The sequence below is a fragment of the Sarcophilus harrisii genome, chromosome 3 (genome assembly GCF_902635505.1).
Source record: "Sarcophilus harrisii chromosome 3, mSarHar1.11, whole genome shotgun sequence".
NCBI lineage: Eukaryota > Metazoa > Chordata > Mammalia > Dasyuromorphia > Dasyuridae > Sarcophilus > Sarcophilus harrisii.
In genome coordinates, this window is record NC_045428.1 from 196609000 (window position 1) to 196674282 (window position 65283).

Sequence of the window (65283 nt, forward strand, 5' to 3'; positions counted from 1 at the left end):
GGGATAATCTTGGGTTCCTAATTCAGCCCCTGACTCGTTGTAATCTGACTTATTGTGATTTTTTTTTACTGAAGATCAAGTTAATTATTTATGATAAAACTAAGCATGAAATCTTCCATGAAATCTTCATTAAGAAATATCAATTAAAATTTTGTATAATTTTTTAATGTAAAAATTTTATTTAAAAGGGAAAGAATCCTACTCAAAATTCTTTTAGAAATCACTTTAGCCCTCTGCTATTAGCTCAAAGTAGTTGAGTGTTTCCTAAATAGCTAAAATTGATTTAAAAATATACTTAATGCCTTGACAAAGACAATGTTTGGAAGGAAAGAAACATGCATACTATAAAAGTCCACAATTTAGAAATCTTTGGATCTAAAAGCAAGCAATTAATTACAAACAAACTAGTGCTTACAGCCTTCACAGTGACTGCACAATTAGCACTTAATATTGTGACTAGGGAGTGAACTATCTACCATCTATTGAAAAGACCATCTGCTTTGTGTTCCCTTGTTCTTGCCAGGAAAGAGATGATTTTTTTTTTAATGGCACTACCCCCTTTTAATTGCTAGATTGTTTGAAGTTTTGTTTTGCTATAAGGATTTAATAAGCCATTGTTTCAGTGGAATAAAATAATGTAGCTAAGGTTATATAATGGTTATTTGGGGCTACAGGGATCTAATTTTCTGTCACATTGAAAACTGTCATTTAACATAACTACAAAGACATCTACATAACCACAAAGACATCTACAAGAAATGCATTATTCTTAAGGTAACATACTAACTATGTCAGAAGTATTACTAATGGTTCTTATATTTGAAGCTAGATAACTCAGAAACATTATGTGCTATCTTTTGTTGAAAGAAAGATTCCAAATACTGGGGATAAAAAAAAAAAAAAAAAAAAAAACAAATGCTACTGGGCATAAAAAGGCAAATGCAGATAGAAATTCCAGTCCACTGGTTAACAGTGTCCTAAGAGAGGACAGAGTGGTTACAAAGGATGAGGAATAAAAGGGATGTTTCCCACCACTAAATTCAGCTTCAATCAAAGGAATTATGGAAAGGAAGCTTCCTCAACTACTTTCAGATTTATAGACTACTAGACGAATTGGGAATTCATCTGATCCCTTCTTTATAAGAAAACAGAGGCCCGAACAGTCGGAGATTTTCCCTGAAGCACTCAAGGGCGCTATCCGGCTCAGAACCAAGCTTGTTACTTTTTCTGCACCCTAACTGCAATATGAACATCCTGATGTTGGCAATCTCCCTTCCTCTCCAACCCAGATTAATAGTTGCCTTAAAAACCGTAAAGCAAAGCCTAGCATAAAAGATAGCCAGTGTAAATTTGTAATTTGAGGAGCTTCTCTTTACTTCCCATTTAATAAGTAAAAAGGAAAACCAAGCGAAAAGCTGTTTCTTAAGAGAAAAATCATAATTTCCAACGCACTTGCTAATCCCCCACAAACTGCACCTCCCCCACGTTTCTTTCTCGTTCGGGTTCCCCCCTACTCCCTTTTAACTTCCAATCCATCCCTTAGAGCACTTTTCAGATCCGCGCAGCGGAACTCCGGAGCCCCACCCTACCCTCCTCGGAGCAAGACCCATTACGTGGTTAGGACCAGCCTGGTCAGCAGCTCTTCATCACACCTAAACCTGACCAAGTTTCTAAGTTCTCGATAGCATCGCCGAATGTTTATCATATCAACTTCCTCCTCTCCCTCTTTTTTTGAATCTTCCTGATCAACCAGCTTTGGTCAAGGCTAATTTACAGAAATCTATATTCGATGACATTGCACCTCTCACCCCGCACAGTTTTGATGTTAGGTTGCTTGTCTAGCTCTCTCTAAAGACCATTAAGTGAACAGTTCTCTTGACTCCCCCGCCTCCTGGTTGGGAGCAGGACTAGTCGGCTTCTTTTTTTTTTCACCTCAAGCTTTCCCTTCTTCATTCCTCCCCACCCCACCCCGCCCCTCCACCAGGGAGGGAAACAAACAAGACAGCAAGCGCGGCTCCAAGCGAAGCCCGAGACTGGAGGAAGAGGAGCACGAGCCCGCCTCCGCGTGGCCGCAGCCCGCGCTACCGCGCAGGCTCAGTAGCAGCGGGATTCTGAACCTGAGCAGCAGGCTGCCTCGTCTCTTCCCAGTCAGAGTACCCGTACAAGTGACTGTATAGCACTCAGCCTACTCTGCGTAATGGTACTACTGGGGCGGGGGAGGGGAGAGGAGGAGCAGAAGGGCGGAGAGAGGAGGGGAGAAAGAAGGGAGGGCCGAGGGAGGAGGGAGGGGATCGTACATACACATGCGCCGCCCGTCGGTTAGGAAGTGAGAGGGGTTGGGGAGGGGGAGGGTTTTTGTTGTAGGCTGTCAACTAAGCCGTTTCCGGGTCACGTGCACCCGTTTCCGGCGCCGAATCGTGTAGTGGCGCAACCCGCCTGTCTGGTAGCGGGGAGGGGGGGGGGGGGGGGGGGGGGGGGGGAGGAGGGGAGATCCGGGAGCCGGTTTCCCCGTTCAGCTCACCCCGCCTCCTTCCTCCAGCCCCCGCCCCGGCTCCCCCGGCTCCTCCCTTGGCCGGCCCTCGGGGCGGGGCCTCCCCCGCCCCGCTCCCCCCTTCTCACTCCCCACGCCCCGCCTGCTTGGCTCCCAGACGTTGAGGGGGCTTTTCACTTGGCGGCTGCTGCGGGCTCGGGGAGCTGCGGGCGGCCACGGAGCTTCCCTCCCCTCGGCGGCCACAGTAAGTGAGTGAGTGAGTGTGTGTGCGTGTGTTGGGGGGGGAATTCCTCGTGGGAGGGGCTGTCACGTGGAGAGGGAGGTGTCGCGCCCCCCCCCCCCCCCCCCCCCCCCCCCCCCACTCACCCCAGCAATATTCGCTTCCTTCGCGCGCGCGTGTGGGTCTGGAGCGGAGACTTCCCTGGAGTGTTTGCTCTCCTGTCCCCGTGGACCGCGCCCCTAAGGTGACCCGCGGGAGAGTGGGACGCGCGCCCCCAACTCGCCCCAGCCTTCATCCCGGAGGAGACCTGGGGAGCTGAGGCTCGACTTAATTTTGTTCCGTATGTTGCAAGGAGGGTTGTGTGTCAGGGCTGTCCGGGGCACTCCTGGCACTCCTTCCCCTAACTCCGGGGGTCCCCTCCCCGCGCCCCTACCCTTGCAACGTGGGAATTCCCCTAAGTCAGTCCTCCCTCTCCCAGCGGGCCGGCGGGCGACGGCTTGTCTCCGGCCGAAACGGACTTTTCCTGCCCAGAGAGGGAGAGGCTGGGGAACCGGGGAAGGGAGAGGGAGAGTGGGAGCTCTACTCTGGGTAGGGGTCCGGGCGCAGCGGACGAAGCGCGGCTGCCGGGGCCATTGTCTCCTCCATTCCCCTCTCCTCCTCCCTTCCTGGATATCCTAGAGCATCGTTTTTTGACTATGGGAGGAATAGGAAAACAGCTGTGACTTCAGGAGCGTTTTTATCATTAGTCTTCCAGGCAATACTGCCCCCCTCCTTAAAAAAATCCCCATTTCCTTCTTGCTATATTCATTTAAGATCACAAGCAATGGGGTGTGTATTTCATAGCGACTTGACATAACATTTTCTGAGCAAGTATAATCCCAGTTTTGCAGGGAACTTGTTTTATAGGAAGATAAGTGGTTTATTTAATGTGTTAAGTAGGAGTTCAGACGCTGGACTCCCCTCCCTTTAACTGACAGTCTACACTTTCGTCTCAATTTTGCAACATCTTAAAAAATGAAATCCATTCTCTTCCAAGTTCTGCAGCTGCTTTGAGATTTGAAAGGACGAGTTGGTCCTTTAGTTTCCGTTTGCGAAAATTACAGTATTCGTTTGCGATGTGCTTTGGGAACCATGGAAAGGTGTACAATACTTATATTATTATTAGCACAATGCTTGAGCCACAGTAAGCATTAATATATTGCAGTGAACTCCTTCCTCGTTGGTTGAAGACCTTTGAGTTCCTTGGAAAAGTATTTATATTATTCGACTAATGTTTGACTCATAGTAAGCGTTTAATAAATATGTTGCAGTACTCACTTAGAGGTGCTTTGAGATCGGTGGGAAAATATTAATATTATTAGCTCATACTTGAATCATAGCCAGCATTGATAGTTTGACTATTTGTTTATTTTATTGAATGAGATAGAATTTGGCTTAAGTCTTTAATTAATCAAGTAAGATTAGTCCAGTCAAAAATGTGTGCTATTTTTAGTTATTTATAATTTTGAAAATCATTTTTGTTAAATGGAGAAAATTTGAAAAAAAATTGCTTTAAAAATTCAACATGTTGTGAATATTAAGAAAAAATCCAGAATTATAATTGTGTATGAAATGTTAACATTACTAAAAAAAACTGGTGGGATATATTGAAAAAAATTTATATTAAATGTATTATCTCATGTATTCATTATTTCTTTAGTTGTGGTTTATGTCAAAATTTAATTAAAATAAGCTTTTCCTAAAATATTAAATTTTTAGATGGTCGAAATTTTATTTGTAGATCTTAACTAAACAAATAATCAAAAACTTTAAAAGGTAGAATTTGTATAATTTTGACTTTTATAATATAACTATGCCCCAGCTTGGCACAGTATATGTTGTTTTGAATTTTTATAAAATGAATGCAGAAATTTGATTTGAAAATTTGGTTATTCTTTCATATTTTTATTTCTGTTAAAAGTTACCAATTGAAATGTTAATTTGTCTTGAAAAGTTCCTTCCAGTTGGGACAAATCAGGTATGAGAAGGGAGAACCAGCATGTTCTATGACTACATCGAGTGTTACTAAAACCTATGTTATTTTTTGCTTTTTTTAAAGCATATCAATGGTGACAATTTCCTGCTCTATGTAATTTTTTAAAATTTTCAATTACTTTTCTGAGCTTGTGTTGCAGTACTCTGTGTGTATAAGAGAGAGGGTGACAGAAGGCTTTGTGAATGATTTATTTATTTTTTAATTTAGTGTGGGTATTATGGTAATTATCAATTTACTTTCTCTCTGTTGTATTATAATGAAGCTTGTTGAAGTTGAAAGATGCAACTTTATTTCAGTGTGTAGAACCAAAGACCTGAATTTTTTTTTTTTTTATTTTAACAGATGCAGTTTATGTTGCTTTTTAGTCGCCAGGGAAAGCTCCGACTTCAAAAATGGTATGTCCCACTATCGGACAAAGAAAAGAAAAAAATCACAAGAGAACTTGTTCAAACAGTTTTAGCCCGTAAACCCAAAATGTGCAGCTTTTTGGAATGGCGAGATCTGAAGATTGTCTACAAAAGGTATAATTTTCATTTATCAGAAAGTTGCAGTTGGAGACCAAATTTTAGTTCAAATATGAATGAAAATTAACTAATTTTGAAAGTTGACTTATTTGGATAATTATATAGGAAGACCATTTTTATAATTAGAAATGATTAAATAAAGTAGATTTTTAAGGATTAAATCTTAGATGAAGTAAATTATAATCTTCCTCCTTTGACTAAACAGATTTGAAATAACAGAAATCAGGAAATACTTTAAATAGTTGATTATTTAAAAGTAGCTTTAATGATGTATATATTTTCATTTATAAATTTAACTTTTAGAAAAAGTAAATAATTGTAACTCACACTTAAATAGCATTTTAAGAGTTGCAAAACACTTTTCCTCAACAACCCTCTAAGGTGAGTAGTACAACTATTATCTATATTATTGAGTTGATCTCTTTTGAAAAGACCTATCTTGCTCATGATTACATATAGTTATTAAATGTCTGAAGTGGGATTTGAACCTGGATCTCCTGAAACTATTAAACTATTAAATACTGTATAGTCTGAACAATTTAGAAAATTTTAGAAAATGTCATCTGGTTACTAAAAAATCCAAATAAAGGAACTTATTTGTGGCTCTAAGAAACCCAGAGTCACAAAGTTCTTCTAGACAGATAACTAAAATACTGAGCATCAAATGTGAACTGTTGTTTGTTTATTTAAAGCCTTTCAAACTTTGACTCTAACTTTTCCAAACTTATTATACATATTCTCCCTTCATATACCTTCAAGTAGGTTCATTCAAACTGGGTTTTTTGCTTTTGCTCGCATATAATATTCTGTGTGCTTTCATGCCTGTCATTTTTTCCCATTCCCCCAAATACCGGAAGTTCACACTCTTCTCATTTGTGCCTTTTGGAATTGTGTTTTTCCTAATCTGCCTGGTTACTCATGTCTCCCTCTCTGTCCCCTAATGGGGGGGGGGGGGGGGGGGGGAACTTTTATGTATTTTGTCAAGACATAGGTAGAAGCACATTGTTGCTGCCATAAAATGTTGTAAGCTCATTGAGGGCAGGAACTTTTTTGGTTTTATATTTACAGTGCTTGGCATAAAAGCATAAACGTTTGAGACTGATTTCTGTCACATAGATGTTTAAAATTCTTGTTTATTTAAAATAATTAAAACCCACTTGGTTATTAACAAAGTTAATACATCTTTTAAAATGTCAAAAATATGGTGAGAAATAACAGATGAAAATATAACAAACTGGGAAATAGATAATAGAATAATATTTACTCCATTATAATATTATATATATAATATATATTATATATACTCCATTATAGTTTCATTTAATTACATTGGAATAAAAGTAATATTTCTCAAACTGTGGAATAAAGTATTTTTTAATCTGTAGACTTTGTTTGATTTGGAACATGGACTTTTCTTCACCCTGTTTCTTTTCCTTTAATAATTTCTTTCTTATATAGCACAAATAACTTAGAAAAACATTTTGTAATATGTAAAAAAGAACTGATGAAATAAAATTATGAAATCAGAAAGGGAAAAAAGATTCTTATCTTTTTTTTTTTTAAGCATTTACGACTTCATAAAGAAGATTTCTAAACTAGTGGTAGATAAATTTAGAGGAACAGAAAACCTTATAGATATTATTTTTTAAACGTTGAAATGGATTTAGCAATTCTGTCATTTTGTAAGCAGAATTATTTTTAATATTTCTTATTAAAGAATACAATTTGAAAATGGAAGTTCATTTTCTAGTCCATCATTCTGCCTCCCAACCCGAGGTACAGATGAAGAAACTGAGCCTCCTATAAGCTATTTCTTTTTTTTTCTCTCTATACCCAGGTCTAGCATACTATATAGTTCCTTAATAAATGTTTGTAGAATTGCATTGTAGAGATTTGCTTAAGGCTACCTAACTATCATCTGTGGAGTTTTAAAGAACTCAGGTTTCTTTAATATCAATCTAATGCCCTTTCCAGATAATTTGGACTTATTAATTAGAACATTATTGTGGCTTAGAAAGAGAGCATGCAAAGAATCGAATGTGTAGCCTGGAGTGTGAAAATTCATTCAATCTTTCAAATTCACCAGATAGTGTATTGTTTCTGTGAGAAGCTTATGAAACAAGATAGACTAATAGTTGAGTCAGAGATAGTATAATATCTATTCCATGAATCTAAAAAGGCAGAACATGGGTAGATTGAAGGACTAAATAGCGAGGGGAGGGACAGAAGAACTAAACTCAGTTTCAGATTTATTACTGAACTAGCTAGCAGTTCAAACTTCTTTATCTGTATATTTTAGTTTTATATTCACTGGCCAAAAATTTCATTGAGTCACATTTCTCTCCATTCCTTACCCTCTCTTCCCTATTATCTGTTTCTGTTAATGGTACAGAAATTCAAACATTCTTGAATTGGAATACAATAGAAACAACTCTTCTCATATACATCCTTCTTTTCTCTGACACAATTCTAATTTAGGCATTCTATATCATTTACCTACACCACTGTAGCATTCCTCTGTCTTCTTATCCCTACCTCTATCCTTTATTCAGTGATTGTTTACTTTAGCTCATCTGAAATAAAACTTTAAAAACTTTAAATTTAATAATTCTCTCCTGGGAAGGTGTGAACTACCAAATATTCAGAGATCAGAGTTAATTCTCATCAAGTAATCTCTTTTGGTTATTTCTAAGTCTTATTTCTTTTACTCTATATCAGTATTCTTCATCCTGAAATTTCCTCATGTTAAGATGTTTTTAAGAAAATTTAGTTTGTATTGTGGCATTATAGAACTATCACTGTATTGAAGTTAGATCAAATTTAAATTCAAGTTATATGTCTCTAGATTATTTTATCTTGAGAATTGGCTAAGGAATTGGCTAAGTTTGTTGTTTTGATTTTCTTCAATAACAAAGATTAATGAAATAACCAGTGAGTATTGAGAACAGTTTAGCTGCACTCACCAACAGTCAGCTGATATTTAGCTGACTGTGGTGAAGTCATGTGTTTTGAATATAAGAATAGGCACTTTCAAATGTACTTAGTACCAGTAATTAGTGCTTAATCTACAGTGCTAAAAATATTCAACAATACTTTTTTTTCCCCTTTTGTATTACTGATTTTATTTCAGGTTTAGATTAACAAATATATGACCTAAATGAATGGAATGAATTAATTTTTTTAAGACATCAAAGACCAAGAAATTATTCTTTTTGAGTTTATCTTCAGTTTCTTTCCCATAAATCATTGTGTCCATTTTTGTGTTTTTCTTTCATTATATTTTCTTTATGTCATTTTGAATTTATTTGTCATTGTATCCCCCATATTAGTAAATGCCTGTTGATCAATGTTTTAATTTTTTGCTGTGTTGAACAAACATGTTTTCTCTCCTGTATCCTGAAATTATGTGGATTCTCATGACCCTAATACCTACATATTCAGAAGTATATTGTAGAATGTCATCAGTTCCAGGGCTTTTTAGTAATTTGGAAAAGTCAGCATCTATATAGTATTATGGCATTGCTATGTTGGTAATCTGGAACATTTCCATAGTACTTATAACCACTCTGGGAAAAAAAGTGGTACAGCTGTTATTCCCATCACACAGATTAGAACACTCATGCTTTGGGAAATGTAACTCAAGCACAGATATCTGGACTGGCATCTAGATTTTGGCTATTTAGGCACAAGGCTTTTTTCATGTTTCCTAAAATATTATATATCAGTTCAGTAATCATTATTCACATTTACAAAAATATTCATAATTTGTTTTCTGTAGAGACCCAAAACTTTGGAGAAGTATACTTGAAACAAAGTGTTAACTCAGTGGAATTGATGAGATGATTGTTCTCTAGTTCACTTATATACTTAGTACTTAGTATGGCGATATAATGGCTCTCTAAGTTCATATGTAATCAGTATGCTGTAATGATGTAATTACAGTAAGGTATATAAGGGCCAACTAAGACTGGAAGATAGACATTCTATCTTTGACCAACCTCATGGTGGCTCTTATGCCTCCTACTAAGATCAAGACTGGGCCAGAATAAAGAATCTAGACTCTGTTCTTGACCATTCTCATGTTTACCCTGCTAAGACCTTCAAGGCCCGTCTAAAGGACCTCCAGAAAGCTAGCCCTCCAGAAAGCTAGCCCAGACATTACAGTTTTCCTCATAACTGTACATTTCTTTCCATCTGGATAAGGAAATAAAGTTAGAGAGGTTAAGTGACTTTTTTATGGTGACATGGTAAGTCTTTGGAGTCTAGACTGAAAAAGTCTGGAAAGACCTGAAAAATTCAGATCTCCAATTATGCATCAAGTGTATGCTTCTATACACTACTATGTTTCTTGGCTAAAGAATTACATAAATTCAACTAAGAAAATTTGTCTCCTAGTATTACTTAGATTAAAATGAAAAGCTTGGTTTTTAGGAGACAAATTTGCCTCCTAAATTGGGTCATCATGACAAATATTTCTATCAATAGCATTTTTTTTTGTAAAACTACTCTTTTGTGTTTGAAATCTTACTATTAATTTTATTTATTTTCTCTTCTTCACTTCCTACATTCAGTCATTAACATTAACATTAACATCATACATTAACAGATCTTACCACAATTCTGCCTTTGCAATATATGTCTTTTTAATAGAAATAGCATTAAAGAAGTTACTCATTTGCTTTGTTGTTGCCCTTTAAGGACCCTAGAAACTGTGAGCTCTGGGAGAACAGAGTCTGTCTTGCTTTAATGTTTGTATTTCTGGTGCTTAGCAGGGTTCTTTACACATAGTAAGTAATAAATGCTTTTTCATTCAATAATGCTGCCATTAACTAAGTTTGGATCTTTATCTTTGCCAGCCTGAAGTGATAACTTCCTAACTGGTCTTTTCCTCTCTGTTCTGGTGGCATTGTAAGGAGTGGATGGGTAGATGGATGGGGAGGAGGGAGAGGAGAGAGGGAAGAGAGGGGAGAGAGGGGAAAGAAGGGAAAGAGGAGAGAGAGGAGTCAGAGAAGAAAGAGAAAGAGAGAATCATCAGTATGCATAAATTTAATAATGCTAGTCTTCCCCAAACCATTTCAGTGGTCACTTATTGTCTACCTAATAAAATTCAATCTCTTTCCTGAAATTGCTACCTTTCTTGCTAGTCTTCCTATTATGGTCCAGCCAGCCAGCCAAAAATAAGACTACTTGATTTTCTCCATACATACATTCTTATACCTCCCCTCTGCTTCTCTGTCTTATACCTAAAGTATCCTTTCATCTAGCTCTATTTGTTGAATACTATCCTTTAAATCTATCTCAAATGGCAAATTTATGAGACCTTCCTTCATTTAATTAATTAATATTGGTCTCTCTCCACCCTAGATTTCACATAAGATCATTTGCTTATCTTTAACATTTATCCAGTGTTATTTTACCATATAGGCATTTGTAGGTTTTACTAACCTTTAAAGGCAGAAATAGCGTAGACTAGGTCTGACTGAGGACTGGAATGAAATATAACATTTAATCTAGCACTTAATATAAAGAATTTATTTAGCTGTAATGTGGAAAAGGCTATTCAATAAGCATACAGCATGAAATGTCTCAGGTATATTTCCGGGCTTCTGTGTTGGCTATGCTAGTACACTGGTCAAAGCTTGAGGAAGGAGCTCTTGACTCCTCATTTTGGTTCTTGTACTTAGGCCACCAGGAAGCTGCCTCAGCAGCCAAGGCCTTAGTCAATTAAGTCTCACAGATGATTTCCATACCGTTTAAGGAAAAGTTAATCTAGAGCTTTAGAATATTGCTCTTACCACATCTTATTCCTTGTTGATAAAATCTTAAGGATCTTCTAGATAGCCTTTTGCCACTTACATATCTTTAGGACTATTGCTGGACATCCCTAAGCTTGAAGATGAAGAAAATAACACTGGAGAAAGAAAACAGAAACAAACATGGGGATAGCAAAAAATACCACAGAAAATACGAGGACATCACAGAGACTGAAGATCAGAAATCCTTTCCCTCAGAAAGACAAAGTTTCCTTAATGATCTGGTCCATGTGGACCACATGGTGAATGATACCAGATCTTTTCAGTTTTGATAGTATTCACTCTATCACTAGCTATGTGCCACTGTCTGTGTTAATATTTACTTCTTCTAGGCACTAAGATATCAATGTTTTTCCATGTGTTCAGTGTCTTGGTAACCCTTATGTTGAGTTCTGAGTGCTATCCCTCAGTGCTGAGGCCTATAACAGAGTATGAGTGCTGACATCGCTGGGGCCTAAGTGCTCTTATCCTCTCTCATCCTCTGTTAACCAAGCCCTATTGCTATGAGTTTCTTTTAGGACCTCAGTTAACTTCCAAAACATGTGCCCCAGCTGCCATACACAAGTAGTTGCCATTCTTTTAAGGGAAGGAGAGGACACCTGGGACCTTTGCTAGAATCTACACCACAAAGACTTAAATTCCAAGCAAAAAAAGTTAAAATTCACAGGAACTAAGGCAGAAGCTGTTTATTCTTTTAAGATTGTTATTTCCCTCTCCTAAACAATTCACTTCAGGTTTATTGCACATTTGTCCCCACCACCAATACTAGAAGTCTTTGGGGTTCTGAGGTAGTTCAGGCATTGTCTTTCAAGTACTTCTCCCAGTTTTTTGCCTTAAAAAGTCCCCTCAAAATCTCCTAGCATAATTCTAAAAGATTTCCCAGACACCATATAAAAAGATTTTAAATAGTTCCTTCAACATAATTCCTTTTTTTTTGGGGGGGGGGGGCGATCAGGATTAGGTGACTTAAGGTCACACAACTAGGAAGTGTTAAATATCTGAGGCCAGCTTTAGACTCAAGTCCTGAATTCAGGGCTGGTGTTCTATCCACTGCACCATCTAGCTGCTCCCCCACCCCAGCATAATTCTTAAGTCCAAAATTTTCACCTACGGGGAACCCACACCTACCACAGTTGGTCTTGGAGATCACTGTCACCCTGAAATTTAAAAATTAAGGAAGTTCAACAAATGGCACTTTACAACATTTATTATCTTCAAGGCATCATTAAAGACACCAGAGTACATGTATACATCTGTTTCTAGTTGAAGACTCACAGTTGATTTTCTGATCCTTTCTAGTCAATGTAGATCTTTCATAATATATAGCTAGAAGAGCTGCCACAAGCATGAAAGCCACAGATTGCAGGACTTCCACTCACCTCCACTCAAGGCTCACTTTTGCATTGTCCTTCCTCTATTCCAAATCTAATCTACCTGTTATTGCCAAAGTCTAGGTTGAATCTTAATCAGACTGCCCTGATGGTTCAGATGTGAGATTGGAACCTGAAATACTTGTAGACTATCTAGCAATTAACAAAAATTGTACTTAGCCGTGGCACAGAAAGAATATTCAGCAAGGACACATACTAACTTTACTTTGGACATACTGAGACTGTGTGTATAAGTATGCACGTGCATTCCACACATACATGTTTGTATACATATATGTTGATATGTATGTATGTATAGATACATATGGGGGAATGTGAGTGGGTATAAATATATGTATATCTCTTCATTTGGGGATAGCTGCTACTACATCTTTGTAGAAAGAATCATTAAAAAATGCCATTAGTTTTTTGTTCTGATTTAGAGCTGGAAAATTTTAAGACCCAGAAGAAAGGTTATAAGTGACTTAATTAAATTACTAAGTTTTAAAGTCAGAATTTAAATTCAAGTCTTACTGAATCCAAATCCTTTTTCCTTTCTAAGTAGATAGTTGCCTCTGGTCTACTCAGGAGAATATTTTATCCAGATCAGAAAGTTGCTTGAAGTTCTCACTGATTCTCTTCTTCCCTACTCCCCCCTCTCCCTTCCATCCTACAAAGAAAAAAAAAGTAAAAAATATTTTATTCTATTCTTGATATTTCTGATACTACATATGCACATTTTAACTTTCTATGTACTTAGCACATTTAAATTTATTTATGTGTATTTATCTCTTCTGTTTTATTGTAAATTTCTTGCAGACAAGAGTCATGTCTTAAACATTCCCCATAGAGAACCTAGAACACAAAGTCTTGACAGTTATAAATATTTAATTGGATTGGATCACTAAAACAGTAAAGTTGAATTTACAAAAACATAGGGTTTTGAGTGGAAAAGGAGCTTTAAAAATTATCAAAATTTAAGGAAGTTGAGGTCCAGAAAGATTGAGGCTTTCCTAGAAGATGTAAAAATAAAAGTACCACAAGATTAAAGATATTACACTGGAACAGACCTCAGAGACCATCTGGCTCTATATTCTCATTTTACAAATGAGGAACAGTGACCCAGAGAGATAAAATTGTGGAAGGTCAATTCTGAATTTTTCACTCAAAGGGGAAGAATGTCACTACATTATGCCATCTCAAAAAAGGAATGATTTCTGCAGTCCTAGTGGATCTGGAACCCAGACTATAATAGTGGGACACAGAGAATGTTCCACCAAGACAAGTATCTACTGCAATTGGGGATCATAGGAACTCTCTTGGTCCCAGATATGATGGAAAATACCTAGATTTTTGTTTATGTGCCTATGAATTCTATTGAATTTTATTAAGACTTTACTTTAGTGTAGACCTGGAAAATAGTCTAAATAAATCTGATATAGTCTGTTCAAATGTTCTGAAGTTCCATTCAGAAGCTAAAAATCTCCCATGTATCTGAGTAGTATACCTAAGTATAACTGCTATAATAAAAGTTGACCCCAGTTTGACGTCATATGTGGCATCTTATTTTAGGATTAAATTTAGAATGTTCATTTAAAAAACAACAACTTGTTTTGTTTCTCATGAAATTTTTCCAGCTTCTTCCTGATTTAAAAATTTTTTTTTTGCTGGTTACAAACAGACTGTTATTGATAATGCCCCAAGTGACAATCCCTTTATAGAATTTTAAACAGACTGAATATTTAGATTTAATTAAACATATTTTTCTTTCTTTTGCTTTGATTTGCTTATGCTAGCAAATTCTGGGTAATTTGCATCAATAAAACTGACAAAATTTACTTTTAGCTATATGTTTGAAATGGGACAAGAAACATAGTAGATATTCATACCAAAAAAGCATACTATAATAGTAAAGTACTACTGGTTCTTTGAAGTTTCATTTAAAATGAATGGATTTTATACACATGCTTTGGTTATTTTTCTGATTCATGTATCCTGAATTGATAAACATTAATCAGGAAGTTAAAAGTTAAATTCTTTTTAAAAAAAAAAGTTGAGAGAAACCTTATAAATATGATCTGTTTTAGTATTGAATACTGATGGCATATAACAAAATATTTATTGTCTGAAGACATTCTCTTGATGTTTATGTTATTATAGATATGCTAGCCTGTATTTCTGCTGTGCTATTGAAGATCAGGACAACGAACTAATTACCCTGGAAATAATTCATCGTTATGTTGAACTTCTTGACAAATATTTTGGCAGTGTGAGTAGTAATTTTTTGAAAAATAAGATCCCTTATTTCTACTCTTATATATCATTCTTTTATTTTAGAATAAGCATTTTATTCTATTTTAAAATAGTGATATGATTAGGTATCAAAGAATTTAGCCAGAGCATTGTGATTTCAATTTAATAAAGCTTTTTTAATTCTTGTACTAGGGAAGAGTCAGACTACATATTGACTAGATACTATTACTAAAGTTTTAATGATTTCTAGTTTTTTGAAAGTACAGAAAAACTAAATATGGGTTGTGTAAACTTAGGAAACAGAATACTTGAAGAGCAAACACAAAGTTAGGTGACTAATAAAGGTATAGTTAATAGGGCATGGTGACCAAGTTATTATCAAAGCATTTTGGAACAAATACTGCCAGTTGAGCATGCCCTGCGTTAAGATAACTAGTTTCTCATGGGAAAGAAAATGCTCCATCCTTCTAAGATAAAGATATGAGGACTACTCATAGGCCTTTGTTATAATATCAGGTTCTTTATTAAGTATCACAAAATAGGACAAACCTAGAAATGGTATTTCACAGCAGAAAGGAAGGAATGATTTTTGTTGATTGGCCTTACTTTTAAAATCACACTTATGAAAAGATGGTTTAAAATTCTGTAATAGAAAGGAATTTTAACAACAAACACTTTAGTATTGGATTAATTAGGGAATTTGGATTTTTGTTAGTACTTATAATCTATTACTTAGGGTTAGTGTTAGTTAAATTCATGTCAATGTTAGTTAAATTCATGTCAGTGAAGGAGTCTATCGTCATACTATTTGTATTTGGGAGATTGTAGATTAGGGTTTTTTTCCTTGAAATATTTTTAAAATTGTGTTACTGCAAATGTGAAAAGTTGAACTTGTTAAAAATCAATTGTATTTTGTTGGCAATAATTATTATTTTTTTTTTTAGAAAGGATGGGATTAATTTGATATCATAGAAGTAGGCATTGCAGATGTCCTTAGTTTATAAATTTTTTCTTGACTTTAGAAATGAAGGGAACAAATCTTATTTACCTAAGTGTTAAAATGCATTTATTTTATATTTCAGGTGTGTGAACTTGATATCATCTTTAATTTTGAGAAAGCTTATTTTATTTTGGATGAATTTCTTTTGGGAGGAGAAGTTCAGGAAACATCTAAGAAAAATGTACTTAAAGCCATTGAACAGGCAGATCTGCTCCAAGAGGTAAGTAAGCACAGTGATTCTCCCAGCATTGAAGCATGGTGACCATTGCTCCTGCTAGAAAAGGCTCTTCTATCCTAAACAGTTTTAAGAGTTCTTAGCATGCTTAGCATGTGGCATACATGTATTTTATATGTAATATGTATACAATTAACTCATTCATTTTTGTGGATGACTCACTATGTAGACTAAACTAGCCTTCAGGCTTCCCCATGCTCTTATTGTACTTTTAGTTTTAGAACCATAGGCAATAGATCTCAGCCTATGTGTTGCCAAATATTCAAGGTAAATCTGTTTTAGAACTCTCCATTGTTTGTTAAGATTATTCTTTTCCATTAACAATGGTTGAGTTAATTGTACCATGCTGACCTTTCATTTCTTTTGTATTTTTACTTCCCATGTATGTGTAAATGCATTTTAGTTCATGGTGTCCTTGTGCTTTATAAAGGGTAATTTTTAAAAGGCTAATAATCCCATAGTTTTTTGTTACTGACATAGGGATTTTATTTTTATTTTTAAGTGCTTTATGCAAGCTACTTACACTTTTCTGTGATTTTTAAAGATGTTGAGGGAGTTAATTTTTAACAATTTGCTAGTAATTCCATGTTGTGCTAAATAAACAATATATCTAAATTCCTACTTTTAACTTCCTTACCTCCTTTTTATTTACCATAATTCTTTGTTTTAGTTCATATTTGATGCATGTGTTTTTATTGTTTGATTTCTGAAGTTCAGAAGTTAAGACTCTTTAAAGGGTCAATGGGTATGGTTCATATGACCTTTCCTGAAGTTCATTGTAATTTTTGCATTATAACATAGAAACTATACTTAAATAGTAGTTAAGACTTCTGTAGTTCATGAAATTTTTTTTAAAGGCTTGGAAGATATGCAAAGTATAAAAAAATGTTTTAAAAGAAACTACTTTCTGTTATTCCGTTAAATAATTTTTTGGAATGTCATAGTGTCTTTTTGAAGTGGCTTATAATTTTTGAGTTCTTATTCTTAAAATGAGAGAATTAAAGATTTAAAACTGTAAGGAACCAAAAAAAATCATCCAGTCTAAGTCCCTCATTTTACAGATTAAAAATTACAGAGTAAACTGAAGCCCAAAGAGATCAAATGCATTGGCCAAGAACACACAGAGCACTTGTAGGAGTATCTTTTAGAATTTAAGCATTTTACATAATTCTTTTTAGATAATTTTTTTATTGTTAGAGAAAATTCTACAGCATATTTATATTTTTACAAAATTTTTACTTGTTCATAATGACCAAGCTAAGGAAATGATTGTTGAATAAAGAAAGGTAAAATATCTTATATTGTTTAAATTCTGCTTTCTTAAATTTTGATCACTATCATTAAAAAAAAAGAAAAATGTTTTCTTGTTTTCTTTCTACAGCAGTTACTGAGTTATTGTGAAAATTTAAAATATCAACTAGATTTGAATCAATTGCCACATAAACATAACTAACATTTTCTACAAAAGCAAAACAGCTTAGTTTCTACTCTCATAATTGCAGATATTATGAACAGAGGAATTTGATCCCTTAGAAACTTTAATCTTTTAAGGTTACTTTTTTTGGTTAAATTTACAATGTGCCCATAGTTATCTATGATTACAATTGTTATTAAATTTTTTTTATAATGGTAATACAGTATAATTTTACATTATTTATGAAATGATTTTTATGATTAGCACATAGCATATACAATACACATCATTATTTTAAAACCTAAACATTTGCCATTAAAAGTTCTATAGCTACATACTAAATTCTCTCATTAGAACTTAGTAATCTTTTATGTGCTTTCTTTTTTACTCCTGTATTTCCTTTGATTGAAATATATATTAGTATTTATAATAAGAACTATTTTTCTAATTTTTCATCATTTCTTTGTTGTTTCTAAGTAAAAGTGAATTATTCTGTTTAGGTAGCTATTTTTATAACTCAATTTTCTCCCATTTCAGAATCTGTGAATGATTCTATTAACATCTGTTTTCTTGTTTACAGATTCAGAAATTATTTGTTTAAAATATTTTTTCAGCCATTTAAGTTCACTTTTTAATTATGAATTCTTCTAGAATAGAATGCTCAATACACTAACCTCTCCTTGAGAGATGCATGTGTTGCGGTTTTTTTTAAATCCCAAAGGAAGGTATTACTATGGAAACATTTTAAATTTAAACAATATCTTTTAAAAACTTGCTTTGTAATGCCAAATCTTTTTTAAGTAAATCATAAATAGAATTGGTTTCTTTTAATTAAATTGTTTCATAATCTTTAGGTGAGGAAAGCTTAAAGTTCAAAATTGGAAATGAAAAAATATATTTTAGCTAAATTCCCTAATTCTCCAATCCATTGTACAAGCTTTTGAAACTTAGAGCCTGTTGTTTAGCTTTAAATGCCTTTAAAAGTGCACATTTTCATCTAGAGTAGGGGAGTAGGGAATAAAATCTTTTGCTAAGGCAATACAGGCAGTAATGAGCTTAAAGTTTAGGTACTAAGTTGATAATTTTGTACGGTCCTTTAAATGACGTTATAAATATCCAAATAGTCTTTGGCAGAAAAAAAGATTCCCCACCCTGATCTAGAGTCACGCAGAAGCTATATTATATTAACAGTTTTATAGAGATGAAATGCTTTTATTCAATAGTTAGTAGGTTTTTAATAGGATTATATAATGAGAAAAAGACAGCACATGTTAAAAATTAAATTCTCTTACTGTGGTTATTCAGAAATTATTTATGCTGTTGTAGATTCTGCTGTACTTTCTTAAAGGACAGTATCTTTAGCATGTTTCCCAGGTTGTTTAACCAAAATGCCCTCAGTTCCAAAATCTTTTGGAGATAATTTGACAATTAGCAGACATATTACTTTTTTCTTATGAAGAAAATACAGTAATTGTCTCATCATAAGTACCTTGATAGACATAACGTTGTTCTTTGTTTTCTAATTTTTAGTGTGTTATCCTGGTATTACTTGGTTTGTTAGCCCAAGTTTTTAATAGGAAAAAAATCTTTAAATAACAATTTTAAAACATTCTTGTTAGATGCAGTTATTCCCTGAATCGATACCATCTTTAGTATCTTCCTACTTTTAGTTTGGGGAATAGAATTCTTAGAGTCTGCATACATTCCAAAAAAGTTTCAAGTAGTAGAAAAGTTAAGGTAAGATGTAATCTTTCATCTATCACTTTTCAGCTTGGTTAAGTGTTTCTATTGATTGATTTAATGATATTTTGATATACTTCAGATATAAAATTTTAAAATAAACATTGATTTTTGTGGTGTCTGACCATTGATAAGATTTTTTTTTTGTATTTTTTTATGTGAAGCCAGTCTTTTTATCTGTACAGATCAATTTTAAAAACTTGAAAAGTTAAAAAAGATTTTCTTTTTCAGGTAATTAATAGTTATCAGTTTTTATAAGACAGCTAATGAATGGGTAGAATAAATTTTTCTCTTAAGATATACATTGTCAGGAATAAGACAAATATATCTTAAACTATGTTTTTACCCAAGTAGTATCTAGTGATTAGTATGTCTGATACATTTATTTTTATACAGGTCCAAATAAACAAGATTTGATTGAAACAAAAGTTAAAAGATAAATTATTTGTAAACTGGACTATGTATTTTATTATTCTAATATATTGTTATAAAATTAGGTAATGTCATTTAGGGCAAGGCCTACAAATCAGTCCAAATAATTAAAGTTTTAATATTTAATTGTTGGATATATAGAAGATAATTTGTTAATATGCCATTGGCATTAAATTTTATTAAAAGTAATAAAAAGTTAAGAAATATAAGTTAGGAATGCTGAATTAATATTCTGTTGTCATACTTTAAATATATTCCTTCTAAAAAGTGTATTACATAGCTAATATAATAAATCTTCTTTCCCATTATCACCAATATTAAAATACCTTAGTTAAAATTAGATTTGAAGGTGGAATTATGATGGGATAGAGGGAGGGTGGGTTAAACATTAGAATTCCTACCTTATCTATGATGACAAAAACACAAAGAATACACATATTTTTCAGTTAGGTACTTAACCATTTTTCTCTACTGCTTAATTTTGTAGAACCAGAATGAAGACTGGGGAGGTTTGTCTGACGATATCTTATGATTAAGAACAATATAAGACCTTAGTTTCCCTTCACCCCCACCCTAATTATTGGTAATTACTAAATTTACCATTTTGGTGGCATGGATAAAATGAGGTGCTATGCAAAGATTGTTGCACGTGAAATGAATTCAAGTTCTTGCTTGATAAAGTGAAGGCAAAGCAGTAATTTTATTATGGGTGATGGGCTTAAAACCCTCTGCAGTATTTGCATGATGGTATTTAAAGAGTGCTTTGGGGTGTGTTTTTTAAACCCTTTCCTTTTCATACTAACAGCATCAATTTGAAGTTTGGTGGGTTTTTTATTTTAATTTTCAGCTTTGCTTTTGATAATATTTCTTATGAAAGTAGTTTATAGAAAATAAGGAAAACAAATATTAAATTGGGAATTTGTTGCATCTTTTCAAGATGACCTGTGTTTATATAAAACTATTATTGAGTATGTTGTTGTTAGCATACTACTTTTAAGAGATGAAGGCCTATAGGCAAGCGATTTATTTTAAAACTGTATGCTGCATGATAGAATAGATTAATATTTGCATCTATAACATATCAACATATTTGTAGAGGGAATGATTATGGAAAATATAGTAGTGCTTCAAAAAGCAAAGGTAAGAATCTTTGGAGAAAAGTTTTTAATGGAAATTTTGTAATTTACTAAAAAATATTAAGTATTTTATGAATTATTTCTATACAATGTTTATTGTGGTTTTTCAAATAAAAATACCATATTGCCAAGGTAATAATTTGGATTGGCAATATGGATTGCAAAATATTCTTAAATATAGTAATGTAAGTTTCAATTGCATTATCATTAACGTCAGCTGAAAGTTTAAAGTGTTTTCTGCAAATATCTCTTATAGTTGGCATTAGTCTTTATCCCATATTACAAAGCATTTTCCTTACAACAAAGAAAATATTTAAACCAAACGAAGTAGTAGTGTCCCTATTTTACACATGTGAAAACTACAGTTCAGAAAAGTTATTCTCCTCTCATTTCCCTTCCATTTGAATGATTTAAAAGAAAAACACTTCATAACAAATTCACAGTCAAAGAAAAAAAAGTTACTACATTGCCCATGTCCAAAAATGTATGTTCCATTCTACATAGTAAAGTCTAACACACCTCTAACAGGAAGTAGTGTGCTTCACCTTTGGTGTTTGTAATCGTAATTTGTAAAAGTTTTCAGAGTTGCTTTTCTTTATTTTTTAAAGACAATAAATATCTTCATTATCACTGTATAAATTATTATTTCTGTTCAGTTTACTATGCATTAATTCATAGAGATTTTCTCAATTTCCTGTGAAACGGTCCTTTTTGTGATTTGTAATTTTTATAGGAAAAAAAAGTGATTTCTACACTTAATAAAACAGCAGCTACAGTAAGAATACCAGCATCATTTGTTTTTAATCTATGACTTAGACTCTCAGTATAGATTCATTTCAACTCTTCTTATTCATAATTAAGATGATATAGCAGCAAACACAATCTAGCTCCATTTTTTGAATGAAACAAAACAGGTGCTAAAGGAAAAAATCAGAGTAAGTAAAGGGGCAAAGACTTTTGGTTGAAGCTCAAGGAAATTAGATACTGTACTTAAAAATAGGTGTTAAAGAAACATTGATCAGAGTGGGGGAAGAGGAAACAAGATAAATCAAAAAGCCTAAAAAGGCGTTGGATACAAAACTACAACTATTATATAGTAGTAACTATAGCTGCCATCAAATTTGTACCACAGGGACAAAAGTGAACGTGCCTCAGACAGCATGTATAGAAGAACAAAAGTATATTCCTAAGAAAACTTACTGTTCATTTTGAACATGCTTTTAAGAAATTTATTACATAATGCTTAAGATTTGATACCTATGTGTATATATACCTAAGTAGAAAGATCAGCATCGTTTAATAAAATGTCTTATTGATCATATTTCATTTTTTTAATCTTTGTATATTTACTTATTATACATCTAAATATTTACGTAGTGTCCTTTTACTAGCTCCATTTCTTTTGATGGCTAAGAAAAGATTAAGCTGAGTCCAATAAATTGAAATTGTGACAATACCCCCCCCCCCAATTAAATTAAACTTTTTTGTTTCAGGTATCTTTTTCTAGACATGACAAACTGGGACTACTGCTTAATCCATTTGCTTTCCAAAGCTATTTAGGATTTTATTACATTATTTTCAGTGTGTTTTACATATATTTAAATGTAATTTATTGTAAAGGTGTTCCTAATAGAAAATAAAGTGAATGTGATATAAAACCTCACCCTATGATATAGTTAAAATTGGCTTCTAAGTCAACTTGTGTTTATTATATTAATACTTTTTCCTTTTTTGAAATTAAAGACAAGATCTATTGCCCAGTATATCATTTCAGTGCTTTGTCAAAGTTTTTGAGCAGGGCTTGGAAAAGAGTATGTTGGTTTTTGAATCAGAATACCTGGGTTTTATTTGTAACTCTGCTCTAATTGGGCAAGTCGTTAAAGAATGCCTATTAGCTAAGCTATGATAGACAATTTGATGGACAACTTATAGAGTTTATCCATGGTGGGGGAAGAAGTAATCTGTTTATAACAGACACAGAAAATGAATTCTTGAAAGGAATACTCCTGTCTTTAAGGTTATAAATCCATGGTAGCCTTCTGGGAGAGATATGGTGATCTAGCTAATTCAGTGGATACGAAGTTAAATCTGAAGTAAGGAAGATCTGAGCTCCAACCTGTGACTCTGAACAAATCATTTAACCTTTGTATGCGTCCTTCCTTATCTGTAAAATGAGGATGGTAATATTATCTACCTCCCAGGGTTGAAGCAAAGTTAAAATATAACTCCATTTGTTGATCACTTTTTCTTTTACTCTCTCTCCCCATCACTGGCTAACCACTGTCATATCCAAAATGCTCTTACCTCCTGATTTCCTGGCTTTTTTCAAGTACCAATTAAAATCTCTCCTTTAGGAAGCCTTTCCTAATTCCCCTCCCTCTTAATTCTAATGTCGACTCTATTAATTCCTTTTTATCTTGTATGCTGTTTTTTCGTGCCCATTAGACTATGAGCTCTTCTGGTGTAGGAACTGCCCCTTTTCTCTTCCTTTATTTCACTATTACCTGATGCTATGCACAAAGGAATGTTAATTTTGATCCCTGAAACTTCACTTGATATCCTGCGATTTACAGGCTTGGATCATACCTTAAACCCAAATCACTCTAGTTCTCATTGACTGACCAACTATAGGTTCCAAGCCAGGCCCCAGTTGTGAATATTAAATAGCAATTGTTTTTCTTTTGGCCAGAAACCAGAAGTATCTTCCCCTCCTGGACTGAAAACAGGCCATTCTCCCGTTCATTTCTTATCTAGTTTTAATCCTTGATTAGGTGTTGTCTTGGCCATACTAAAACCTATTAAAGACCTTAGTTTAAAAAGTCTAGGGTCTCCCATTGCATCTATATTTGGCATCAAAGATGGCAGAAAGTGAACCAGATCCCCTTGCACAGTCCTCTCTTTATTTAAATCCTTTTCACTTGCATGTCATGGCATCACCTCCCTGATGTCATGGTCCTTTTTGTGAACAAAGAACAAACAAGAAGAAGTGTTTAGCATAGTGCCTGGCTCAAGTATTCAATACTTTTTTTTTTTTTTTTTTTTGACTGCCTGGACCCAACTTTTAGATGTGAAGCACTTTAAAAAAAAAAAAAAAAAAAAAAAAGTGAGCCTTTGAAGGATTAAACAGACTTGCAAAACCTTAAAAACATAGAGCCTAGGTATCAGATAGAATCATAAGATATTGATTGAGAGCTAGAAGGGACCTTACCTATCTAATTCAGTATAACAGGTGAGGAAACTGAGACCCAGAGAAATTAAGTTTGCCCAAGATCACAGAGGTACTAATAAAAGAGCCAGAATCTGATCATATGTCTTCTGGCCCCAAATCTAGCAAATTTTCTTCTGCACTATGCTGATTACCAAGACAGGGCAAGAGTAGATTTGGGAAGAAGTACTGTGGGGAAATAGAAGCCCTTTTGAAAGGAGGTAGCCAGATCTAAGCTAGGGAACAGTGGATTCAGGATCTGTGTTTGAATTTCAGTTTTGCTATTTATAAAACACATTTTATAAAATTTTACAAAATACGTTTTATTTTATCACCTGTTACCTTGGGCAGGTCAGTAAATTTCTGTGGGCCTTAATTTCTTCATTTATAAAATGTAATAATTGAATTAGATATAAAATGTGGTGGTTGAACTAGATGACTTCTTAGTCCCTACTTCTAGATTTGAATCTATTTATATTTGATCTTAAAAATTGACACTACTCAACAATAAATAAACTCAATAAGTAATAAGCTATTTGTCATTATAGTTTTATATCAGACATGAAATGCTGATTTATCAATTGTGAAAGGATTTCCTGCTTTTGGTTAATAGTTGGACTGGATTCTTATTATGGTTACTTATAATCTTATTGTTCTGTAACTCTTAATTTCTCTTTCATGGCTTTATAAGAATAGTTGACATTTTTATTTGATTTTTAATTTAATTCATTTGGTAAAGTGCTTGTCTTTAAGTCATAGATTTGGAGGATTTTTTGTTTTGATTTTTGTTTTTATTATTGCCATGTTGGAAATCATATTCTTTGTTCGTCAGAATTATCTGCTTCTTTAAGCATTTAAAGTGAGAATAAAATTTGCATGCTTTCTTTACCTTTTCCTTGCTCTTATTATTTAATGTTTTTTGAGTAAAATTTTAAGAGACTACATTAGACACTTTATATAAAGTGTTGTAGAAGTGCTTTCTGTTTTTTATTTTCTTTACTTAGTATCTAAATATCTTAAAATCGCATTTTTCCCCCCAAACTGGTCATCAGAATGAGGTCTAGGAATGCCACAGTTAGAAATAGTGATTTACAATTTACAATCTTTTTACAAATTTTCCTATCTATTTGTCTACTGAAAGTAGGCATTATCTCTCTGTTGGCACTAACTTAAAAGTCCTACTGATGATGTAGAGAAGCTGTTAGTAAGAGAAAAAAAGATGAGGGGAAGGTAGTTATTTCAATTGATATTGAGATCTCCTTTCTCTCTTAAATTCTCTATCTCCTGTTTATTCCCTTTGCACTGACAGGATTAACATAACTCCCTCACTAAACAAATCTTCCTCTAAAACTTACTTTTTCTCAAGTCATTTTGTGTCTGACCATTTAGATGGACACAGGCCTACTTTGGAAACAACTGAATTTAATAGATTTTGAAGTAAGTAAATAAGAGATGGAAAAGAAGTTCAGAGGCCTAGCTAGTCTAACACTATCAAATAGATTAAAAACTGAAGCCCAAAGTGAGTGGGCTTGTTCAGGTTAACATAGGTAAGAGTAAGCATCAAAACCATACTTCTTTATCTTTATGTTCTCTTTACATTCCCACTATTTTTCTGTCACTTTCAAGTAACATATAGTCACTTTTAATACAATAAAATCTTGCTAATTTGGACTCAACTAATTTGGTACAAAAATTATATGATCATTTTGGCAACTATTTAAAATACTTATGAAAAGTAGTTTCAAGAATTCAAAATTAACCATTAATTTATGTGGATGGGAACTTAAATCTGTGATTTCTCTGCTATAAGTTAAACAAACTGTCTACCATTCCAAACTTTCTTTATACCTGTAGTCTTGGAGAGTTACAAGGTCATACCTGGCTGTGTCAGCAGCAGTACTCATATCCAGGTCTTCTAGACCCTGTACCCTCTCTTCTACCTCACATTTATATAAAAATGCTGGCAGCCAGGTGGGACAGTAAATAGAGTACCAGGCCTGGACTCTTCTTACTGAGTGCAAATCTAGCTTCAGACTATTTCTGACTGTATGATGACCCTGGGCAACTCACCTAATCTGGTTTGCCTCAGTTTCCTCATCTATATAATAAGCTGGAGAAGGAAATGGCATACCACTTTTGTATCTTAGCCAGAAAACTCAAATGGGGCCATGAAGAGTCAGACAAGACTGAAATGAATGCTCAAGTAATAAACTTCCCTTACATTTATACAGAACTTTATAGTTTGCCTAGCTCTATTGGTAACATACTATCTTATTTGATTCTTGCAACTTTTTGATATAATAGGTAAAGCTAATATATTCCAGCCTTACAGATAAAGCTGTGCTGGCATGCTCTAATAGCAGGCTTAAGCTAAACCTCTGAATTGCCAGTCAGAGCTCTATGTACTAACTAATCGAAGAAAAGAAGTACTTAATTGGCTGTCTTTGAACTACTTGAAATGAGTAGAACCTTTTTTAAAAAATTAAACTGACTTCTCTTTCCACTTGATTCATATTAACAACATTTACAATTCATTCTTATGGTTCCCTAAATGTTTGGGACTATGATAGAACTAATGCCTAACTGATTCCTTGAGACTAGAGAAATATGAAAGCTTTATTTCCCAACCTAATTAAATTTTCTGGTGAATTATCCAGTAGTCTTAATTTCACTCTAAAGTATAGTTAATAAGATATGACTTGAAGACCCAGAATATAGTGATTGTTCTCAAATTGCTGAAAATATTTTATTTGAAGGGGAGGGGATTATATTTAAGTAAAAATTAGCTTCACTTCTAAAGTTCCCTCATTTTACTTATACAACTTCACAATTTATACAACTTACACAAATTCCCAAATTGTCACTCTCGGAGAGTGCTTGTCTTTTGTTGCATTTAAACACAAATTAAGTGCAGACCTCTCTTAATTTCTGCATTTTAAAAAATGACATAAAGAAATTGAAAAAAAACAAATTTTTTTTTTAAGAATTTAAAATGTGGAGGGGAGGAGGGGAAGAAATAAAAACGTGGGGCAGCTAATAGTACAGTAGATAAGAGCACCAATTCTGAAGTCAGGAGGAATTGAGCTTAAATTTGACCTCAGACATTTAATACTTCCTAGCTGTATAATCCTAGGCAAGTCATATAACCCCAATTGCCTCATTCAGAAAAAAAATAAAATTAAAATATTAGTTTAAAAATTTTAAATAGGATTTAAAAAATAGAGGAATTTTTGTTAGTTAACTGATGGCTGACTTAATTATTTTCAAAAATAATTTGTTTTACTCTTCCTCATTTTTAGAAAATACAGGACATGAAAACATACATAAATTACATATAGTAAGTTTGAGAAAGACCTTGTGTATTTTTAATAATGAAAACCTTAGAATAGACCTTTTGGTTTGTATGTGTATATTCCTTCTTATTAAATAGAGAGCAGAATTAAATGACTTCAAAATCCTTTCCATTGGAAAAATATAGATGTTGTGTCTAAATATAATTCCTTTGCTCCAAGAATTATTACTTTTAAGTCTTAGTTGTATGTATAATTAAGAATAACTTAAAATGTAAATATTATCTGTCTAATAGAAACTTTAGTGTTTTACTAATAGATGCCTGTCTATACTATACAAAATACAATTCACAAATAATGGCCCAAGTATTTCTTCAATTATGTTCCATCTCCTGCAGTTTGGGTTTTTGGGGGGATGAGGAATATACACTGGAGGTTTTTAATGTTTTATTGTTACTTTTAAAAAATATATATCATAATCATTTCCAGTTATATCTCTTCCCAAACCAGCATTGAATTTTTCCCTTTTAGCAAAGAAAAAACAATCAATACAATGACTTTGTCTAATACTGGATGAAATGTTCTTTTCTCCTCAGAGGAGGAAGGAAAGAGGTCCAGCTCTTCTGGGATCATTGGTCATTATTGTGACCAGAACTAAGTTTCCTTTTAGTTTTTTAGGGGTTTCATTTTTTTGTTTGTTTTGTTTTTTAGTTTTCATTTTAGAGTCATTCTATATATTACACACACAATTTTGCTTAACTTATATTCATATTCTGTCATTTTATTCTGGAGTGATGGGGGCTTTGGGGGGATTTTTGTTTTGTTTTGTTTTTTACAAAATAGTATAAATTTTATCAGTTCTCAGATGCTCACAATCTGTAGATATTCTGATTATACAAAAATATGACAGTTGTTACTTTGCTCATTTTTACAATTACTTTCTCTTCTTAGCCTGTAGCATTTTATTCACCTTTTTTTAAAAAAAGATGTCTGGATTTTTTTCAGTTTTATTTCATTTATATATAATCGTGCCCTGCTTAAAAAACAAATATATTCAAAATTGATCAAGATCTACCTGAGTTAAAATTTCAGCATTTAATTCTCAAACAATTCTAACCAATATCAAATATGGTTGCATATTTTAAGTGATTTTACATTAGAAATCTTACATTGCAATAGTGGCCTCAAACTGAGTTATATTAGATTATGGACTCTTTGAAAATGCCTCGTTCAGTTGGGTACAAATTCATATATTACCTTTAATGAAAAAAAACATTCTTTGGCAGATTTGCAGATGTGCCTTTTAAATCCTAGTTAATTAAGACAAAGAGTTCTTTATATAATTCTTTAATAAATATTATAATATCACCAAATTTACAGATTATATTCTTGAAGAATAGTTGCATTGTGCCTATTTTTTCCTAATTAAAAAAAAAGAAAGAAAGAAAGAAATTGGCTCTTTTGTACCATAAAATGCCAGGTGAGTGAATAGGTTTTTTTCTTGGGAAAAGATTTTCCTTTTTGGTTTATAAGGAGATTTATAGCCACCTTAAGTTCTAATTGTTTTCATTGAGATTAAATTCCCTTCCTAAGTATAAATAAAACCTTGATTAACTAAAGCACTTAATGGTGCATTTTGGCAGAATTTTCCAGTTGACTCAGCATTGATCAGAGAAAAACTCCCGTTGAAAATCTTTCCAAAACTTATTAGTTGACGTTCCTGCTTCAGCAAATACTGTGTAGCTAACGTAATTAAATCCTACTTAGATACTTCAGGATCTTGCAGTGTTTTAGTGCTATAATTTTGAACATTAATACCCATTGTTACTGTAAGAGAGATTGGGAAAAGCGGAGAAAAGTCAAAAGATCTAAGTGATAGTTTTTGCCAGTTTTGGGAGCTTCACTTTCCTCACTTATAAAGTGAGAGGACTGTACTGTATTATCCTTAACATTTCTTCCACTATTAAAATCCAATATTGTATACTTTTATTGTAGTCGGTGAAGAATAATATGGCTAATCACCAGAACATCCCTCAGAAACTTTAATGAATTCATTTTTCAGTGTTTCTTATAATTTACCTATTCCCCTCATTCCAATTATTTGAGGTTTTATTAGATAAAGATACAGGCTATATGGTAACTGTATGAGACATAAAACATTCTGGTAGAATTAATATTGTGTTATATGTCCATTTCTGTACCATATATAAGAATGTATGCCTTTCTTTTGTAGCCACGCCATGAATACTTTAATGTCCCTGTGTACTAAATGACATCACTCATCGAGTATGCAGAATTTCACAGAGGAAATAGAGCTGATTTACTTATGACAGAACAGCTGGTGAAACAAATCATCTCGAACATAGAATATCATAACTATTTTACTGTTATACTTTGTCTTCCTTGTTGATATCCCCATGTTTACATTGTTTTTTTCCCCATGTCATTTTGATGTAGTTTGTTTCTGTCATTGTCTGGTTTAATTTTTCCATGAAATATATGACGTGTATGTTTAGAGTAAACTTTTCATCTTAAGCATATATTTGTTATTAATCAACCATCTGTGGTTAATTTCATAGTTAAAGGAAAATGTTCCAATATAGCCTATATGGCCCACTAAAGGTAAACCTAAAGTAGCAGTATTAGTATGTAGAATAGTGTTTGTTTTTCAAATTGATAATCTCAAATGAATGTGTCATATAACTCTATAGTTAAGTGTATATATAGATGTAGCAAAGGAAAAGTCTAGATTGAAACTCCAAGGCATATTGTATAGTGGTTAACACACAAAAAAAATGACAAAATGATTTGTCATTTATTAGACTGGTACACAGGAGGGTAAAATTCTGCACTTAACTAAAAGATTTAATTAAAGAATTGTCTTTTTGCACTGGATGCTACCTAGTATCAAACAGTAACGATTCTCTGAAAACTTTTTACTCTTGCTTACACTTATAAGGATAGAACCTTTAGATAAAAAGTCTAAATATGTACATTTTGATAGTTCTGATTTTATGTGTTTGAAATGCATTAAAACCTTCATACTCACTTTAGTGGTTGATATTTAGACTTTTAGTTCAGTATAATATTTCATAAGGAAAAATTCCATATAATTTCATATTTTGAAGAACAAATCAATAAGCCATTAAGGTGATTAACACCTCCAAAATGATTATTTATTCAGACCAATCATTGTGACAATCTGTCAAAGTAGAGTAGGCAAGTCATTAGGAATTTAGTTATTTGTGTTTTTATAAATCATAATACTTGTACTATCACAAAGAGTTAATCTATATTGTATTCTGGAACTTTAATTACAATATTTTTTCCTAAGAAAACTATTTTTAAGATAATACAGTATTTAATGTAATGTTAACATGCACGTTATCATGCCTGTTAGCCAAAAATGCTGTGTGCTGAGCTGTATCAAATTGTTGCTTCTCCTATTCTTTGTATATAGCTGCTTGCTTTAAATTATTACATTCTGAAATAGCTTTCTTGGCATGTCTAAAATAAAAATATTGCATGCACCCTGTCTCATGTGAATGGCTTTCTCCTCTACCTTATCTCATCTACTCAGGAGAATTTGTTTTAGATTTCATTGTGTCCAGGTAATGTTTTATATATATACATATGTATGTGTATATGTGTATATATATGTACATAAATTTTGAAAAGCGTATTCTATATCAGTGGGGTCAAACTCCCAGAGAAATGGATCCCTGCAGGCTGCATAATAACTTAGAAAACCACAAATTAACATTATCTGTATCATTATATACTTTTATTTATTTTGTTAAACATTTCCCAGTTATATTTTAATTGTTTTTGAACAACACTCATGCGATTGACACCTGTGTTCTACATTAACTGCTGTAATCCAAATTAGCAATGCACGTTAAAAATTTTTAAAACCACCATTGGCTTTCAGCAAATAATCTAAGATAGCAAAATAAAACATAGGATCTTACTAACTCCAGGAAATAGCTCTTTCATAGTAGCTTTTAATTGAGTATCTAGCATATAACCAGTGCCAAAATAGGATTCTGTTGGGTTTCATACAAAGTGTGATTACTTGACTTAGTGGGCTGGAGTGAAAAACATTAAAAATGTGTGTGTAGTGTGTGTGTGTGTGTGTACATTTTTTTCCTCTTGTCATCAAGATAAAGAATTTTTAATGAATGTGTTCAGTTACTCTGACCCATTTCAGCATTTTATCCTAAACTTTTGTCATCTTCAAAAGTAACAGTGGACAAACTTAACTAGACAAACATATCTGCTTCTACACATATCAATGCATATAAACATAATGGTGTCAAAAAGCATATGTACTTATTCCTAAAGGTTGGTTTATGTGGCCAAATACCTGTATTCAGATTGAACATAAAACTTTATAATTTGTCACTTAAAGGTGTAATTTCTAAATATTTACCATTTAATATCTTTTTTTTTCCTTGCTTTGTGCTGCACCACATTTTAGGATGCTAAAGTAAGTTTTCTTGGTTATGCGTCCATATAAAATTGATCAGTGGTTGCTTCCATAAAGATGCAGTATCCTCTTTTGATAAAATTGTTGCTAGTTAAATCAAAACCTGTATAAATAGATTCAGAATTTTCAATCATCTTTCACAATTTCAAAAATACTTGCTTTGTCCTAGTCCTAACTCTAGGATTTACAAAATTTAATGGATGTATATTTTTGCTGTTCTGATATCTTATTGCTATACATTGCTTCTACCAATGTTCCTTGCTTCTGGATAGATCTGACAATGGTTATTGAAGATGTTAAATGTTGAGGTTTTAAAATAGCATAAGATAACAACTCCAAAATACATGAACAAGATTTCCATTGTTATAATCAGGACAAATGATTATTTACATAAAAGGATCCTGTTTCTGCTGATTCAAGTAGCGAACTCCCGACTGAATTTGCTTTTCAGTAGTCTTATTTTTAACTGTTTTAGGTAGTATGTGTTTAATGATCTTATCTTATAAGATATTTTGACCCATAAAAGTTAAAAGCTACTATCATACTGTTCTTATAGAACCACTGCTTCAATAACATCAAAAGAAAAATTTCCATTTTTTTTTTGTTGTTGTTGTTGTTGTTCTTGGTACTCACAGTTGGCATTTGAAATTTTTTGGCTTTCAAATAAGCATTTTTCCATGTAAATTCTTAACACAGCAATCTTTAAATCCTAAAACCTATTAGATCTGCTTACCAGACTCTTGAATTTTCCCTTCACAGGAAGCTGAAACCCCACGTAGTGTTCTTGAAGAAATTGGATTGACATAAGCCATCTCCCCTGTTGATGACATCATGTGTTCTCACATACTGTAGATGTTCACTGCCTTCATGTCAATGTTTAGCTAATGGTGTAAGATGCTGTTTGTCAGTATTACTGTTTTGCTAAGCCGCTTCATTCAGGCCTACATAAAAACACTCCACTTTTTCAAAAGGGAATAAAAAGTATTTTTTTTTTTAAAAGGGACTTACTCAAATGTTAACTAAAACTTGATGCAAAAGAAATCTTTTCAGTATTCTTAATAGTTGAATTATGTCAGTTTCCCATTAGTTTTATTTGTATGTGATAATTATGAATATACACATAAAATCACAATCAGGAAGCACATTTGTTGCATTGAATTGCATTCAACTGAAAGGAAGCTACACTTATTATCAACTTAAAAATAAATGTAATAATGTTTCAATATGGTTTTATGCAACCAAAGACTAGTGTTACACTTCAGTATTTATGGGAATGAGAAAAACTGACTGATTTCACATATCAAAATGATTTAAATTTTACCATTACCACTGAAACTTAAACATACATATGTATACCAAAGATACTTATTGGGAACTACATATTTTAAACTGGTAGCTTATTGAAAAATGTATGTTTCTGAGACTAAAGGGATATTAAAGGGAATACAGGTTACTTTAATCAAAACAATTCTATTTTATACTGACCATTGGGCAGGAATTTGGATCGAAGATGTTCAACATGAGCACATAATGTATACTATGAAAATGGTTAAATTACTTCCTATGTAAGATTTCTCTGAGCATAATCTTACAACTTATTTTTATGCCCCCCAAAACATTCTACTGCCACTTATGTACCTCATTTCTCCATAAGCTATGGGAAACATCTACTTAAATAAGATGTTATAAATTACTCAATTGCCTAGTATTATTGCTATTTCAACACAAACTTGCTTGTGTTCACAAATTATCACGTGACTAAAACTTGCTCCATAAACTTGCTTGGGTTGGTACTATCTGATTAAATTTTCCATATACTTTTTTATGAAGTACCTACCACTAGTTTGACATTTTTTTTCTTTCATGCCACCTCCTAGTCAGAAAATATTCTACATTATCTTTCATGAAAAATGTTAGATGGATGAAATAAATGGCAATGTAGAGAATTAACTTTTTAAAATTTTTAGTTTCAATACCATTTTCATATGTATTTAAACATGTCTTCAAAGTTTACACTTTCACTTATTTGTATGTGCTTGGCTGGATTAAGCTTTGTGATTGTGACCAATATCTAGGCTGTGACCATTGTCTTTATCACATACATTAGTTACAATAAATGTCCACTCTTACACCATTGCAGTGTGTTTATCTCTGTCCAAAGGTTTGTTAGTAGAGAGCTGCTGGAAAGGGAAATTCCACTGAGACTAAAGTTAAGCTTCTTTACTAAAATGGAAATAAAATTAAACCTCATTTAAATGTGTTATTTTTACAAGTGAGCACAAGGTAGAATTGAATTAATTTTTCACACAGAACACATTTTTTATTAAAAAGAATGCAACTACAGCACTGTCTTTGAATTATTTACATTTATTTTACAAAACAATAAATAACATTTAAACTTATTCTATACTCCTTTCTGAAAGAGCATCTTTACACACCAGCATTTATTCCAGATAAATAAAAAACAGAGCTTGTATTTTAAATAAATATTAAGGATAATTAGACTGTGATGCTTTTCAGAAATCAGAATCATAATAGCTTTTTGGTCAGTTTTGGGGCTGTACAAAAAAAAAAAAAAAAAAGCCTTCCTCACTCCCAGCCACTCACAAAAATGGTAACCAGAGATTGTCCCCAGAAAATTACCTTGCTTTTATGTAAAGTAAATCAAATCACCAAGAATTTTTAAAAAGATTCTTGAAAAATGTAAATGGGTGGTTTTGCCATGTTTGGAAAATTCTGCAATCCTTATAAAAACCTCAGGATTCTTGAAGACCATGCCAGTAGAACACAAATTCTACGTTTCTCCTACACTGGAAAGACTTCAGAGAAGCAACTTATTGACTATCTACTCAAGATATAAAAGGATTTACTGTTTGTATCAATGGAAACCACAGATCCTTGAAGTAGAAAAGTGATTTCCATTTTGTACAGACATTAAATAAATTAATTTGGGCCAGGATGTCTGAAAAGCAAACAGCTGTTATCAAATTCATCAGCCCTGGTTGATACCTCAAGCAAGACTGGGCCTTCCTTGAAGAAAATTTAATCAAGGTAAAGATTAATGATCACACACTACAAAACAGATCTGGAAAAGATTTTAAACCACCAGTTCAAAAATGAAGTTATTTTTTAAAGTATAATTTACTGTTAATTGGAGGTGGGATGGGGAAAATAAAAGAGCAGAGAAAGTATTTCTTTGATAATATTTAATATTATTAAGTTATCTCTAAAACCATTTCCAGATCAAACAGCTAGCTTTATTTTCATAGCACGTTAAGACAAAATTACAGGTTTCACATTTAATCATGTATGTATACTTATTTGGAAGAAAAGTCATATACATAACTCATTATTGAAAAGTCAATTACAAAATAGTTTTCTAGTAAAAACTATTAGAGCATTTTCAGTAAGAGTGAACAATCCTGCTGCAGAAAAAAATCAAGATTTATAAAATCAGCAGTATGGTTCACCATTTAGGTTCCTTTCACAGAAGGTAAGTTAAAAACTCTTCCATCCCATATTCACCTTTTAAAATAACCACTTCTCCATTTTCTCTTTTTTAATGTAAACCATTTTACAAGTCTCATCCTTGTCAAATTTCCTAGCTATCATTTCTACCTTGAAATATTAATAGGAATAAAGCTGTGTATCTTACAAGGAAAAAGCTTTTCCTAATTAGAAAACCAAAAGCAGCATTTCCATTTAAAGCTCATGCATGCTACAGCATTAAGACAAAAAAAAATTGTTTCCCTTTTTCAACTTTATCATCTCTTTCTCTTGTCCAGTCTATTATAAATGACATTTGTGTTTTTGTTACTGCTGTAAACAAGAAGATTCACTAGCTGTCGTGGAAATGATTCAATTTCAGTCTACCCTAAATAACCAAGTATTTATTGTAAGGGAATACAGCTAGAAAAGATCCAGTTTTCAAGTTGGAGGGAGTACAGGGAGTTTTCTGTTTTTAAGCGTCAAGATTTTGTCAAACTGAGTTCTAAAACACCGTTAGTAATTCTGATTGAAAAACTAACTTTGGAATTGCAATTATAATACAGGATAATTCTAGATCTGAAAAGCTGGTTTAAATTGAGAAAAATAACTGGCAGCTCTGACACATACATTTTGGAGATCAATATGTCTTAGTATAAAAAAATATATTTTCTTTATGATTTAAGTATTTCTATCTCTGCTGGTTGACTTCTTCCTGTCCCGACTCCTAGACCTGGATGTACTTTTGCTTTGGCTTCTTCGGCCTCTACTGCCTCTACTCTGGCTCCTGCTTCTTCGACTCCGATCCCTCTTTCTTCCTCGACTCCTTGAGCGTCGCCTTTCATGACTTTTTGAGGAATGCTTATGAGATTTTTTCTTACTCCTATGGTGATTACTTTTCTTCCTCTCAGATTCCCCATTTCTTTTATAAGAATGATCTGGACTAGGACTTCGCCGTCTTCTAGATCTGCTGTAATATTCTTCATGGTAACCTGTCCTCTCTCTCCTTTCTGAGTTTTTACTAAATGATGTATTACTCCGATCTGGGGACATATGTATGTCTCTATTAGCTTCCCAAAATTCATTATTGGGATTTCTGAATACATGGAGAAAGTTACAGTGCTTCCCCCTTGGACACTTTTGCCTTCCAAATAAACCTGTAACAGATAATGAAAAGGTAGTTTATAGATATATACTTCACATATTTTACTTGTGCCTAGAAATTTTTTATTTCAAGTGTGCTAATGACATTTATGCTCCCATTGTGATATTTAGGTAAAAGTACAAAAACAATCTGCAGAATAATTAGTGGTTGTTTCACTGTGGGAATAAACAACTGACTATAATAAATTTGCAGTAAAAAAAATTATCAAGTTTTTGGATCTTTACAGAGTGTACAAGATGCATTGAACCAAGAATCATAAACGTTGGGCTCCAATCCCAGGCAGTTCTGCCAACTACAAGCTCTGTGACCTTGGACAAGTCATTTATCTGTAAGCAATAAGTTTGGACTACATAACCCCTAAGAGTTTGGGTAGCTCATATGGTACAAAGATAGTAAAGTGGCATAGAAGAAGACAATAGTTATGTCCAGATACAAAGTGGTATCCAAACTTCAAATGACAATGGAATTTAAGAGCGTATTGGGTGTTAACAAGAGGGGTTGTACATAGCTGAGAGAAAAAAATCTCCTGATCTTGCCAGGGAAAGAAAGGACCAAAAAAAAAAAAAAAAAAACACACCACGAAACCATAGCTTTAAAAAAAGCACCATCTGAAGTGGATATCTTCAACAAAGAGAAGATTCAATTCAGTTCCAATTGATCAATGATGAACAGAATCAGCTACATCCAGAGAAGGAGCAATGGGAAATGAATGTGAGGACAACTTGCATTTTTGTTTTTCTTCCCAGGTTATTTTTACCTTCTGAATCCAATTTTTCTTGTGCAACAAGAGAACTGTACAGATCTGCATACATATATATTCTACATATACATACATATATATCTAAGATATACTTTAACATGTATGAGACTGCCTGCCATCTAGGGGAGGAGGTAGAAGGGAGGGAAGGGAAAAGTTGGAACAGAAGTGAGTGCAAGGGACAATACTACAAAAATTACCCATGCATATGTTTCAATAAAAACAATAAAATCTCAATAAGATAGCTATAATTAAAAAAATAAATTGTGTAAGCCCAACTCTTAAAAAAAAAAAAAGTACCATCTGACCCATTCTAAGAACTCTAAGTGGCATATTTCACTCAAATATTCAGAACCATTACATGTACATTAAGAGCTGCTAAAATGATACTCATACATAAAATTACACAAAGCAATCAAAACATGAAAAGGGCAAAATAACTTCATCAATTATGAGTGAAATATTTAATTATGACTAGGTTTCATGTGACTGCTAGCAGCCCATACTTCTGAACAACAGGTGAACACATGAAAGAGAAAAGACTGGTTCTGACTCTTTATGACCCCATAGAACATAGTACAACATAGAGTATATACATATAACATGTATATACTATATATTAGTATAGTTCAATACTGTCCACGGGGTTTTCCTGGCAAAGATAAGTTGATTGGTTTGTCATTTCCTTCTCCAATGGATTAAGTGGGTTAAACAGATTAAATAAATGACTTGCCCAGAATCACAGAACAAATGTCTCTCTAAAGTTAAACTTGAACTTGAATATTTCTGATTCTGGGCCTACCATTCTATCCACTAAACCACCTAGTTGCTGTTGTTGCCAGACTGCAGATACTGAATCATGGTAGCTTCTTGTCCATGATGGTAGGGGAAATGGACTTAATGGTTACTTCAGTATTTATATTATCAAATATACTATACACAGATTAACATTTTCAAAGGTTAAAATATAAGATAATTAAAATCACAGAACATAATTCTATTTTAATAATTTAGCAGACAGTTCTGGATCTTGCAGTGCCTCAGGACCAAATTACTATTGTTTAGTAGATATATATAAATGCTGATATGAACCAATCAATTACAATGATACCAGATTACAATTTATATTTTTTCCATCTCTTATTCTTGTGGCATTTTGTTTACTATCTGCATAAACAAGTTAAAGCTGCTGTTCTTATTTTAACATTGGCAACTAAATCCCATTTCCTTCCAACAAAATTTATGGTTTTGAAGTTTTATTAGAAATAAATGGCATTTAATCTGGCAAAAGACTGAAAAAACCCCAAAGCATATCATTTTGCTTCTTAATAAAAGTAATTTTGTACATTTGATAAGCCATCTCTTCTGTGTTAGAGAATAAACAATTAAGATCTAAGATGATCTCTATTTACAAGAGATGAAGTGGATAACAATTATTTCCATTATAAAAATAATTAATTTGAAGTTCATTTACAAAAGTATGTATGTTCCCTTTATGCAACATAATTAAAACAGTAATATACTCCTCAATTGAGAGGAACCTAGAAATGTCTCAGCACTTCAGTATTCAAAAGTATTGCTGAAACATTAGGGTAGAAGTAAGGAAATTCTTGGGATCGGACTAACTTGTCTAGTCTAAACATGACAGGTAGATCCTGATTCTATGGCTTAATTCCCTACCTCTTATGGTTTAAAACTAAGAGATATATCGAACTCTAGAGATTCAGGGGGCCCTTGAGGTCAAAACTATTTTTATAATACTAGGATATATTCATATCTAATACAACAAATATAGATATAAAACACTCAAATAAAAGTTCTTTGGAAGATTTGTGTTAATTTTCAAGAGACCAAAAACTTTGAGAATCATTGGGCTAGATGATCTCTAAAGATTTCTTACCCCTTTAACAATTCATTTTCTATCACTCTGTCCTACTATGTAAAAAGGCATACCACCTTTAGTTTTCTTATTTCTTTTTCAAGAATTTCTCCTAACAGTTTCTTTCCTTGTTAGACTAGAAAAAGTGGTGGATTTTAAGTCAGAGGTCTTGGAATTCAAATCCTGATCTTGCCTCTTGTACTTCTGACCTTGGGCAAGTATTTACCCCCTCTAGGAACTCAATTTCTTCATCTTTTACATATATTCAATGACCTCTGAGGTCTCTTCCAATCCTAAAGCTACATGACCCTTTTTACAACAATTTCTTTTTACACTATAAAGATCTACTTTACCACAAATAGCCATTTTCCACCGTGTTACTGGTGAGAATTCACATTGAAGCTGTCGTCCTGCATACCATCGTCCATTGAATAGAGAGAAGGCTGCCTGACATTCTTCCTCCCTTTAAATAAAAAAATTTTAAAAACAACATTTCAGGTAAATCCAAATCATTTACATTGGATTAAGCCTTATTATTAATAGGGTTAACAGTTTAACCTGGATCATTATTCCTATTTACCCACTGGAATGATATTTTCTAACTACATATTATTATCATTCCTATAAATTTTTATTTAAATTGAAAATCTCACTAACAAAAAGTTCTTCTTAAAACTTCTAAACTTAAAAACAAATGAAGTGCTCTGTCTTCTTACATTCTACCTCCCATAGTTTCCACCTTGAGTTACCAAAAGTCCTAGGCAAAGAGTAGAGATAGATGACTTAATAGATTTTACCAGGCTATGATATATTTTTTTCTAGGTAGGTAACAATGTACCAGAACACCCTGTTTATCAGCTTCAAAGCTGCCTAAAAAAAAAAGCTTATCTACAAGACGACTGTGGCAAGGAAGCTGATCTAGGACCAAGCTTCTTCATCAATTAACAGATCACCACTATTTTATATTTGTATAACATTTTACAAAGTACCTAACTCATTTGACTGTTACAATAACCCTATTAAGGTGGGGAGGACAAATGGCATATACCCACTGTAAAAACAAGGTCAGGTGAGGTTAACTCACTTGCCTTAAATCATATGGCTGGAACTCAAACTTCAGGTCTATTAACACTAGATTTAGTGTTCTTTTCACTTTTCCACATGGCCTCTTATTAGTGTAATTAATATAAAATGGAGTTAATCTATGCTTTCTCTATTGCTCAACAGAAATACTAAAAGAAAATTGAAAGATAAAATGGACAGCTCTAAAGACAATCTGTAGTATTTATTATATAGACTTTCTTGAAATAGAAATTCATTGCTTTATATTTTATAACTTCCCTTACATTCCATTGTGCATATGCAATGTTTTTATTTTTCTAAATACAAGTTTAAAATAAATAAGGGGAGGAAAGAAAATTTAGTTTTGAAAGATTAAAACACTTTTTTCAAAAGCATCAATGAGTTATTTATGTTAGAAAATTTTTATCAATAAAAAGAATATAAATACAAACTTATTAAGTCTTATTATGGTATTTAGGATATAGCCCAATAGATAATAGTAAAAGTCTAGATAATTGAAAGTCATCCTAGATAATAAAAATTAAAACTTGATCATGAAATGTTTTATATGTTAAATTGCCTGGCATGTTAAATTTACTTTTTATACATACTACCAATATATCAGATGATCTGAAAATCCACATTTTATCATTTGGTGACAAAATCTCAGAACTCCATCACAATATGACCATGCTCCAGAAGAAGCCAGGATAGGCATACTTACGACTGATACTGCACATATACATTTCCTCTTAGATGAGGCTCAAAGTTGCAGCTGACCTAAGAAAAACAGAAATATTCTATGACTAGAAAAACAAATCCAAGGAAGATAGTTATAATGCAAATGACAAATGATATGTCCAGTCAGGCTAATATGCCAAAATGAAAAATAATTACCAACATTTTCAAAGCAAATCCAACAGCAACAAGAAAGTATTTCAATGATTCTTTCAAAAGGATTTGATATGCTCTTCAATTCAATAAACATTTACTGAGTTCCCACTGGGCACTAAGCTAGGCATTGGAGTCACAAAGAAAGTTGAAAAAAGAAACAAAAAACAACAGTTCTTGCCCTAAAAAAGTCTATATTTTACTGTACCTATTCATTTATATTATCCTTTTTACTCCATGTCTGGCCATTCTTACAATTCAAATGATAAATTTGGTATATAACAATATACACAGCATGCTAAATTTTGTCAAGCATCATATGCACATTTTTTCCCAATATTTTTCCTCCTTTCAAAATAACCTCAAATCCACACGATAAAATTTTATTTAGGATTACATAATCAAATATTTTGAAAGCTAAGTATAACAATTTCAAAAATTTTATCACCTACTCAATCAAGTAAGTTACAAAAGTATTTCTTTTTAGATTATTAAAAAATCTAAAATCAAATGGTACTTTAAAGATTAAAAATCTTAACTAAAGATGTCTGATATTATTGGGAGCTGTTTATATTATAACTGCTGTTTATGATCAGGAAGAAACAAAGTAAAACAGCTATAAAGCATGTCATGTGAATAGTAGGTACTTAGCTCTGGCTCTTTTGGCATTCTACTTCTACTTCAACTAGCAGCAGAGAAAGTAGCAATTTCCAATCAACTTCTCTTAATTTAATCATCCCTGACCATAGAGTGGGGAAACCCTATCCTAATATAGTAAATGTCTTTTATTAGAATTAAAAGGAACTGAATCATAAATAAGGGACCTGTATTAAAATATAAACTGATACACTGACAAGGACACTAAGTACAGTGATAAAAATATTGATTATAAATTACATTCCTTAGAGTATTTCTTTATTAAAAATTAAAATTATGTTGTAATGCTAATTAGATAAACCAGCAATTTTAAATAAAATATACATATAGGATTCAAAGTATCTGATAAATAAAACTTTTTTTCTCAAAACATGCAAGTGTGATGGTGCTAATGAAAATTTTGCAAGTGCTTTCTTAGATAAGGTAGAAACTCTTACTATTCCTCAACTCCCAATGTCTGTTCTATTCTATTCTTAAAAGATCTAAACATCAGTTTCACCTTTTTATGGTGCTTTACCTACAATGATTACTTTTCTTTCCACTTTCTCAGTTTCATCTTTTTATCATATTGCTACTGAACAAGAAAATAATCTAGTGTGCTCACTTAGGACGCCTTCAAAAATCAACTCAATACTCCTATTTTTCTTTGGCCCATGACCACTCCCCTAAATCTTTCCATTTGTAATCAACATCTAAATAGAAAACCTCTTTTAAGTTGCTACTTCTCAGCACTCTTCCAGCTCAACATCTACCTCTGTCCAATTCCTAGATTCTTTTGATATAATCTTTATCCATGCCCACTGGAACCTCAATTTAAGAATACCTTGAAAGAAAAAGATACTCAATTGAGGCAAGTGCAGTTTCTTTTTATCCTTAAGGCAAAAAAAAAAAGAGTAGGGTGAAAATATTTATTTCAAAGATAAATATATATGCAAACACACATATACATATGTATGTGCATCGGTTAATGTGCCTGCTTCTTCTAAAGTAAAACTCTTCAACTTCAATCTCTATTTTCTGAAACTTATGAAACTAGGCTCTCTCCAAAGGCCGCCTTATCCTCTGCTGATCACTCTTCTGATACCAGGCCATAAACACACTGAGTCAGTGAACAGCCATACTGTTTGCTCCCCTATTGATATTACTAGATCCAACCTAAATCACTAAGGGACCTTCCCACTCCATATACCTCTTGTTCCCCTGCCCAGACCCTTGTTGCTGTCATCCACTGGCCTCCAATTCACTCATTTTAAAGAAGAGTTCTTTCACACTATTCTTGTTCTAGATTTCATTATCATTGAAAACTCTCTCACTTCCAAGAGCTCACACTCCAAAATCCCTATCTAATCAAATTCTGTTCTTCTATCTGTCTGGGTTTTACTCCTTGGAAATCCTGCCTTTCCCCATGTCTTCTAGTCCCCATTCTATTTCCTTTGATTCTCTTAGCAGGTCATTGCAGATTTCCTTTAAAGCCACAAGGTCTCCCACCTCTCCCCCAGCACTGTTTCACTATGACATTAAGAAAACACAGGCCTTCTCTCTTGAGGCCCTTTCATCTTCCCTTCTTCAGCTTGGCTGTGATTTCAAAACTACATGAAACCCAAGCCCTAAGCTCACCTGTCCATGATTACTACTTTGCTATTATTCTTTTTCTATCTTTGGACCGCTACATGTGAACCCTAGTTCAGAAAATGTCATTTGATCCTGGGATTCTATCAAACCATCCCTGCTTCCCTCTCCCACATTCACTGATATTTTCAGATTGGTCTACCATCACCATTTCCAGTTCTCTACCATGCACCCAACCACAGATTGAGTAATTTCTCAATCAGCAAGCCTTTTCTCAGTCTCTATTCCTTTGATTTTTCTACACATTTTGATATTAGCGAACATCTCCTCCTGGAATGTCTCTCTTCTGTTGACTTTCTGATTTGCTGCTCCTTCTTTTCTCTCCATCCCAGTTTCCTTAAAAGAACTATACCAAAACTGCATTCATCATCTTCCCAGCCTAAACTCAGCCTCTTCCAAGGAGTTCTATTTTCTGGGTTAACAACATCTCTAGTCAGATTTAAAACCAAGGGATTACAGCCTTGACTTGTCTCCTTTCTCCGTATCTTATCAGTTGCTTAGTCCTGTCAATTCTTCTCTTCTCTTCTCTTCTTTCTTTCTTTTTTTTTTTTTTTTGAGTTTTAAGAAGCAGCTGGAATTAAGTGACTTGCCCAGCTACAGTGTTAAGTGTCTGAGACCAGATTTGAACTCGGGTCTTCCTGCCTCCAGGACCAATGCTCTCTCCATTGTGCCATCCAGATATCAGTTCTATCAATTCCACCTCTACAACATCTCTCCCATCTGTCCCCTCTCCCTCCATCTATATCTCACTACTAATCTAGAAGATTCTATGAGCATCCTAACTGATCTGCCACCAATCTCTTCACATTCCAATACAGTTCTCGCACAAAATTAACAAAATAACAAAAATTTTAAAATAAGGCAAAAATCTATCTACATCACTTTTCTACTTAAAAAACCTTAAGTAGTCACCAACTGTCACTTACATAAGGCAAAAATTCTTTAGCCTGGTGGTTATTACCATTGCCCTCTTCCAATTTTATTTTTTTTCCAACCTGATTATACATTTCAATTATTCTACACATTCTAAATTCCAGTCAAAATGGACTACCTGCTACATGAACTGTACCCACTATCTCCTAAATTGAACAGTAGTTAACTAAGAAGTGTACACTGAATTTTAATTTTAATTTATAAAACATCACTTAACCCTACCTTGAATTGAATAACTTTTCCCACATTCTTGAATTCTGGAAGTACATCTTCATAGAAATCTAGGAACTGCTGATAGGTTTCCTCCTCGCTGTACTCCAGACTCGCATCAGTATCATAGTCATCCCGTCTGCACTGCTCCATTCCAAATGTTATAAACATACTTCTAATAAGAAGTGTTTGACTAGATGTTGGGTAATTATGTTTACGTGAACACCTGTATACAAGAGAGGGAAAAAACACATGTAAACTGTATTTAAAAATAATGTGTAACACTTCTGTTTTAAGTTGATTGAATTGGAGTTTCAGTTAACTCGATGATTTAAATTCTATTAAGAATAAGATACAGATCTCAGTCTCTGCCAAAGTCATAATTAACTCCAAACAAGTAAAATATATATAGCTTTCAGCAAATTGCAAAACTCTGTGGAAATGAGTTCAACTTCACTCAGCTATCTTTCAATGAAGAAAAAGACCAGCAGAATACAATAATAAGAGCAAATAGAATTTGTGTTGGAGGAGTTATGGTTGGGAAGGCAGAATCCATCACAACAAAAGCAGACATTAAAAGGAAAATTGAGTTTTAAGAAGACAGGATCTTAGGAAAGTGCTTTGTAAACTTTAAAATGTTGAGTTTTTGTTACTATGAAGGAGCAGAGACTAATAAGCAAATTATAGTACAATGAAATGTTTAACTATTAAAAATATCTAATTTAATTTTCTGCTCATCTAAAAGTTAAGAAAATCTTTCTGAATATTGATAGAATTCTTTATAGTGGCTAAAGTTTATGTCTACTTATTGAAAAGTTGTATAATACTGTACAGTTACGGAACTAGAAAATTTGTATTCAAATCCTGGCTCTTTTTTGTTAGCTGTGCAAACTTAGGTCTACTGCTTCAGGTCTGTGAGCCTCAGTTTCCCCATTTGCAAAATGTGGAGGTTTAAAACTGGAAGGGTCCTTTGTGTCTTTGCATACCAATCTATTATTCATAATTAAAGAATAATTCAATGGACTGTGATACAGAAATGTAATGGAATAATATTGTTTAGGAGGAAATGACAAATATGAGAAATTCAGAGAAATATGAAAAGACATGCGTCAACTGATACAGAATTGAGCCAAATATAAAATATGACTGACAGGTAGCTAACTAAAGAAAAATTGGAAAGCCAATGAACACAAAGAGAGAACAGAAAATAAAATTTCCTCCCCACAGCAAAGAAGTAGAAGACTACTAAGGAAGAATATTGATTAAACTGTCACAGGAGGTCACTGTGTCCAGTGTTTCTCCTGACTGTTGTTGCTCAATATAAGCAAAGATTCAATTTTTAGAGTAGGTAGTCTGTTTGTGATATAGACTCAAAAGGCTTCACTAATACTTAACATGAAAAAGAACTTTATTGAAATTCACCTTAAATGTGTCATCTGCATACACACACACATACACACAGACACACACACCTGCTTACTACACATATATTAAATTAACATTACATAACATACATGTTCTATGACAGCTATAAATTTTCAAAGGAATGCATATTGTATAATGTACATACTATATGTGTATGTCAAATATACGTATAGTGAATATAATTTAATTTGTGATGATTGTACAATATATTAGATTCAATTGAAAATTATACTATCTCCAGTATGCATCCAAAGTAATTCCCTTTCCCCCCCCTCAAATTACAAACATTTTTAATGATTTACCTATTTATCTTAAAATAATATTATAGGGGGAAAGTTCTAATTACAAAAAGGTTTTAAGTAGAATAGAAGAATGTTTTAAATAGAAAAAATATAGAATAAAAAAATTAAAATCTCAGTGTACACAATATGAATAAGTTTTTAAAATGACATAAATATTTGGAATCAATGGTTTTGATAGCAATTGTCTTTTCTGAACAGTTGACCACCTTAGCAAAAATCTTGTTATTTTTCCACTAATTTCATTTACATATACCAGTACTTCAATTATTACTTGAAGGTCTCCAGACAGCTACTTCAAATGTCAAATGAACAGTTCGATACAACTAGCAGCACTGGTGATTCAAAGATTTTCCTAATATGGATTCTCCTTCATGTCCCCCCCATCCCCACACTAATGTTAGCAAAAAAGAAAATATTCAAAACTTTGGCTATTGGGTTTTCATGTCTGCAGAGTTGATTCTTTTTGTATTACAATAAAAAAATTATCAGAAATCTCAATGAGAAGAGAGCACAGTGGTTCATGGAAGATAAATTTATTGTGCTTTAAAAATGTGTCTTATACTTCCATCAAGGAATTGGACAAAACAATATCTAGAGTTCTCTTCATTTCTAAGAACTGGAATTCTATAATTTATTGAAGCATTTGGAAGGTCCAATTGTCACTAAAATAAAGTTAATTAAACTTTTTAAAACTTTTCATATTTCATATTCAAAGTTCTAAATACTATAACTCAAAAAATAATGATCATATAACTTGAGAGAATCAAAAGGATCATATGACCTTTATATTTTGCAATCTAAAAGTCCCTTAGATCATTGATTTTAAGTTTATTGTATATTTAAATTTATTCCAGCCCTTCAACTTAGTACTGCGCTAAAACTGTAACAAAGTGAAAAAGAAAAATAAGTTATAAATCTATGCTGTGATGCATAACATAGCATGACCATTACTTCAGTATTGGAAAAAAAAATTTGTTGTGTTGCCTTAATCTACAGCAGAAAGTCTTAAAGGAAAAAAAAATATTCTGGGGCAGCTAGCTGGGATAGTGGATAGAGCACCAGCCTTGAAATCAGGAGAACCTTTGTTCAAATCTGGCCTCAGACACTTAACACTTCCTGGCTATGTGACCCTAGGTAAATCACTTAACCCCAATTGCTTCAGGATAAAAGAAAAAAAATTTGGAAAAACTTATTTTTTTTTTTTATTAAGACACACAGGATCTCTTTTTAAAAATTATTTTGTTTTGTTTTGAAAGAGAACAGGGTCTCATATATACAAAAGGATGGAATTCTTTTTTTGTACTACTATAGGAAGGAAAGTGGATGCCTGGTGATTGAGGAAGTGCTGAACAAACTGCAGTACACGAATGTAATGCAATATTACTGTCATAAAATATGATAAATATGAAGAATTTAGAGTAACTTGCAAAGACCTATAAGAACTGTTTTAATCTATTTATTTGTATGAGTTACAATTTAATAACATTCTGCAAAAGTCTTTGTGATACAAATATTTAATTATAGATAAAGCAACATGTGTGTAAATATAGCTATATGTCTCTTTTGGGAATATAATTTTAACATTTTACCATATAATGTCCTAAAATGGGCTAACAGACACTATGAAATATTTATCTCTTAGAGATGATAAATAGTAACTTATGAAAAGAAATCCAAGTACTGACTCTATAGTCAGACAACCTAGTGTTCAAATCCTAGTGCTGTGTAGACTAAGGCATCTGTGATTATTGCTAAGTCACATTTTCTCCTTATAACAGGATTTTAGACTAGATGGCTTCTGTGGTTCATTCCAGCTCTAGATCAAAAATCTCTCAAATAATCAAAGGTGTCTGAAATCTTGAAGATGGAAATACAGAAAAATATAGCTGAAATTCCCAGCAAACTATTCAAGAATAAGTATATGAATCTGGACACTTTCTTATGACTCCATTGATAACAGTATGACAACAGATCTTGTAAGATCAATTATTTTTGTAACAGCAAGCAAAGTGGGGAAAAGACAATGTTATGCCAAAATAATCTATAGGGAAAAATCCAAGAAAAACTGAAGGAAATGCAGGAAAGGAGCTCACTCAGAAATCAGAAATGGAGAAAGACAGCCATAGCATTAGCTTGAAAAGAGTAGGGTGGAGAAACACAAAAATGAACATGAGTTGATTGTATTAATATCTAACACTCAAAATCCCCAAATATTATGCAAATCTTTCTTCTTAATGCATTTAAATATTACCTATCTCCAAATCGGCAAGATCCCGTCTTAATGTAGAATGGACAATTAGCTTGATCTTTCTCTGTTGCTCTTAAATCCACTGGTGGTTCTGGATTGTGCCATGTGACACCATTTTCCAACTATATATAAAACACCATAATTTATTTTATCATCTGTATATTACTTTAGAGCCACTATTTCAAAAGATATCTTCAAAATATTTCTTGTGAAAATTAAGTCAATGTATTTAATTCTCTACCAAACAGAAATAGGCCATTTCTCTTTTAGCTCCAGGTCCTTTCTTGAATACCACTCTTTTTTAGGAAGAATGAGTTCCATTAAAATTCTCTTCTGATGCTTTATTGTGACATGGAGGTGAGCCAAAGCCATGTCTATAAAGTATCAGCTCTAGCAAGTACTGCCAAAGGAAGAGTTGGAGGATGGATCTGGATAAGGATAGTGTGAGAGAGTGTGTGTGTGTGTGTGTGTGTGTGTGTGTGTGTATCATTTAAAGATTAGCTAAATTGATTCTGAAAGGCTAAAAACCAAGATGACTGCAGGATAATAAAAATTTTTGGTTATACCAACTCTCAGAGACCATGTCACAGTCATTCACAACATGTCATATCAGTCAACAATAATACAAGGAATTCTCTTGAGATTAAATCAGATTACTGTCACTTTGAGCTAAAATAATCCATGCTGGTTTTAATATCTATAATGTATCTCACAAATGCAAATATGTAAGTAGCATAAATAAAAATGATCTTGGTCAAATGAAAAACAAGACTCTCACTGCTATGCAAGACCATTTCTGTAATCCCTAAATCAAGCTGATTTCTTCTAAGTTCACTTCCTTTCTTCAAATTTCAAAGATTGAAATGTTTTTAGCATCAATTGCACTTAATTATTATTAAGTATCCCTTGGCTATACAATAAAAGAAGCACAAACAAACAAGTGCATTCAAAAGTAAATTAATTTGGACTTAGCAGAAGTAAAGAAACATCAGAGTTCTTGTTAAAATGCCACAATAACTGAATTCCAATTCTAAACAGAAGGTATAGAAAATACCTGACTTTCAGCCTGATCCAGCATCTTCTGCACAGCTTCCTATAAATGGTGCAAACATAGGACTAGTGAAAACTTTGAAGTCAGGTAACTCACATCTGGTTTCTCTGGTTAAGAACCTAATTTGCAACATTTTCTGACTTTATACATCCAAAATATTTAAACTTATTAGTTTTATACTGCAAAGATACCCTAAAAACTATTAAAGGATACAGCTGGAAAACATTTCATCCAAGTGGCAGATTTAAAGAATACTAGATATCTTATAAGTTATTCCTTATAAGAAATTGTAACAAATTCAGTAGCAGCAGGACCTTGGCACATCTTCCTGTAAGTACTAACTCATTTCTTTCAAAAAATATTATAATGAGCACCACAAAACACATTTTAAAAAGAATCTAGAAATTTAATGAGAAATTTTGAAGAGTATAATCTATAATCCTAATACTAATAACTGGGACTAATGGTGGAAACTTTTAATTTTCATTAATAAGGCAAATAAATCAAACTCTACCTACTCTATACATACTTCAATTATGGTTAAGGAGAACTTTTGTATTTTTAGTATATACTGGTCTTTAGTAAATTAGATATGTAAGCATATCAGGCTTTTTTTTTAAAGCATTTATTAATCACGTGCTATGTGCTAAGCACTATACAAATATTATATTTGATCCTCACACCAATTCCAAGAGATAGGTATCATTTTACAGTTGAAGAAGCTGAGGCCTATAGGTTCTCTGGGGTCATATAGTTAATATCTGAGGCAGAATTTGAACTAAGATGTTTCTAACTCCAAGCCTAGTGTTCTGTTCACAGCACCGCCTAGCTATTAGGGGCTGTGCTCACTGAAGTCATTCTAGATCATTCACTTCTGCCTTCCTTTTGCTTTCTATGAACTATCTTATCACTCAAAACTTCACATAACCTAAGTGAATTTATCTCTTAGAATCAATCACAACTACAAAATGCAGCCTTCTTTGGGAGGCTTTTCTCAAATCTGATTTTTTTTGGGGGGGGACTAGGTGAAAGAGGAGATTCTTTGCTTCAATTGCTACCTAGCCTTAATCATGAATGGGTATTGCCTCAGTCAAACTGAGACCTGCTGAAGATCTTAGCTTAAAAAGGCCAAAGTCTCTGAAGGTCCAGATGTCAAGGTATCTAGGACCATCTCCAGTTGTACTGATCTATATTTGGCCACTGAACCTATGTTCTGGAGGAAAAAGTGAGGCAGGTGACCTTGCACAACCTCCCTCATTCAAATCCAATTCATTTGTATCTCATGGTATCATTTCCCTGATGTCATGGACCTCTTAAAGAATGAAGGACAAGGGACAGTTAGTTGGTGCAGTGGATAAAGCACCAGCTCTAAAGTCAGGAGGGCCTGAGTCCAAATCTGGCCTTAGATACTGAATATTTCCTAACTGTGGGCCCCTGGGCAAGTCATTTGACCCCAATTGCCTCAGCAAAAAAAAAAAAAAAAAAAAAAAAAGGACAAAACAAAACCATAACCTGAGGTATGTATAGGGGACCTGTGCAAGAGATTTCCTCTAATGCTTTCAAGTGATGTATAAAAGTACTCAATAAAAAGTACAATTATCCAATTTTAGAACAAATCTTAAAATATTCCAAAAAGTTCATTTTTCCTTTTTCTGTTCTTCTTTGAAACTTGGCTTTATCACCATGTGTTTCTCAAACTGCCTCGTACTATTTCTATCAATATTTTAACCTTCTTTCAGTCACTCTTTCTATATGAATGTTATAATTCCCTTAGCATTTACCACAAGATCTAAGTAGATACTAGGTTCTTAATGTTTGTTGAAATGAGTACCTCCTGTTATCACAACTTCTTTGACTGTTTTCTTTGGTTGAAATGAAATTCTGTGTGCCCTAACTTAAAGCACAAAACTAGAAGTTCTGTTTAAGTTCTGTCATCACCTGAAACAGTCAAAGGAAGGAGGAGCCACTTGGAATCAAAGGACTTGGATTTGAGTTCTGGTTCTGCTACTTACTGTGATCTGAACTAAATCTCTTCATCTGTCCCCGCCTTAATTTCCTCATATGTAAAATGAGGGCTCCTAAACAGATGATCTGTAAGCTCTCTTCCACTTCTGGTCCTGGTCAAATACTGCTTACAGAACTTTGTGTTACAAAATGTAAAGTTTCCCACTGTTCACTATGGAAGATCAGTGGTATACTTAGAATTGATCAAGTGGCCTCGTCCTTTGTAATTTTAGAATAAAGAATGCTCTATCAGGACTACATACAAGTAAAATAATACACATGAGTTTTTAGTGATCAATAAAGTTAAAATTATTTTTATATAGCAATTTGTAGCCTTGAATCTGACTGAATTTTAAGACAAAAGGTATCATTACGAAGCAGTGATGTGCTTTTATTTAAAAAAGGGAACAACACTTGAATCTGAGTATTTAGTGCTGTCATTGTAAATTACCCTGATAATCAAAAAATCAAGGATCTACCACAATTTTTATTTTATCCCATTTAATACCCTTTACTACCCAATTCTATCTTTTCCCGCTCAATAATTTATAGAAAAGATACATCCTGATGAACCAGTCAAGGAAAGATGAGCTGTGACATCTTTTGAATAAACACACTGTTAAGGAGCAGCAGCAAGATATCCAAGTCAAAAGTTTAAAAAAGGTACAATACCAATTTTCTTAAATGAAAAGAAATTAAACAATAGCCAGAATTGGTTATTACTATTTTGAATTGTTAAGCAAATCTAAATCTGACACTCCCCCCTTCAAAAAAAATTTCTTCTAACAACTCATCTAATTCAAATACATATGTATATATGCATGTATGTGGACATATGTACATATTTACATATGTATAATACATACAAATAAACATATTTGCTGAACTGTCAGAAATTATCAAATCTGATGTAAAATACATATCATCTCTTGAAAAGATGATTTATTGAAACCTCACTGTATCACTATTTGTTGGAGAACATAATTCAGTATCAACAGTTCCTAAGTACTAGTACTGGTCATTTCCACTATCACACATACACTAAAGATTAGCCTAATAGAGAGTTCCATTTTATATCCAAATGGCATTTATGTATTTATTCTACAGCTTAAAGCAAGATTCAGAATATTATTTCCAAAGCTTATTCTTGATGCCCATCATCTATTCTATGTGACATTGTAAGAGGATACGCAGTGCGTTTATCCTCCTAGGACTGGAATCACCTCTCTGTCTCTCTTCTCCTGTTGTCTCTGTTCTTCTTCCTGTTTCTCTTTCCTTTGTTGTTCTTCCCATTCTTCTTTGATCTTTCTCTTTAAAAAAAAGGAGAGTGAGGGGAACTTTAGAATAATGCATCAAGAAATGCCAATGTACATAAAAGTCTAAATAAATGGGTAAAGTAGATATAAACTAAGTTAAAAAAAAACACATTTCTATGGGTATCAAGAATTTGAAATATTAATTCTCATTTCAATTTTTAAAACTATCATGAATAAACACTAGCTGAATTTAAATTGATAATCATTTTGGTTTTGATTAGCACTATACCTCTTCTTCTTCTTGTCGTCTTTTTGCTGCCTCTTCCTTTTCCTTCTTTACTTTAAATTCTTCTTGAGCCTTCTGTTCTCTCAGCAACCACTCCTCATGTAATTTTTGCCTGTCAATACAATCAAATACTCATAAAAACAAACTGTTATTTATACAACATTTTAAAGGGTCAACAACATTATCCTCAGTGCTAAAGCAGATTTAGCTATAGGGGATGTAATAGGGAAAGCATTCTTTCCCTACTCTCATAGAAATCACTGTTTTATTTAGGAATGTGATATGTAGATAAAAGTGACAGTATGAAAATACACATGATAACTATTTAAGAGAGGTACCAAGTGCTTTAATGGTCTTGGAAGATATATCACTGCATATTGGGAAAATGAGGAACCATTCAATGGAGAAATTTCAATTTCAATTTAAAGTATAGGTAAGAGTTTAAGAGATGGAAGACATTCCCAACTGTTGGACAAGATATTCAAGATCTGGGAAATGATAAAAGGTAACATTGTATGGGAGATGGTAAGTAATAGAATTATATAAAATAAGATTGAAAAAGAAAATAGCAGTTTGTACTCTACCTAGATAAGAAGTTTCAACTTAATTCAATAGGTATTTAGAAGCCACTGATATATATGCATAAGAAAAATTAATCTGACAGGATTATGAACAATAGATTAGGAGAAATAAATTATTAAACCAGTTAGACAAATACTGTCAAGTTATATTCAACAAGCATTTATGGGGCATTGTCTATGTACCAGATAGCATGCTAGGTACAGAACAAATAATGAAAGGTAATATTACAGTGTTAGTTATGGGAATAAAAAGGATTGGACAGGAGAGCTACTACAAAAATGGAATCAAAAGAACTTGGCAACTAATTAACTGGAGAATTAGAAACAGTCACATTAATATAAGAAAATGAGTGAATTGGAGTCTTGCATTTCCAAATGTCTCTTAGACACTTTAAACTGGATATTTTCATAGGCATCTTGAGGTTCAACAAGTCCAAAACAGAATTATTTTTCCCACTAAAGTTCCAGAACTCCTAAAGCTTCTGAACTTCCCTATTACTGCTGATATCATAATCATCCTCCCAGTCACCCAGCCTCATAACCTCAGTGTTGTCCTTCAATCCATACATATTTACCCTAGGCATCCAATCCCAACACTTAATACAGTGTCTGGCACAGAGCAGATTCTTAATAAATGCTTACTGACCAATCTGACAAATTGTTTCTCCTTCATATCTCTTAATCCCTACTTCTGTGCTCACACTGTCACTAACCTAAAAAAGAGCCTGACATCATCTTTGCCTGACAATAGCAGCCTTCTTACTGGTCTCTCATCAAATCTCACCCTACTATAATCTATACTCTATTCAGCTGCTAATGTTTTTAATTTTCTGTTTTTAACAAAGTATAAGTCTGCCTATATGCCATTATTCAATGAACTTGTGTAGCACTCTATTACCTCCAGAATAAAATATAAAGGGTTTGCAGGTTTTTGGAGGGAATTTTTAGGTATCTTACCCACTGTTCCTTAAACAACACATTCCATTACTCATCTCTATGTCTTTGCACTGAATGTCCCAACCTCTTTATCTTTTTCTCTGTTTCCTTCATTTCCTTCAAGAGTCAGCTCAAGTTCTTGCAAGAGAACAGTACTGGCTGTCTCAGTTGCTAACATCTCACCCTTTCAGATTACTTTCCATCTACTTTCTATATTCCAAGGTATTTCTATATTGTCTATAGTAGAATGTAAGCCACCCCTTTTCTTTCCCACACACCACCCTGCCCCCCATCATCTTACTCTTGAAGATTTTACTGTGAGCTCTTCAATAGTGGAATATATTTTTGCTTACCCTGGTATTTAAGGAGACCATTTGATTGGTCTCCAAAAAGGCACAAGTTTACTGTTCCAATTTCTAAATTACTGTATGCTTCCCCAAAGTATAATTGCCAAGCTGGTACATACAATATAAGGATATGAGCTTTACAGTGGGTGTGAGTACTATCCCATTATGAGTGTTTCTACTGTTTAAATTAATGTATTTTTCATCCCTACTAACCTTTCAGCTTCTAACTGTTTTTCCTCTTCTTCCAGTTGTTCAACAATGGATTCATCTTCCTCTTCATCTTTCTGTGACAGCTCTAAAAGAATAGGAATAGTTGACTTAAATGCCTAAGAGCTCACATCTTTTCTTAGATCATGTTATTCATATTAATTCAGAGGGAAAAATGTTTAATTACCAATCCTGATAAAAGGGTTAATAAAAGTTTTGTTCCACCCATAAATTCAAATTTGAGTTCACAATACAGTACAATTTAATCAACAACCTATTATTCAAAGAATTAAACAATCATTTGGTTGATTAAATTTATAGGAATGAAAAATTTTCAATCCCTAACATTTAAGCGTATTATCACATACATCTTTTCTAAGTAAGTTTTTGGGTGTTTTTGTTTGTTTTTTTTTTAAACAAGAAGAAAAGGCTATTTTGTCATTTCCTATTGCAAGCAAAACTCGTTTGAAATTTTACTACTATCTCTAATGCTTACCAATTATAACCTTGGGAAAGTCACTTGGATTTCAGTTTCTTCATTTGTAAAATGAGCACATCAACTAGATAGCCTCTGATGTCCTTAGTACTAGGTTTATGATCCTACAACCCTATACAATTCATCATAGAGAAAATTCATTTAACTCTAAAGAAACTTTGGAGCTTTAGAACTAGTGGTAGATGAGAATTAAAAAGCCTTACTATTTCTTGAACTGATTTTCTTTTGATGGCTCCCTAAGAGCTAAATATAACACTGTGTATCTATGGCTCGTTTAAGCAATGATAATCCATCAACAGATCGAATATCAGGAATTTCAGTGATGTGGGAAATCCAGGAAGAGAAACTCCCACCAAAGAGGTAGACTGAAACCTAGCCTGAGTTAGAAGTAGTTTAGAATCTAGAGTTTAGATTAGATTAGATTAGATTAGAGAACTCTAGAATTTAGAGTTATCTAAAGCTCAGAGGACTATTCCAACTTGTCAACATTCCCATAGCTAAGAATCTAAGGCATGATTTGAACTCACACTATCTTCCACTTCCAGATGATACATTAAAAATATGCTAAAGAATTATGTTGATAAAGAACTAATTTTGAGTCAGTAAGTCTTGCTTTTAAATCCCACTTTTACTTGTTAAGTCATGTCTGAACAACTTTTCAAGACCCCAGTTGGGTTTTCTTGGCAAAGATACTCCAGCTCATTTTACAGGTGAAGAAACTGAGGTAAATAGGGTTAAGTGACTTGCCCAATTACTAAGTATCTGGATTTGAACTCAGGAAAATATGAGTCTTCCTCACTTCAGGATCAGCACTCTATCCACTATACCTAGTTGCATTCCCTCCTCCCCAATTCCTCAGCTATAAGATGAACAAGCCACTTAATACTTCATTACTTCATGTATTCTCTAAGACCATAAATTGCAAATGAGTTGTCAATTTGCCTCATCTACACAGTTCCTTATGTCAGTGAAATTAGAGGTTGAATCAACAATAATAACTCTCTATTAAGGTAATTGCTGATTTATAGAGAAAAGTTCCTTAATTGGGAAAGAAATTCAGAATTACTGAGGGTCTAAAGGAATAGAAGATCAAAGGACAACCTAACCATAATGAACGTAGAGGATATTTGGAGAAATTTGGGGGGGGGGGGGGAAGGGCAAGCCAGTTCAGTAAAAGGCTGAACATCAGAAAAGAGGTTTGCTGAGTTTGCCCTGTCTTTCCTGAATTAATGGTCCAAAAGCCAGGAAAGAATCTGTATAAAAAGAGTTATAGAAACCAAAAATACATTAGGATCAGACAATCAGGTGTCTGAAACAAATATAAATCACATGGTCAACAGTAAGAGAATATAAGCATCTGAGGGAGAAAAAAAAAGAAAGGAAGAAAGAGGCATCCAGACAGAATAGAAAAACTGGCCCTTGCAATGGGACTCACCAGCAATTCTACACAATTTGTAATGGTCTACTTATGATAATCAATATATGGTTCTTTGTTCCACTCAAGAACAACTTAAGTATTAAGTAGTGACAGCAAAAACAAGGAGCTTACTGTAGTGTCATATTACTTTGTAATGGAAAGAGCACTGGATTTGGAGATAAAAGATCTGGGTTCAACTCTTGACAAAACCTGTCTGTCCATGAGCAAATCTCTTAACCTCCATTGGCTTCAGTTTCTTCTATAAAATAAGGCAATTGGCCTAGTTGATCTATGAAATTCCAGTTTTAAATTCAAATTTCTAAGTTAAATCTTATGATCCAATATATGCAGAACAATAAGAGATATTTTTAAGGCTTATCTTTAAACCAGTTATATATTCTATCTTTAGATTATGTCATGGTTTCTTGTATTTTTCTTATGATTCAAGAATTTCTAGTTGAATTTCAATTATTAGGTCATCAAGAAGAAATCAAAACATTTAGAAGAAATGTTCAAATTCTGTATTTTTTTTTAAAAGCCAAGTATTGGTTATTCACTGAAATCCACAAAATGTTTTTCATTCTCCAGAAGAAATTGTTGATACCATTTCTTTCAGCTAAAGGAGGTGGTTTTTACAATTTAACTAAGTGGAAGTAAAAACAACTTCAATCACCTGTAATTCCAGGTCTTTGTAAGTATTCCCTGTTATGACAGCAACTGAAAAAATCAGGATGATCTAAGTTGGACTAAGTAAAATTATCCAAGACAAAATTCAGAACATTTTTCCACCACAAAGCTTGTAAAACTTTGGATTGGAAGATTTAAATGACTGACATAAAGTTTACATATTATCTGTGGATTTCAAATAACTAGTTTTGATCACTATTCAATTATCAACTATGTTATCTGGCTTTGCAAGGAGAATATAAATACCACATTAAGTATAACAATGGTTCTCCAAGTCCAACATAAACAAAGTATTTTTCTTTTATGTTTCTCCTGCCTACTTGTCCCAAGAATCTGAACAGTGCCACAGGATAAGGAAATGAAAAACTGTGCTTTAAGAAAGCTGGAATTGGAATTCAGGAGATTTTCATTTTAAACTTGTCCCTATTTCTATTACCTTGAAAAGTCATTAGTCTCATGCTTCATTCTGTATCCTCAAAGGCTATAAATGGATCCATCAACACTACCTATTTTATTCTTGCTTAACTCCGTTACCTTGGACACTAAACATCAACTTCTTAGGCTTCCATCTGTACCCTAACAGCAGTTCAAAAAGAGGTAATATCATCTCCACTACCTATCATAATCTCACTACCTCTTACTTCTGACAAGTTAATAACTTCTTGTGCTTCATTCGGTACCCTTACAGATAAAAGAGAATTCACAATAACTGCTGCTTGTTATTCCAGTAACAAATGGCTGTCTGTATTTACATTTGCTTTATTATTTACAAAGTACTTTCCTTACACCAACTCTTTAAGGTATCTTTAGTAGGTCTGATCACCCCAATAAGGGCACAAGGAAACTATAAGACTCATGCAGTTCAGGGCTTATACATACCCCAAAGAGATACTAAAGAAGGGAAAGGGACCTGTATGTGCCAAAATGTTTGCGGCAGCCCTGTTTGTAGTGGCTAGAAGCTGGAAAATGAATGGATGCTCATCAACTGGAGAATGGTTGGGTAAATTGGGGTATATCAGTGTTATGGAATATTATTGTTCTGTAAGAAATGACCAGCAGGATGAATACAGAGAGGATTGGTGAGACTTACACGAACTGATGATAAGTGAAATGAGCAGAACCAGGAGATCATTATATACCTCAATGATACTGTATGAGGATGTATTCTGATGGCAGTGGATTTCTTCAACAAAGAGAAGATCTAACTCAGTTTCAACTGATCAAGGATGGACAGAAGCAGCTACACCCAAAGAAAGAACACTGGGAAATGAATGTAAACTGTTTGCATTTTTGTTCTTCTTCCTGGATTATTTCTACCTTCTAAATCCAATTCTCCCTGAGCAACAAGAGAACTGTTCGGTTCTGCACACATATATTGTATCTAAGATCTACTGTAACCTATTTAACATGTATAGGACTGCTTGCCATCTGGGGGAGGGGGTGGAGGGAGGAAGGGGAAAAATCGGAACAGAAGTGAGTGCAAGGGATAATGTTGTAAAAAATTATCCTGGCGTGGGTTCTGTCAATAAAAAGTTATTAAAAAAAAAAAAAAAAAGACTCATGCAGTTCGAATGACTTGGCCGCAATGAATCCCGATGAATGCAGTGTTGGAAGCAGGTATTCTGCATAATTCTCCCACTCTTCCCTCTACACTGTGCTGCGAGCACAAGCTGAAGTGATTATCCGCACTCATTGCGCATCTGCCGAGCCCGTGGGGACACAGAGTCAGAACGTGATCCCGGCTGCCAGCGGAAGCTAACGCGGGGACATCACGCCAAGTTCTGGAGGTGATAATCCCGCTACTTAAGGAGACAATTCATGGGCCGCCAATCCCGCGCGAGTGAAGTTTTCCTATCCGAGAGAGCGCCGGGCTGGATAAGGGTCCAAAGGCTCCCTCCAGACTGAAGACGGAGCCGCTGGCTGACCGTGTAATCTTAAACCAAGACACAGGCTGCTGGGCAAAGGAGGCGGTGTCGGGGTCCTCCCCCCCCCCCCCACCCACAGCGCGACGGAGGGTGGGAGGGACGTCCATTACCTGAGTCTCTCAACTTGGCTCGCTCCTGCCGCCTTCTGCGGCGCTTCTCCTTCTTCAGAACGGCGCGGTACTTCTTATGGCTGGAAGACACACTCAGGGTCACTCGGGCGGCCCTGCCATGGGTCCCGCGCCCCGCTCCCGCCCTCGGGAGCCGTGACTTGGGGTCAGGCCTCCCGGTCCTCATCCTGGCCCCGACCCCTTTTATCCGGACCCCCGCCCCACGCCGGAGAAGGAAATGGTGGGAGCGGGCGCGGGGCCGTCCTTTCCTTCCTCCCAGCCGTTCACGGCAGTTCCTGAGGGGCGCTCCCTCCCGAGTCCCCCAACCCGGCTTACTTGGGTTTCTCGGTTAACGGCAACACCGCGGGCGCAGCCATCTTGGGAACGCCACCGCCTACTACATACGTCTAACCCTTCCCTCCGGGTCAACCGGAAGAGGCGGAGTCTTGGGCAAAGGGCCGCGCGGAGCCGCTGTCACCTCTGCGGGAGGTGGAGAAGCCAGACGCCCCGCCCCGTTCCGGCTGCGCCCGCGCAGGCGAGAAAGAGCACGCGAACGGTGTCTGCCGAGGAGAAAGGCGGAGACGACAGCGCCCAAGAGGCGGCCGGATTTCTCCAGACGCGCCGGTGGGTGTCGTGAGGCGGGGCAAAATGCGCGGAGCTCCATGCGGCGTCGCGCTCCCGAGGGAACCGTCTGCCCTCGCTTCCGGGAGTCAGGCGGAGAGTTCCGGAGCAGTGGGGGAAGGGTCCCGCCCTCCTAAACACCGACCCGTTCTAGAGAGTGCCGGGAAAACCCCGAGAATCCCGAAAAACAAAGCGAGCAAAACCCACCACAACAACTACAGGCAGCTCACAGATAGACGTGGGCATCGGGACTGCGGGGCTGGGAGGGATCCGGCAGCTTTCTGGGGAAACCCGTGGCCAAGCTGCCGTGGGACGGCTGCGGCCCCCCCCCCTCCCCCCTGCATCACCAGAAGGGAGTCCCCCAAACTCTCTATCCTTGCATCGAAACCTACCCTGAACCCTGAACTAGACCTCATTTAATTCCCTGACCACCAGAAAACCTAATTTCATTTGGGTACCCTGTGTTGTTTTTCTTTTTCTAAAATATGATCTTTCTCTCTGAGAGCAGGTTTCTTGGGGAGGTTTTCTGGAGGCAGCCTTAGTTTCAGTTAAAAATAATAATCACTCCAAATACAGCCAGCTGATAAAATCCAAACGTTTATTTTCCCCTGCCTTGGGCTGGGGTAGCTTTCTTAGAGGCCTCAGTTTTCCTTGGTTCTGAGAGTTCTCGTTGCTAGTCTTTTGCCTCTAGCTCAACTCCGACTCTTGGCAATCTTCCAAAGTGAACCAACTTCACTGCCTTGGTTCCTGTTTATGCTCTCTCAAAGGTTGACTCCTCCAAGAGTGGGATTATAGGAGGTGTGAATTCACAAAGTTACAAAACTAATTTTGTATATCTCCCATATTTGTGAACCTTCCAAACTTGTGAACTAATGTGTGTGAGCTAATGTGTGAACTCTCAAAGGTGCAAACCAAATACACAAACATTGCTTCTATCAATTCCATTGAATTACCTTGTTTCAAGTTCTGGCTCATAACAGTACCCCAAATCTAAACCTCATCAGGTTAACACTGAAAAGAAAATATCTTCTTCAGTTGGCAAAATCCTGTTAGGACTAATGCAAAGATGGGTTGATAGACCCCTGCGGCCAATGTTGGCCTAGAGCTGTGGAGCACTTTGAGTCATTCAGTGGAGGACTATACCCTAGGCTGAGATTTCCAACTGAATGAGATTATTTATCTTGGAAAGAGTGTTGTCTAGGAAAGGTGTGCCCCTCCCAGGGTTTAAGACTCAGGAACACCTTCCCCCCCCCCTCCAAGGGTACATCAGGGCCTCCTCAAAGGTTAAAGGGACACATTTTACATCAGGTGCACTTGTGTTTGTGTGTATCTGATGAGGTGAATGAGTGAATGCAATTCCTTTGCTCAGTTTGGAAGCAAAAGAATTCGATAACTCTAGAGGCTGTGACAAAAAGTAGGAGGCTTTATTTTTCACTAAGAGGCTTTCCCTTAGTGGGCATATTTTTCTCAGTGGAGAAAAGTCTGCAAAGAATAGTTTCCAGAAGACCTATTTTATGGGTAAGTTTAGGGGAAGTTTGATAATTCTCAATTGAATATGAAGTCTTTCCTGAGACTCTTGACTTCCCGAAAGATCAATAAGAGTTTGATTTGCCCTTGAATGGTTTTCCTTATCTCACGCTGAAAGGATGTGAAAGCATTTGGAGTCTGGATTTTTTTTTTTTTTTTTTTTGCAGATCAAAGGGGAACATGGTTTTTGTGATTTTACATAATTTTACAAAGTTCACTTGGGTCATATCTGTGTGTTTGTTCTGTGTGTTCTTAAATGCAGAGTCTATATTTAGGAAGACTGGAAGCCAGAAGACCAGAGGTAAGTGTCTTGATTCACTTAATGTGTGATCTTAAGCAATTTTGTTGATTACAGATGTAAAATGTAAATAATAATACACTATATTACAGGATTGTTATAAGTTAAATGTAATAATATATCAATCACTTGGTGTTAGCTATTAGGATAATTATAAGGAAATTTTTTTGTAACTTAGCCAGCCAGTAGATTCTTTCTGATTTATTACTTAGGATAGCCTCAATCTTCCTAACTTCAATTATTAGTGACTTTTTTTTTTTGGTCAATCTTCCCTTGAGCAAACTCCAAAAGTAGTCATTTCTTGTTCTGCAAAGTCAGCTATCTCCATAGCATCAGACCCTATTTTATTCAGTCATTGTCTTATCTAGACTATTAACAATGACATCCTAATTGGTCTTGTTCCTTCAACCTTCTTCTTACTACAATCCACCCATTACCTACAGAGCTACCAAGGTAATTTTTTATAAGCATATCTGACCATGTTCCTCCCTTACTCAAAAAACTCCACTGACTTTCTGTTACTTCTAGGATAAATTACAAATACTTCTGTATAGCTTTTAAAGCCCTTCACATCTTGAGTTCTATCTATCTTTCCAACTCTATAAATTACTGTCTTATACTCTCTAGTACACCAAACTGACCTCTTTGTCCCTTGTACATCTCTTGGTATTCTAGGAAATGGACTCTTCAACTCAACCTCATAGAAATCCTGTTCTTCCTGTAAGCATCAGCCCATGTACCACCTTCCACTCTTAAGTTTTTCCCAATTCAATTCAAATGTTAGTGCTCTTTCTCACTAACTACCTTGTATTAAAGTGCCTTGAATTTATTTTGTATTCAGTATATACTTATATATCCCTAGGTAGCTAGGTGTTACAGTGGATGGAATGCCAGGTCTGGATTCAGGAAGATCTGAGTTCAAATTTGGTTATAGTCACTAGCTATGACTCTGGGAAAGTCACTTCACTTCTGTTTGCTTAGTTTCCTCATCTGTAAAATAGCAATAATAATAGTACCTACCTCCCATGGTTGTTGTGAGGATCAAAGGAGACGCTATTTGTAAAGCACTTAGCACAGTGCCTGGCATGGAGTAAGTGCTATGTAAGTGTTAGATTTTATTGTTTCCTATGATATAGCCCAAGTAACATCCTCCCTGAATTTTGCTAAGTTCTTGCACTATAGACAAAGAGCCCCAGGCTTCCCAGTCACTTGCCAGAGTGTCATCAAGAATCACACTTTGGAATAATGAAGTATCTAGAATATAAATACAGTGCAGTTTTTATTACCAAGAAATGTTTAATGATGTTTAAAGACCAGCTTCCACTGAATATAGGGTTCTTTTTTATACTTTATCACTTCCTATGGTACAGGTTATATAGCCCATTAAAATCCTCTTTTTCCTGTGCAAAACTTCCGTAAATCCTATAGAGAGAGTCTACCTAATGTGATTAAACTTTCTTTCAGACATTTCTACATATTATGAACTTCACAAGTATTAACCAAAAAGGAATATTTTCACATATAAGTAAGTTTGAAAATAGTGTTTTGGAGAAATGTCTATTATATAGAGCTTGATTGTTTTGTTTTATTTTGTTTTTAAGTGTAATGTTTAATACAACACTATCAGTGTTGTATTGATGCTTCTCTCTCTCTCTCTCTCTCTCTCTCTCTCTCTCCATCTCTCTCCATCTCTCTTCATCTCTCTCCATCTCTCTCCATCTCTCTCATCACTATCACTTCTCCCCCATGATCTCAATTCCTACTGTAATTCTACATTTAAAATATTCTTCTCTTCCAGATTACTTGATATACTGGATGCCAACAGAACAATTATTATGCCTCATTCTTCTTATATAATCTCAACTTCATTCCCAGTCATACATGAATAGTTTTACATAAGTAAAAGATGCTCCCCAATCATGTCTATTGTGCATTTTCTTTTGTCCTTTGGAAAACCTGAAACTTTTATCCTTTGCAGATTTAGATCATTAGTATGGAACACAAAGCTCAAAAAAAAAAACTTAATTAAAAACTTAATAAAACCTAACACCATATACCAAAATAAGATCGAAATGGGTTCATGATTTAGACATAAAGAGTGATATTATAAGCAAATTAGAAGAATATAGTTTTATTATGCCTCAGTTTCTCTGAATTGTTCTACCTTGTTATTGTTCTGCCTCAATTTCCCTGGTGGGAACCACCCCCCTTCCTGGCCATTAAGACTGATATAATTAGGGCTGGGAGCCCTGGCTACTCTGGCATTCCAAAGAGTCATAAAACTCCAGGTACCTTATCTCAAACCCTTGGTTATTTTCTGGTCTCAGACATAGTGTCTCCTAGCTTCTTCCCTCCCAACTTATCAGAATTTATGATCCTGCCTCTTTACCCCCAAACTGTCAGAACTGAATTTATGGTCCTTTCCTGAAATTCCCACTCACCAGTGCTCTACTCACTTCCTTTGCCTTTGTTTCCCTGATTGCTGGAGCCCTATAAGAGTTTCTGGAATTCCTCCCTCCTTGTTGGATGCTTTGAGACAAGGGTCCCATCTACCCGGCTGAGGGACTGACAGGGATTTTGTTTGACCATGGATCTTGTTTTGCCCCCAGTCAAACTCTACCCCTAATTAAACTATTTAAAACCCTATCCAGTCTATCTTGCCTCAGTTTCTCTGACACTACAGTTTACTTCTCAGATCTATGGAGAAGGAAAGAATTTGTGACTAAATAAGAACTGGAATTCTTGAACACCAAATAGATAATTTTGGTTATAATAAATTAAAAAGATTTCTTCAAATAAAACTAATGCAGAAAAAATTAGAAGGGAAGAAATAAATTGGGAAAACATTTTTACATTTAAGGGTTCTGATAAAGGCCTCATTTCTAAAGTATACAGAGAATTGACTCAAATTTATAAGAATTCAAGCCATTCTTCAATTCATAAATAGATATGAAAAGGTGCTCTAAATCACTACTGATCAGAGAAATGAAAATTAAGACAATTCTGAGATACCACTACATAGCTCTCAGATTGACTAAGATGACAGGAAAAGATAATTACAATTGTTGGAGGGGATGTGGGAAACTCACTAATACATTATTGGTGGAACTGTGAATGGGTCCAGCCATTCTGGAGAGCAATTTGAAACTATGCTCTAAAGGTTATCAAACTGTGCATACTTTTGATCAAACAGTGTTTCTATTGGGCCTATACCCCAAAGAGATCTTAAAGGAGGGAAAGGGACTC

General features: G+C 34.1%; 2 protein-coding genes across 8 annotated transcripts; one reads left to right on the plus strand and one right to left on the minus strand.

Annotated features, from left to right (window-relative positions):
• Positions 1-2081: 2081 nt before the first annotated feature.
• Positions 2082-33783, plus strand: AP1S2 (adaptor related protein complex 1 subunit sigma 2). Of its 7 annotated transcripts, none has more exons than XM_031958954.1 (6): positions 2082-2200; positions 5089-5267; positions 14614-14722; positions 15789-15926; positions 31639-31647; positions 32407-33783. In XM_031958954.1, exons 1-6 carry the CDS (start codon positions 2198-2200, stop codon positions 32452-32454), a joined length of 486 nt encoding a protein of 161 aa, XP_031814814.1. In that variant the 5' UTR covers positions 2082-2197; the 3' UTR covers positions 32455-33783. The 7 variants fall into 7 exon arrangements, with proteins under 7 accessions (XP_031814814.1, XP_031814820.1, XP_031814819.1 ...); XM_031958957.1 differs by lacking the exon at positions 2082-2200 and adding an exon at positions 2602-2739; XM_031958955.1 differs by lacking the exon at positions 2082-2200 and adding an exon at positions 2604-2735.
• An 85-nt stretch (positions 33784-33868) lies between these two features.
• ZRSR2 (zinc finger CCCH-type, RNA binding motif and serine/arginine rich 2) lies at positions 33869-60014 on the minus strand. The gene is made up of 11 exons (XM_003765551.4): positions 59928-60014; positions 59595-59674; positions 54966-55047; positions 52892-53000; positions 52570-52656; positions 49346-49384; positions 48295-48413; positions 44329-44542; positions 40721-40776; positions 39288-39397; positions 33869-36290 (listed from the first exon to the last, which is right to left on the minus strand). Exons 1-11 carry the CDS (start codon positions 59966-59968, stop codon positions 35815-35817), a joined length of 1413 nt encoding a protein of 470 aa, XP_003765599.1. The 5' UTR covers positions 59969-60014; the 3' UTR covers positions 33869-35814.
• Positions 60015-65283: the final 5269 nt, after the last annotated feature.

What these genes read in the sequence shown, in the direction of transcription:
- AP1S2 (XM_031958954.1), top strand. An exon ending in CTGAAGATTGTCTACAAAAG is followed by an intron (nt 5,268 to 14,613) that starts GTATAATTTTCA and finishes ATGTTATTATAG; the next exon opens with ATATGCTAGCCTGTATTTCT. An exon ending in TTGACAAATATTTTGGCAGT is followed by an intron (nt 14,723 to 15,788) that starts GTGAGTAGTAAT and finishes TTTATATTTCAG; the next exon opens with GTGTGTGAACTTGATATCAT.
- ZRSR2 (XM_003765551.4), bottom strand. Translation starts at nt 59,968, where the DNA reads ATGGCTGCGCCCGCGGTGTTGCCGTTAACCGAGAAACCCAA. An exon ending in CCGTTAACCGAGAAACCCAA is followed by an intron (nt 59,675 to 59,927) that starts GTAAGCCGGGTT and finishes TGTGTCTTCCAG; the next exon opens with CCATAAGAAGTACCGCGCCG. An exon ending in GACGACAAGAAGAAGAAGAG is followed by an intron (nt 52,657 to 52,891) that starts GTATAGTGCTAA and finishes TTTTTTTTAAAG; the next exon opens with AGAAAGATCAAAGAAGAATG.